The sequence below is a fragment of the Panthera uncia genome, chromosome B4 (genome assembly GCF_023721935.1).
Source record: "Panthera uncia isolate 11264 chromosome B4, Puncia_PCG_1.0, whole genome shotgun sequence".
Classification (NCBI taxonomy): domain Eukaryota; kingdom Metazoa; phylum Chordata; class Mammalia; order Carnivora; family Felidae; genus Panthera; species Panthera uncia.
Window position 1 is genome coordinate 91,975,846 of NC_064809.1, and position 72,089 is coordinate 92,047,934.

The 72,089-nt window shown below is 42.1% G+C and overlaps 1 protein-coding gene across 2 annotated transcripts; it reads right to left on the minus strand.

Annotated features, from left to right (window-relative positions):
- Positions 1–10,623: 10,623 nt before the first annotated feature.
- On the minus strand, positions 10,624–48,000 carry BEST3 (bestrophin 3). 2 transcript variants are annotated; one of them, XM_049625965.1, is made up of 9 exons: positions 47,468–48,000; positions 43,851–43,945; positions 43,157–43,390; positions 31,700–31,854; positions 30,420–30,497; positions 29,893–30,045; positions 26,739–26,819; positions 25,032–25,183; positions 10,624–12,163 (listed from the first exon to the last, which is right to left on the minus strand). In XM_049625965.1, the coding sequence occupies exons 1-9, from the start codon at positions 47,695–47,697 to the stop codon at positions 11,221–11,223; spliced, it is 2,121 nt and encodes a 706-aa protein (XP_049481922.1). In that variant the 5' UTR covers positions 47,698–48,000; the 3' UTR covers positions 10,624–11,220. The 2 variants fall into 2 exon arrangements, with proteins under 2 accessions (XP_049481922.1, XP_049481923.1); XM_049625966.1 differs by lacking the exons at positions 10,624–12,163; positions 25,032–25,183; positions 26,739–26,819; ... (3 more) ...; positions 43,851–43,945; positions 47,468–48,000 and adding an exon at positions 32,911–35,773 and having other exon boundaries at positions 43,157–43,620.
- Positions 48,001–72,089: the final 24,089 nt, after the last annotated feature.

The following is a 72,089-nucleotide window of genomic DNA, read 5'->3' on the forward strand; positions in this document are numbered from 1 at the left end:
GGAAGTTCAACATGCTAAAATGCTGCCACCCGGAGGCAGGTTGGGGCAGTGCTGCTTGAGAACCACCCCCCCCCCCCCCTGCCCCCGCCCCGCCTTTGGTCCCCTTGTGGGCCTTTGCCTCTGCAAGTTGAGTTTGCAATACGCTTTTTTCTCAACTCAGTTTTTAAGGCAGGAAGTTTAAGGAATTATCTACAGATCTTTGATTCAGGAGAGGAGTCATTTTTATACTTTTTAGGAAGAAATATTATACAGTCTCAAATCTTATTTTTGTTCTAAAATCAGGCCTTCTTCATTAAATAATAAACTACAGTTAACAATTATGGAGCCATAACTTTGCATCAGGCCTTGGTGAATTGCTTTATACCCACTATTTCATTTAATTTCTAAAACAGCCCAGTGAGGAAGGTATGGGCATTAATGCCATTTTATCATTGCTGAAATAGAGGCTAAAGCGGGTCAGGTAACTTGACTTAGGTCACACAGCTAGGAAGCACTTGAGCCTGAATAGAACCTGGTCCCCCAGCTCTTAATCCCCTTATTATTTAATCATACAACATACCCTGTTGTCTGAGCCAGAGGTAGATGTAGAACTTTGGGCCGCAGTGGCAAGCTGGTGGCCTGGATCTGACTTCCTGATAGCTCTTACTCATCTAGGATTCTCCAGTTTACCACAGTCTCCACATCTCCCTATTGCCCTACACTGAGCCTGGTTCACTCAGTTGTTGTCTATTTGGCCCCGGTGGGTATCTTCAGTTGGCAATATTTTACTAAAGCATCAGCGGCTCCATGGGGACCTCCACCACCGTGAGTTCCCTAAACTGTGCAAATACGGAAAGAATAAGAAGGTGCAAAGCCAATGATGTCAGGTCATCTTTCTCGTCACTGCTATAAGCTCCAGCCCCATGCTAGCACTCAGACATCGTAAACCTGTATTCATTCCTCTTTCTGACCTGCTTCTCTGGGTGAACTGTACACTCAGAATTCTCCCTGGCTTAATGACAGTGCGAATCATTTGAGACGCAGGGACTCTGACACTAGCCAACCGTGCCTGACCGGGCCCCGTTGGCTCAGGCCTTGCAGGAATGTCCCATCCAGACAACCCAGGAACAGCATGTCATTTCTGTGTCGTTCCCACTGGGGAAACTCTAGCCTCTCCACGCGGGTCTGCGCGGCCACAGCTGCCGTTCGTAGTCCCCGGCAGGCTGGCTGTCTCCTGCCACGGGCAGAGGCCGCCTGGAGCCCTCCTGCTATTTCCAGCTATTGACCTCAGTCTGAGGTCAGCTCCTGAGCAAACTGCATGGAACACGGAATAATGGGGGCAGCTCCACAGAGAGGGGAGATAAAAGGTTCACCCCTATAAGGAAAAGGGCAGGTCGGTGAGTAGAGGAATAGGCAGCTAAGCCCTCGTTGGTAAATTCTCTTGGTGTGGGGAAGAGATGGCTGAGAAGATCAAATCCCCTCACTGCTTGGGAAAACCTCTAACAGCTATAAGGGACCAAAAGTTGATTTAAGAAAAAAAAAGTTGGGGGGGGGACACCTGGGTCGCTTAGTCAGTTAGTATCCAACTTTGGCTCAGGTCATGATCTCACAGTTTGTGGGTTCGAGCCCTGCGTTGGGCTCTGTACTGACAGCTCAGAGCCTAGAGCCTCCTTTGGATTCTGTGTCTCCCTCTCTTTCTGTCCCTGCCCACTTGTTCTCTCTCTCTCTCAAAAATAAATAAAAATATTAAAAACAAACAAACAAAAAACGGAGGCACCTGCGTGGTTCAGTCAGTTAAGTGTTCAACTTTGGCTCAGGTCTTGATCTTGAAGTTACTGAGTTCAAGACCTGCGTTAGGCCCTGTGCTGACAGCTCAGAGCCTGAAGCCTACTTCAGATTCTGTGTCTCCCTTTCTCTCTACCCCTCCCCAACTCGTGGTCTGTCTCTCTCAAAAATAAACATTAAAATTAAAAAAAAAACTGTACATCAGGAGAAATACCACATAAAAGAGGCAAGAATGAGCCTATGTCTATGAGTTCTCTCCCCGATGAGCACTGGCTTTGTGTTCAGCTAATACTGAGTCCAGAGTCACTTTCCTCAGAATGTACTTCAAGGGACACTCCTCCCTTGGCAGGGAGCCCTGTGGAGACTGAGAACAAGAAATAGGAAGCCCAACATCAGATTAAAAAGGAGCCTTTCCCTCTGTCCCGCCAGCATTTGGGGTTGGGGTCAGGCCCCCAGCCACCAGGGCACTTCTCTGCAGCTGCCTCACCTCTGTTACCTGAGTATGTTGTACATACTTATACCCTTGCACTCTGTCCCCATTGTGCTTCCGGGATGCCCCAGTGTAAATCCTTGGGTAATGAACATATCACAGCGAGCTTATGCAGAGGTTCGGCCCTAAACTCAGCACCCAATGAGAAAACTGGTGGGGTAGAAATGACCACTGAGAATCTCTTAGGGAGGTACCGCGTGGGGCACTTTATTGTATCTTTCTCAGGAAGCCTATGTGCCCGGATGCTGAAAGTCATTGGAAGTTTTTCAGTTGAACAGCAGATGATGTTTGGCTTGTGTTTAGGAGCCAAGCTGTTTAAGGAGTTCTACTGTTGTGCCTTTAAATGCCAGACTCACTCTCCTTGGAACTGAGGCTGGCTGAATGGAATTCTCATCTTCCATCTCCTACTCACGCTGAGGTATATGTTCCCTGGGGGAGGGGGGAAGTGAGGAGGGTCTTTTTATTTCAGAGAGAGAGAGAGAGAGAGAGAGAGAGAATGAGGGAGGGAGAGGGGGAGAGGGCCAGAGTAGGAGAGAGAGAGAATCTTAAGCAGACTTCATGATCCGCACAGTCTGATGTGGGACTTGATCCCACGACCCTAGGATCACGACCTGAGCCGAAATCAAGAGTCAGAAGCTCGACCGACTGAGCCACCCAGGCGTCCCAGAGGGTCTTTTATTTATACATATACACAAGTGCTTCTCTTTCTTTGGTCAAATTCACATAGTTGAATTCATATATGTCACACACATTGCATTCGATTCCATCATTCTCAAGGATACACCTACACAGCTCACCTGTGCGCAAAGGAGAAGAAATTGGTGTCTTGCACAGATCCACAGACCTGTTTCAGGCACCCACACCAGTTTTAACTAATGACAAAGGACAATCCTATTATATTATACCCAATCTTCTATTAAACTCAGGGGCTTAAATTGTCCCCAGTTGAAGACAGGGATCACGAAGAGAACACGTTTACCTGCAAGAAAGCTGTTTATGGAGAAATAGGCTTTAGATTTGGGCTATTCCTCAGGGAAATGAAACCTCTGCCTCCAAGTTTATGTGCAGACCTGATTCTGAACCCCAGCTCTGCCAATTATCAGCTCTGTGACATGGGTACACTATTTCACCTTCCCGAACCTCAGTGTCTTCAGGTGTAAAATGGGCATCGTGACACCTCACAGTTTATTAAGAGAATCAGACGGGATCATGTATGTCCGGCACCTCCCATAACACTGAAACATAATAGGTATTCAATCAACCTTGGCTTCCTGAGAGTCCCCACCAGACTTTGAAAGCGAAATCAACAGAGCTGGTTGAGTAGTTATGGCAATTGACTGCTAATCTGTTGTGTTCTGAATACAGAAATTTCTATCCTATCCTAGTTCATTGTTTTTCAGAAGCAGTGTGGAAGAGTAGAATCAGCAATGAGCCCAGGAGACCTGGGTTGAAATCCAAGATTGAAGTTTTAACCGTTGGGTAACCTTCAGCAAGTTATTTAACGTCTCTGTCTCCTCCCATGTAATGAATGGGTAACAGTGCTTCCTGAGGATCCGCTGACGTGATAGATGTTAAACACTTGGCGTACCCCAGTACCCGATGGGTGTCCACTCTCTCTTTCCTTGTCCCACCGCCCCACCGTTTTGTTTCTTTCTGCCATTTGTTTCTTTTTGCCACTCTCAATATCCATCATAACTATTTCTTCCTTTCTCCCCCATGTATAGAATCTCCAGAAATGTTATTAGAACCAGCATTTGGATGAGACCTTAAATCACTTCATCTAACCATTAATTTGATTTATTTATTATTATTTTTTTAAATGTGTATTTATTTTGAGAGAGAGAGAGAGAGAGCACGCGTACACACACGTGCATGAGCAGGGGAGGGCAGAGAGAGAGGGAGACACAGAATCCTAAGCAGCCTCCAGGTTCTGAGCTGTCAGATGCTTAACTGACTGAGCCCAGGCACCCCTAACCATTAATTTTAGAGCCGAGCAAACTGAAGTCAAGTAATCAAGTTACTTGAACACAGCGAAGAGACCACACAGCTAAGGTTATGGTCACATTTGATGGAGATTTCCAGGTCTCTTAACTTCGGGTCTAGTTTGGATTCTTTTCTTTCCTTTCTCTTTCTCTCGAGGCAGTTCAGACGAGAAGTCCCAAAAGAATTAAGAATTATGTGAAGGGATGCTTAATGTCATTAGTAAATCAGATAAATATCATACAGCGATCAATACTGTTTAATTGGCAAGGAAATGTCAATTCAACAGCAAGCAGGGGTCACTTCACACTTGTTAGACTGGAAAAATCCAAAACCTAGGTGGTGCCAGGCATGGGGCAGGAAGGTGGTGGTGGAGAAAGTGTGCTGTGGGCGACCAGTCAGCGCTGTGATTCTGGAGCGCGTCTGGCAGTACATAGTCAGGTTAAGTATATCCAAGCTCCGTGACCCAGTGACTCTGCTCCTGGATATGTGATGCTCATGGGGGCCATAAAGGAAGCGTCTGAAGGAGCTTACTGTGGAGGGGGTGGAGGCGGGAGGGGAACGGATGATTACTATAAGACATCTTCGAACACCTGGGTGTTAGAAGCAACGGATGAGAGGTGTTACACAGGGGAACTTGGAAGGGAGGATCTTAAAAACATTGTACTGAGGTGAGCAAACAGATGGGACCTATAATAAAAAAACATTTACATAAGTTGAAAACACTTGCACCCAAATACACATCGTGGAAGAATGTTTACAAACAAAGGGCTTTACATTAAACACGTGAAAATAGTTGCTGAGGGCGTGCCTGCATGGCTCAGTTGGTTGAGTGGCTGACTCTTGACTTCAGCTCAGGTCATGATTCCACAGTTGGCGAGACTGAGCCCCACACAGGGCTCTGTGGTGACAGCACGGAGCCCGCTTGGGATTCTCTCTCTCCCCGTCTCTCTGCCCCTTCCTGTTGGCACTCTCTCTTTCTCCCTCTAAACAAATAAACTTTAAGAAAAGAATTCTCGAAAAAAATAGTTGGGAGGCGAATAGGATTGGGGATGAAAGGCAACATATAAACATACAAACAAGCCAAGCGTTATTCCCCTACAGCCACAGAAGACAGTGACAGATGATGTGGGAGGCACAGGGTCCTAAGTGCCACCACTAAGCTTAGCTGAATATCTGACACTCAGGAGTTGCCTAATGTCTCACGAATGACTGTGAATAAAAGTCCAAGTGGTGACCTCATCCAGGACTTTACCAATTCCCGGACGTTATTCTCCTGGAGGTGCTGGGAAATCCATGAGGTTGTGTGGTCTGTGGGAAGGAGGTAGACATCCTACCCACTGTAACAACTTTCTTCTAAAATGTCCCTTCTCTACAAAATAAAATGCCAAGTTATTTCTCTAGAAGATATGGTTTATTTGTTTGGTCCTAAGTGAGACATATATAAAGGCTGACGCTGGAGCAGATCTCTCTCCATTACCTAGCAGTTTACTGGCACAGGTTCCTGTGTGATATTTGGTAGAATATATTACTGTCACCCTTTCTGTGAGCCACACTGTCAGGCTAGCCGTGGCAGTTAGCTACTCTTACTGGTAGGAGCTTTCTAAGGAATTCTCTAAGGGTGGACCTCAGGGTTTGCCCGCAGTATTTCAGGAGTTGACATATCAGATCCTTCTGCATCAAGGAGAAGGGGTGAAGCTTGTGCACAGAATAGGAATTTAGCCAGTGGCTGGGTTCATCTGATCTCTTCTAGTTCTATTTCTTTGTCTCTCTTCATTAATCTCCTTGGTGTTTGTTTTGTTTTAATCTTCCTATTGGCCTAAATCAGGGTTCCTAACCTCAGTGTTTGGGGCCCAATAGTTGTCATGGGGGGGTCATCCTCTGCTCTGTAGGATGTTTAGAAACATCCCTGGCCTCTGCCCACTAGATGCCAGGAGCCCCCCCCCCCCCCCCCCCCCCCCCCCCCCCCCCCCCCACTGTGACAACCCAAAACATCTCAAGACATTGCCAAATATCTCCTGGGTGCAAAATCGCCTCTGGTTGAGAAGCACTAGCCTGGACAAAGAACCCAGGGGACACATCAGCATTTCTGTACCAAATGTATTTTAGAAAGGTTCTTATTTGTTTCAGGATACATGATGTAGCCTTCCCTTGGCTGACTCTGTTAAGTAAATGTTTAAAACCAGAAGCTCCGAGAAGATGGTTCCAGGTAGTCATCTGGCCAAATCTACCTGTGGCAAAAAGATCTGGGCCTACTTCCTGAGTTAATCCAGAAACAAAACAAAACAACACAAAAATGGAATCCCTGGTCTGAGCTAATTGAGTAATTAGGGAAAATGTGGTTCTTGTGCCCCTACTTTCCAGGGTCATTGCTCCTGTCATCTGTTTGCCTTGGCCAGGGATGATGACCACGCTCAGCAGAGGTGCAAAGGGAGGCTGGAAAGAGGTGAATGTTGGGATCACGTCTCTCAAGCTGTGCCAGGGTTGGGATCCTTCTCCTGGGTTTTCCATGATTTGCAATAAGAGAACAAGGCTGGCATTCTTGAATTGATTCTTTTGACTCAGTGGCCATTTCAGTGGGGAAGACTGTCCTAAAATTTAGGGTTCATAGAACTAAGAAAAACAGAACACACATGAAAGGATTGAGGATCTCCGTGAGATGGTCGGATAAGAAGAAACGAAGAAAATCCTTGGTTATTACTGTTAATACCACACCAGTTTAGAAAATGTTTATTGTGGATCGTGTAAATGATGATTGTGATGAGGGAAGGGCAGGTGGAATCAGATTCGAATTTGGCTCTTGCTTAGGAGTACAGTTGTCATGCTTATTCCAAACTTAACTGATGTAAAACCAGGTTTAGGGAGGTTAGATGCCATAAGATGGTCCTCTGACTTCAAACCAGGGGTGCTAAATCCCCTAGGATTACAGTGGAAAGAACAGAAGCAATTAATTGTTCTCTAGTTCCACGTTTTGTGGGAAAGAACTTTTTTTTTTTAATGTTTATTTATTTTTGAGAGACAAGGAGAGAGACAGAGTGTAAATGGGGAGGGGCAGAGAGAGGGAGACACAGAATCTGAAGAAGGCTCCAAGCTCTGAGCTGTCAGCACAGAGCCCAACGCGGGGCTCGAACCCATGAGCTGTGAGATCACGACCTGAGCCGAAGTCAGACGCTTAACTGACTGAGCCACCCAGGTGCCCATCTAGTTCCACATTTTGACTGAGGGGATTGGTACACACACTAGGGAGGGAGAGGCACTTGTTGCCATGGTGGTGAGGCCTGGGGATGTAGGGTCAGGAGTGAAGGAATGACAGGAAACACTGGTGAGAAGGAAGATGTGGGAGACGCTGGGAAGCATATGAAAGAAAAAAAGAAGCCAAAAGAGAAATGATAAGCTTTCTTGAATGAAAGAGATTAGAATCCTTTTGAATAAAGGGATCTTGACAAGTGAATGGCTAAAGTGGAAAGGAACAAGTCCTTTCTTCTGCAGAATGGTGGGGGCATCGAGTCCAGCCGTGCCCATCAACCAGAGATCGCTGCTTGGGCTCCCAGGCTTTTCTCTTAACCCCCCTCAGTCCCTCACAAGGGCCAGTGAGATGATGCAGAGAAGAGCCCAATTCCCAGCTGAGACTATGCGATTCAGAGGGATGGGGCTCGTTCAAGTTCATAAAGCTACGCAGGCAGAAGTCACACGCCAGTTTGGTATTCCTCATTCCGTTACATCACATGGCTGCTGGGGCTTGGCGGGTTCTCAGAGAGTAGACGTTATGACACGAAGATTTTGGAAAAATGATTGAGCACGGAATCAGTTTCTCTGAAGAAGGAAGAAGCTAGAGGGGGAACACACTGAAAAAGATGATGTGTGAGTCTTCAAATGAATGATAAATTTTACATTTCTCCATTCCATTTAAAAGGTGCTTTCTCCATGGCTAAAAGTGACCGCCTGGAGTGGTAGAGGCCGTGAGCCATGAAGTACACAGGACGATTCAAGAGGGGAGAGAACAGCTCTCCTTGTTTCGTGGAGGGCCAATCATGCCTAAATTCTTGGACGACAGAGAAAAAGCTCACGGGCCTTTACCTTCACTGTCCTGTGGGCAGGCATCAGGGCACAGCTATGTCCAGAGGGCAGAGAGAGAAGGCAGCAGATGGGGTTTGGCCTCACTGTACTCTCTGGCTGGGGGATTACATCTAATGCACGAGCCTGTTCTTGGAAGGGACAAGCCAAAAAGACTAAGCCGCCAGGCCATGTGACCATTCATGCAGGGGGTAGAAGTTTCCAGAGCTCAGGAGAAAAGGGGCTAGGCAGGCAATGAAATCAGGCCCCAGAGAAGAAATAATTTTGTTTTTGCGATGTTGGTCTGTCTTGGGTAAAAACTCATTTTAGAATGAATAGAGGGTTTCTTCATCTGATCTGGGCAGTTGCTGGCTTGAATCTGTAGCTGAATTCAACTACACGGGCTCATTGAATGAGTCATTATTCAGTTTCCAGTGCCAGGAAGAAATGGAAGGCCACCTCAGAGTCTGATGAAATATTGAGGAGATTCAATAATTCTCTGGACAAAGGTGCATAAGGGATGGATGGAAGCAGAGACGAACGAACACTCTTCTAGTCCTCCATGAAACCTATGATTCTGTTTGTGTATAAGTTACCGCCTTGGATTTATGAACAAAAATTGATTATATTTCAAAAGCAGCGAAGTGGACATTTATTTGAATTTGAGCAGTAGATAAAGCCAAAGAGAAGAGAATAGAGGGACTTAAGTTGCAACAGCCAAGAAAATAGCATTAAGAGGCTGGGGAGGGTTAGGGTTCCTGCCTGTCAGCGGTGTTATGTCGGGGCTTGATGCTCTAGTCCATACTTAACGCTTTGGGAATGTTGGTCCCTTCCTAGGTACTAATGCTCTCAAGCAACATAGAGAAGCATCAATGTATAGTGTTTCTTTCAGTATTGTTTCCTTTTAGTCTTTTGAGAAAAACCAGTTAATGTAAATGTCACTACTGTCATGCAGCTGGGGTGGCCCAGTTGGATGCAATGTCTTGCCAAAATGTGCTAATGATAACACTGCATGTTGGGAGGAGTGGGGAGGGGTAAGGGGGGGTTCTGCCAACTTTCCTCTGTCAGAAAAATGGAGAGGATCATGGCTGGGCTCGAAGAGGGAGTGACACCCTCCTGTGTGCACGCATAAAAGACCAGGTAGACTCAAGCAGGGAGGACCCGGAGGGGTTGCCAAGGTTGGAGAAGCTCAGGTCTGGCTTACGTGGGGCATCCTCCGGAATTCTGGGCAAACTGCTGGTAGATCCAGCGCCTCACGCATGGCACAGCACAGTGAGGGAGCACCCAGGGTAAGAGTGTGGGCTCTTGAGTCAAATAAACCTGGGTTTGAATCCAAGCTCTGTCACTTTCTGGCTATGTGATTTTAGTCACGCTACTTTACTTTTCCAAAGGCTCTGTTTTCTTCGTCTTTAAAATGGAGAGAACATGGCATGCCTGGGTGGCTCTGTTGGTTAAGCCTCTGACTCTTGGTTTTGGCTCAGGTCATTTCATGGTTCGTGAGTTCAAGCCCCACATCGGGCTCCATGCTGACGGTGCAGAACTTGCTTGGGATTTTCTCTCTCCCTCTCTGCCCCTCCCCTGCTTGCTCACTCTCTCTCTCTCTCAAAATCAATCAATAAATAAATTTTAAAAATAAACTAGAATAAGATGGTGAGAATAGTATATTGACCCATAGGATTCCTGTGAGGATTAGTGAGATTCTCTGTGAACTTTACGCACTGCTGCCTGGACTTGAGCACTTGATAAAGGGTAGCAACTAGGGTTACTTTATTTCGTAAGTCATATGTAGTCGAGCCTCATCATTCAACAGAAATAGTGACAGCAGTACTCCTAAGACATGGCCTTCCAGACAAAGTTGGAGGCCCCAGCCAATTGCAACCCCCACAACCCTTTGGAGGGAGGTGGTCAACATCCCATCCCCATTGTGCAGTCCTGGACCCCCTTAACCTCCCAGCTCCGAGATCCTACCTCATGCCAAACAACCTGGAAGACATGGTAACTGGACCCAGATTGGGACATGATGGGGATTTTTGCTTTAAGAGTTCAAGTTAAACACACTCAAGCCTTATTATTCTTTGGTTCCATATCATTTGGTTATTCAGGTTCCTTGTCCTTCCAATTTTTCTCCAGTGTTCAAGACCAAAGAGTGGATATGGAAAGAGCAGCAATGGCGGCCGAGGGTGTGGTGGGGTGCCATCAGCTCCCACACCCCTTCCACTAGGAGGCTGGCATGTGTCAGACATCTTTGATCGCCCCGTAGGAGGCATTGCCAACACCTCATGGTTTGAAAACTGTGGCAAGAAGTAAGCAGCAGAGATAGCAAGAGAAAATATTACCACTTGAAAGGAGGGACGGAGTAGAAGGGAAGGATGAAGGGATGAGAGAATAAAAAGAAAACAGAGAAAAGGAAATTGAAGGGAGATGGAGGTTGTGATGCTGATAGAGCTTACGAATCAAGAAGTGGTAATAGTTCTAGAAAGGAGTGAGACAGAAAGCCTCAAAGAGTCGGAATTAGGAAGGGGCTTTTGAGGCATTGTGTGACCCAGCTCCCTCTGTTTATAATTGAAGTGCAGAAGAAAAGAAAAAGGAGGGGAGGAGAGACTCCTTTGTCTCCCTATAGGCAAAATCAGGAGACTGGACTATCTATCTACAAAGCTAGCAATCTATGAATTATAAGTCATATATATATATATTTTTTAAGATTCCTTATTTGGTTAAGATATGTCACTGTGGTCTGTGTAACTTTTATGAAAGTCACCTTGTAATGGATGATGTGAATGTGTTTGATTTTCTCAGTTCTCAGACACTCAGGATCATAATGCCCTTCAGTTTAAAAAGTAGCTTATACAGTGTGATAGCTTTTTAAAAAATTGACCAGTCCTTAGGTATGTTCTGGAACTAATGCTGAACTTCTGGGAAAGTAAGAATCTAGGCTAGAACCAGGTCCTAGACCTTTCTGGTATTCCGTTGGGTGATGCCTCAGCTTGCTCATTATTAAAATCTACGATGTCAGTTTCCTTGGTGTCCAGGTTTTCCAGTAAGTATAGCACATCAGGAGAGGCTCGCGAGCCAGCCACAATGTTGATTCCACTGGTCTCTGAGGATGTTTCTGTGTCAAGTGAAAGAACGGGCTCAGAACCGATGGGATCTGGACTTAGGCCTGTCAGGGAGGCGTGGCTGGACGCCAGGAAACCGGGGAGGCTCCACCGTTTGGGGAATTTGTCATTATCATTAGGGTCTCCCCCAGAGGCTGACGTGAGGATGTTTCTCTCATCTTTGGCTGAACTAGTCTGAGGACTGGGGTCCCTAGGAGGTGTCCCTTTCTCTGAGGGGAATGCAATCAATCCCACAGGCACCTCCTGCTGTCCAGTCCTGCTTGGCTCAACCCCGGTAAACTCTGCGCTCTGGATGGAGGCAGTGGAGTCACGTGATGTGGGCACTGGTGCCTCGGTCACTGTGATCAGTACCTCGGGGACCTGTGGCATTTTGGTGGGGGAGACCCTCACGCTCGACTGTGGAGTCAGGCTCTGCAAAGTGCTTGTCCGGCTGGTCTCCCTGATCGTGGACAGTTCCCCCAGGCTGGAGTACGCCTTGGGGTTCCCCTCTGGGGAGCAGGGTTGCCTTTGGGCGGGTGAGGCATGGTGGGGGCTTCTCGAGGGCACATCCAGCAGATCTCTAGCTGGGCTGACGTCGCCACTTGGGGGGAAGAACATGGAGCTGTCGCTGGCCTGCCTGCCATAGCTTCTCCTCCTGGGGCTGGTGGGGTGTTCGTGGGCACTCAGGAACCTCTTGACTCTTCTAATCATGGAATGGCGCTGGCCGTGCTTCTCGAAACTCCACAGCCACTCCTCACCAGGGAGATCCGACCCGGACAGTCTGAAACACACAATGGCAAAATGCAGGCAGAGCAGTTTCAGGGCCCCAGCTCTGTGGGCAGAGTCTCAGAGGTCAGGACTGAGTTTTGTATTTTCACATTACAGATTTTGAAATGGGGGAGACTTTAACTTGAGATTGTCTGGCAGAGATTCCCCAACCTTTTGGTCACAGGACCTTTTTAAACTCTTACAAATGATCGAGTACCCCGAAAAGATTTGTTTATGTGGGTTACAGCTATTGCTACTTACTGTGTCAGAAATAACGGAGGAATATAAAAAAATTACACACATAAGAAAGTATAAGCACTCATACCATGAAATGTTAAGTGATGACATCATCACATAGCATGTAGCTTCTGGAAAATTCCACTTTTCCAGAAAGTCAGGGAAGAATGAGAATGAAAAGGTGAATAACATTTTAGTGTTGTTACAAAAATAATTTTGACCTTAAGGACTTGGGTCTTGGGGTTTGGGTTTTGGGAATTCCCAGAGTTCCCCACACCACACTTTGAAAATCACTCATCTACAGACGTGGACCTTAAAAAGAAGATATAGTGTGTATTCTTTCTCCTTTATTGCAGGTGAACCAAGGTCATGAACTAAGGATCTGTAACCCACCCCCCCAATAATGCCTCATAGCCAAATTCAAGACAGTGCAAAAACAGCTCACATTTACATTTATTTAAGGACCTCCCATGCCTTAATGCAGTTAATTATCATATTCATTGTGTGAGTTGGTACTATTATTATTCAGATTTTACAGATGGGGAAACTGGGGCCCAGAGAGATTGCTAAAGACAGTGTAGCCATTGAGGGCCAAACCCAGAAATCTGACTCCAAAGCCTTCGTTCTCAGTCCCTTTTATATAAAGTCTGCTACCTGGGTGTCAATGGTGAGGTAGAGCCTGGGGGGTGGGGTGCAGAATAATGAGTAAAACACAATCCTTGCCCACAGGTAATTTGTTAACATCCCCGGTCCACTCATCTAGGGTTCCAGAAGGAGAAATGGGACCACACATCCATCGAGGAGGGCGGGTGTGTGGTCTCTCGATGTAGCTGGGCTCCCCTGTGATGAAGTTTGATAGATTTGGTAATGTTGAACTTTCGACATTTGAGACATAAAACGAATAACCCTAGCCTTTTGAGCCTTCTCCTTCAAGGCTGAAATAAAATGGATAATTGGGATAACAGCGAGGGCTATGGGGTCGCAAGGCCTGCTCCCGCCTCACATTACATGGTTGTCTCATGTGTCGGTGGATTTGTGGTCTTAATGGGGTTCAGAGAGGAGCTACTTAAAGCCTTGCCTTTAAACCGCAAATGCTCACACCAGCTCCGGGAGCAACAGTGCTTGGTCCGCCCTGGTTCCAATGTTCCTATCGACAGCCCTGGTGACAAGATGCCTTCACAATGCCAGGTGCGCTTTGTGTGACACAGAGGGGAGTGTCGGGGCAGCAGGATGTTGGTGTAACCTGAAAAGGGTAAAGTGAGCAGCAAAGAGAACATCATTCCTCCGTGTTTATGAATAAAAGATGGCTGATCGAGATGATTAACTGGCTAAGTGTCCCGGGATGGCATCCGATTACAACCTTGTGCTGTTATCCTAAAGCCCCAGCAGTGTCCTTGGCTACCAGATAGCCTCTGGCCCACCTCGGCCGTGCATGGCTCCGATTCAGTTACGCCAACTTGAGAAATGCAGACTCATGTCTCAGCGGCCCCGGTGACCCAGCTCGCCGAGTTTCATTAGGTCAGATCTCCAGTCACACCAGAGGAGCGACAAGCGCAGTTGTTCACTAAGATCGCCACGCTGGATGGATGTGCCCTGGGAATCCAAAGTAGGGCTGCCAATCTCTCTTTATAGGGCGAGCCTCTGTCCTCCATTTGAGATCTTGACTTCTTATTTGCGATTTCTCTTTCTCAACTACTTCTAAACCACACTGCCTTGTAAGAATGATAAAATCTTCCAGGGGCGCCTGGGTGGCTCAGTCAGTTAAGCGTCTGACTTCTGCTCAGGTTCTGTATGACCTCATGGGTTGCGAGTTCGAGCCCCGCGTCAGGCTCTGTGTTGACAGCTCGGAGCCTGGAGCCTGCTTCAGATTCTGTGTCTCTGCCTCTCTCCCGCTTACACTCTGTCTTTCTCTTTCTCAAAAATAAACGTTTAAAAAAAATCTTCTAGGAAACATGTTTATACTATCATTACTTCAAAACTTTGTAAATCCTAAGGACAAAATTTTCTAACTATGCTGATGATGGACATGTATATTCAATGGGGGCGAGAAGATTAAGGCCCTGCATCACAAATTAGAGAAAAACAGACCAGTTACAGAGAGCAAACTGCAAAAAGGCCAGGGCTCTTGCTAATGTTCTACTGGTTCACCAACTGACACCGGGCAGGGCTGCCAGTGACACCCTATTGTACCTTCCTGCCTCATGAGACTGTATCGTGGACGCATGAGAATTATCCACTTACCCAACTAAATTTATTGAGCATCTACTATGAGTAAATCTGTTGCATCAAGAACTGTATAACACAGTTTAAAAGGAGGGAGAAGGCACGTATATAATTAGCTAAATTTGGACAAAGTAAGTTTTTGAGCTGACTTTTTGACATCGAGAAGGAATCAAATGGGCAGAGAAGGGGCAGAGCATTCCAATGGAAGAAGTGACTTGAACGAGTAAGTCGGGGGAAACCTTAGGGTGTTTGTGTGTGAAGATGGGAAAAACTTGAGTTGTACAAGCACAGAATAATGTCAGGCATAAAGCTGAAAAGGTAGCCTTGGATTGTGTTAGAGTCTTATGTACCAGGTAGAGGGATTTGGACTTTATCCCAAAGGCAGGGGGCAACTGTGGGCTGCCTTTGCGAACGAAGGGCATAGGTAGACTTGTGCTATTTTGTGGTAGTTCTGGAAGAACTACGTGGACAGCAACATTGATGAATGTTGTCGTGCAGAAATGCTTTGGGTAAGAAACATGACATGGGAACTTTCTACGCTATTAGTCAGAAAGACCTATCGGTGGGTCTTTGGAGGAACACTTGGTGGCCTGTGCTCTGGGGGGGAGGGGCAGTTTTATGAATGTCATGCTAAAGTGGTGAAGGAAGCCTTTTGGGTGTTTATGTTATCAAAGAGCAGTCGTGAAGCTCCCCTCCCCCGCCACATGATGAACCTAATGACCTTTCTTCCAAATGTGTCCGTGAGGGAATGTTTCACTGCCAGCACACAATCCCCATCTCCTTTCTCTGAAAGTCACGGTTCCCAATAGGACATCAGAAACCGTGGTTTAAGAACAAAATGGTTTGAAGCTTAGAGCACACAGAACAGACTACATTGAAAGATGCTCCATTTCCCAAGTTGGGCGACTTGGATGTACCTTTTAGGTCCTTTCAGACTTTCTTCTCCTTATTTGGTTTTTAAAGTGTACTTTTGGTACAAGGTTAGTACAATCCTGAGGCCCAAGTATCACCCCAAAACAACTATAGCAGAAACATTATATGGTAGAATATAAGTGCGCTCATTATATTGCTATACATTAGAGAAGGTCAGCTGAAAAAGGTTCTGGAATTCGCTTGGACTTAGGCAAGTAATTAGAGCTAGGAGGACATTCATGGAAAGTGCCATGCAGCCATTATTGTCCAGAAGATGGAATTTGAGAATTGCCTCTGTGGTGAGGAAAATGATTTATTCGGGAGCTCGTAGAGCCAGGATTTCTGCTGCCTGGGCTGATTCTAACTAGCTGTGTGACCTTAGGAGAGCCACTTAACCTTTCTGTGACTCAGCATCATACTTGAAAACTAGTGACAACAATACTTCCTCTACCTGCCTTAGAGGCTGTGGGGGAGTTCAAAAGAGTAATAGATGTGGAAAAGCTTTGAAGAGTAGACAATACAAAAAGGACTCTGTCAATGACTGGCAGACTTTCAGAGGTGATTTCCAAGTCATTGTTGACTTCTCGCACCTGCTTGGAGGAAATGATAGCGTCTGCCTGAAAGTTAATCCCTTTTCTCCTCCGAGAGTGTATTTTTAAAATGTCACTACCCCAGGGCCCTTGGGTGGCTCAGTTGGTTAAGTGTCTGATTCTTGATTTCGGTTCAGGTCTCGTGGTTTCGTGAGTTCGAGCCCCGCGTCGGGCTCTGCGTTGACATCACAGAGTCTGCTTGGGATTATCTGTGCCTCCGCAGCTTGCACTCTCTGTCTCTCTCAAAATATACTTAAAAAAATGTCACTACACCTTGGTGCTGCCATCTGACAATGAACACCTTAGAAGGGATGACTCTCACAGTCACTTAATGGTTAGACGAGGGCACTGAGTGAATGGAGAGGAAGCATAAGGACAGGAGAAAGCTGATTATTTGGGAGAAGGAAGATGGGGCCGATCAGGTGGCTTTCTTGCAGACATTGCCAAATCCTGCAGTTAACATTTATTGCACAATGTAAATCCTCAATACGGAAGAGATGAGAATGAGGAAGGTTGTGCTATGTATTGGGCATTATTTTGAAAGGGTGGAGAAGGGTAGGTGTGGGAGAGAGAACAGGTTATGTTAAGCCAGGCGGGCTAGTTGGTTGTAGCCGAGTCTAGGAGGGAGAGCAGGCGTCATCCTCCAGGTCGCACTGGCGTCAGGATTGGGATATGTTATTTCAATCGCAACTGTTATAAAAGACCAACAACCCGCACTTTCAAAATATCTATTGGGCACCCAGTGAACCATCAGCCCCACAGACTCCCTTGCCAGTGACAGATTTCTGAGGGCACAGGCAGCAGTGATTTCACGGCTTTTGAAAAGACGCTTGGGCTGCTCAGGGCACAGAAGAACACTTGTCACCTCCTGTTGCCATAATAAGAGGGGACAGGACTGCTGGAGACGGCAGTGACTTTCAGAATTCATGGAGTGTGTCTCATATGGAAAGACCAAAACAGCCCCACTAACTTGAGAGATCTGATGCATTTTTTTTTTTTTTCCGAAGCAAGCTTTTCACAAAGCTTTCTCATGTGTGTGATCAGGTAAATAAATACAGAGCTTCACAAGATTAAAGGATAAAACTGGATAATGCTTGCCTTTCTTTCTCTGAGCCACCTTTTTTTTTTTTTAACCTCCTCCCCCCAGGTTTATTGATATATAACTGACATATAACATTCTTTAAGTTTAATGTGTACAATGTGATGATTTGACATATGTGTATATTATAGGATATTTACCTCAGTAAGTTCAGTCAACATCTTCACCTCACAGTGGCCATTTTGTTTGCTGTTGTGCCAACATTTAAAGTGCTATTTTGAGGGGCATCTGCGTGGCTCAGTCTGACAGCGTCTGACTTTGGCTCAGGTCATGATCTCACAGTTCGTGAGTTCGAGCTCCACATTGGGCTCTGTGCTGACAGCTGGGAGCCTGAAGCCTGCTTTGGATTCTGTGTCTCCCTCTCTCTCTGCCCCTCCCCTGCTCATGCTCTGTCTCTGTCTCTGTCTCTCTCTCTCAAAAATAAATAAAAATTTTTAAAAAGTGGTATTTTGACAGTTTAAATTCAATTAATTTAGGTCATTTTAACAAAATTGAAATGAGGAATTTAGGAAATTGATATTTAATATGATGAATTCTACTTCTCAGGTCAGATTTATTATTTTCAAATTGCTAGTGTTCCTCAAAGTCAGGCAGCCGCCTTGGAGGGAGCTGATGATTTGCCTGAAAATCTATCCGGGCAGAGCCCGTGTGGAGGGACATTTATTCACAGCAGAGCAAAATGTACTCTTCAAACCCATTAGAGGCAAGTGCTGTTATTTTTAACCTTCTGCTCTGCAGAATCTTGTCAGAGCCGTAGCCTAGGATTTATAAGATGGGAAAGGTAACTCGTGCTGAGCTGGGAGGTTGGGGCCAAGCACTGGGAGGAAAACCCAGCGGACAGAGGTTGTATCCACCCAGCACCCCCTCCTGACTCCCTTGCTGGGGGACAGTTTGGAGTAGGGGAGCATCACGGGGGGTTTGCTTAGCTCACAATAGGGGCTCCCAGAGCTGGCGACCCTCCTGCTACCACTCTCTTGCCTCTCTGCTAGTTTGGGCCAAGGATTACAGCGAATCTGGTAAAAGAACGGGCATATCTAGACTCCCGTTACTACTCTGGTTATGCTCATGGGCCCTCCGCTGGCTGATGCAAAAATAAGTTGTGGCCCCAAATGGGGGTTCATTTAAAGTCCCCCACGTTTCAAAGCTGTTGTATCCTGTGGGAGTTTTGTGAGAAAAGGACATTAAGTCATCTATACCTGTCATGTCTTTTAGAAGGTGAAAATTGAGTGCCAATGGTGAGCCTATGTCGGCATATGAAAGAATCCCTGAGAAGGTTCTAGAATTTTAAAGTTAATAACGCACAATCATCTCCTTGGGAGGCTCCGTTTCTCCTTCCTTTCTGGTACATTAAGTGAAAATCAATGTTCCAAGAATACGTTTTTGTCGAAGTTAGTGATTCAGAATTTTGAGATATTTTTGGTAGTTTATAACACAAGCATGCAATAGTATGTATCAGACTATGTATTTTCTTGTAAAAGCTATAATATTTGAATATAGTTAGCTAAGAGAGGATAACTTACTAAAACATCCATCTAGAGGTATATTTAACCACAATTTAATAAAGGACGTGCTTGTTAAATACATATTTTGGTATATTTGAACTAATACCGCCAAGAAGACTTCTGACTGTGCTACGCAACCCGAATGTTTTGTACACATTAAATACATACGTACAGTTGCAAAAAAGTAATTATATTATTTCTACACATTTGGAGAGCCTTTGGAATGAAGATAGATAAGTAAAAGTCATTATTTCTGGGTGTTTGCAGTTTTACAGCACCAAATAAATCCTAAATAAATCCCTCCGCTCCTAACCAGAAGGAACGCTTGCAAAAATCTGTATCTTTCTCCTCTGTGCTAAGTGCATCCTTAACTGACTTCATAGATCCATTCCTTAAGACCACTCTAAGTGTGAGGAAGTTGCGACATATTTGAATGACAGCAGAAAGCCCAGTAAAGCGGTGTTCATTAAAGGGTATCGCAGCAAGTCCACGGGCTGAGAGCACTCTTCTACATCAGCAGGACCCTTAGAGCGAGCACACGTCCATGTGTGCACATGTCAGTGATCCATTTCATAAGCAGCTACTGCCTCTCTTCTCCAGGATTTGGAATCCTTTAGCTGCTATGGATAGATGTTTCAGTGGGGTTTTCCCAATGCCCTTAAGGGGTTATTGCTTCTTCGCTCTTGGGGGTTTTGATTTTCGAGATAGGATTAAAGGGAGTTATGAGACTTTAGGACTTTAATTTCCTTGTGTTCCATTCCTCAGAGACTTATACACTTGTGCTAATGGATAATCCTAAGTATTTAAAAAAGAACAAGAGTTTTGGAGCGACCCATGGTGCTGTCATGTGAATAGCATTCTACCTCTGGCTAGCTGTGATGGGCTAGCCCTGGATCTTACTTTTTGTTTGTTTGTTTGTTTGTTTGTTGTTAAATGTTTATTTATTTTTGAGACAGATTCAGAGCATGAACGGGGGAGGGTCAGAGAGAGAGAGAGAGAGACACAGAATCTGAAGCAGGCTCCAGGCTCTGAGCTGTCAGCAGAGCCGGATGCAGGGCTTGAACCCATGAACCGTGAGATCATGACCTGAGCCGAAGTCGGACGCTTAACCGACTGAGCCACCCAGGCGCCCCACTTTTTGTTTGTTTTAAAAACAAATTTGGGGGGCGCCTGGGTGGCTCAGTCGGTTAAGCGTCCGACTTCGGCTCAGGTCACGATCTCACTGTCTGTGAGTTCGAGCCCCGCGTCGGGCTCTGTGCTGACTGCTCGGAACCTGGAGCCTGTTTCAGATTCTGTGTCTCCCTCTCTCTCTGACCCTTCCCCGTTCATGCTCTGTCTCTCCCTGTCTCAAAAATAAATAAAACGTTAAAAAAAATTAAAATAAATAAATAAAAATAAAAACAAATTTGGGGCACTTGGGTGGCTCAGTCGGTTAAGCATCCGACTTTGGATTTCGGCTCAGGTCATGACCTCGTGGTTTGTGGGTTTGAGCCCCGTGTCAGGCTCTGCACTAATTTGTGCAGAGCCTGCTTGGGATTCTCTGTCTCCGTCTCTCTCTCTCTGCTCCCCTCCCACTTGTACTTTTTCTCTCTCAAAATGAATAAACATAAAAAAAAAGAAATTTATTTTCAGCAATGCTGGCTTGAGTTTAAACATTCTAGGTTTGTTTTGGTAAAGTTTGGTATGTTAGGTGTAAGTGTTTGCTATTGTCCAAAGAAGAGTCATTTGCATTTCAGGGCTTGGGCGTGTTTTCTTCACGAACGCATCTTATAGAAAACTCTTCCCTCTGCTTGTGGGTGACCTCTTCATCTTGGTTAATAGTGTCTCCAACAGTAAGGATAATGAAAAGACACCTTAATTAAAACAGCAGATCACCGCAATGTATACTTTAAATACCTCATAATTTTTATGTCGATTATACTTCAATAAAGCTGAAATTAAAAAAAAAACTGTTACTTTAAATACACTGTCATTCCTTGCTGTTTGTGCTCATATTGGCTTGGAATTTACCCTTTGCTGAATCTCCTCCTATTTCTGTGCTAGCTCCTAATTTAGTCTTAAAGATGCACATTGGACTCCTCAGCTCCAAGAAGCCGTCTCTCATTCACCACGCTGGGTCAAACATACCTTTCTTTTATTCCCATAAGACTGAGCGTTTCTCTATTGCTGGGTTTACCACATGGTACTAGAACATGTCTCCTTGTGTCAGTGACCTGAAGAGGTATTTGTTTTGTTTTTGTTTTTTTTTGTTTTATTTATTTATTTATTTATTTATTTTTAATTTTTTTTTTTAAATTTTTTTTTTTCAACGTTTTTTATTTATTTTTGGGACAGAGAGAGACAGAGCATGAACGGGGGAGGGGCAGAGAGAGGGAGACACAGAATCGGAAACAGGCTCCAGGCTCCGAGCCGTCAGCCCAGAGCCTGACGCGGGGCTCGAACTCACAGACCGCGAGATCGTGACCTGGCTGAAGTCGGACGCTTAACCGACTGCGCCACCCAGGCGCCCCTGTTTTGTTTTTGTTTTTTCGCCTATGCCTAGCATTTGAAATAGAACCTATCGTATACCAGGCCCTGAAAGAAAATTTGCCTGAATAAATGGATGAGTTCATTCTATATGTGAAGATACGAGGAAAAACGTGATATTTTAAATTTGTATTTGAGATAAAAATATGGGGAAAATCTTACTTTATTTCACTAATGTACATTTGGTAAATGTGTAGAAAATATGACAATATTTTGAATATGTCCCTGAATATAGAGAACAGAGGAATCGTCTCTAAGGAGTTTTCTTTTTTCTTTTAAATTTTTATTTACTTTAGAAAGGGGGAGAGGGGGGAGAGAGAGAGAGAGAGCCTGTACGCCGTGGGGGACGGGCAGAGTAGGGGAGGGGAAGAGTTGGGGGACAGTAGGCTTCTGAGAGCAGAGAGCCAGATAGGGGGGCTCAAACTGGTGAACTACAAGATCCTGACCTGAGCCTAAGTTGGATGCTTAACCAACTGAGCCACTCAGGCCCTCCTAAGGAGTTTCCTTTTTATGTGGAAATGAGTAGTCTCCTGAATATAAAAGAAAATAGGAGGCAGAGTAATTTCTCAGGTTTCTCTTGGATAGTACTTTTGTTCAGTTATTGAAGGGCATTGCCTTGATTTTAGAATTTCTGGGTCATGGGAATTGTGATCATAAGCTTGAAACGATGTGAAAAGGTAAGGGAAATTTGATTTCTGAATTAAATATGCTAGCAATGTACATCTTAAATAGAATAAGAAAATTAAAAACTTACTCAACCAGGAAAGGATTTTATATGCTCATCAAGCAGCAAACACTTTTCTGAAACACTTGAATCCATACTACTTTGACACCCGGTCTTTATCCTAATGCAAAGGGCTCATTGACTCAGTCATCATCAACAATATCACCTGTGCTACAGCAATCCTTACTTTTACCTTCCCTTTTCCCCTGAGCCTTCGTCAGATGGCTCACTTGATATTAACTTTGTATTTGGTGAGTGAACAGTGAAATTCTTAGGGAGTGATCTTTTATGAGTTTAGAGGACAATCATTGCTTTCGGCCTAGCAAACCATTCACCTATTCCTGGTAGTACGATTCTAATTTTCTTAAGACCTCACCTCCTCCCTATGGTTGCTTGGGGCTGACACATGCCCCTTGGTCCAAAGATGGACATGTGAACAGGCCTCAGCTAATCAAAATATTGTGCTTCCCTGTTCAAGAATGGGCACGTTCGCCAAGCCCAGCCAGTTAATTCAGTACTTTAGTTTTAAGAGTCATGTTCTTGCCACAGGATTTGCTGAGAGGATAGGTTATAAAGCTGCTGGCTGCCATCTTGCTGTTTTGCCTGTCTGAAACCTGAGCCAGTGGAGAGAAAAGCTGAACTGAAGAGATAGAGAGGGCAATAGTGAGTCCTGGTGACATATCTTGAGCCTCTGAAATTAGCCACACCCAAAGCTAGGCTAGTCTCCAGATGTGACCCAAGAAACCCCTTTTTGCTTAAGTTAGCTGGAGTTGGTTTTCCAACACAGGCGAGCAGAAACAACTTGTGTAACAGCACAGTCCTGGAAAGAATCAACAGTGGGCATTTCTGTGAATACTCCAAAAGCCTGCATTCCTGTAGCAACTTTTCCTGGACTGTGAGGTTCCCTTTGAATGGTTCTCATTCATGCAGAAAATCAAGATCAAGTGAACTTTTGCCTAATTGTTTCTTTGATCATTTGGTTCCAGAGTCCAATTAAATGCTTCCCAGAAACCTCCCCTAATAGACTCTGGCCTTTGCCTGTGGCCGTTCCCATCATGCTAGTAAATAGGCTGTCTTAATTAGAGGAATTCTCTCTGATACTAAAAACTTTTTGCTGCATTCTTAAATATCACATCTCCCAGTTTTCTCTCAAGAATTTTTTCTCTGTTCCAAATTTCCAGTGCTAGCTTAATATGAAAAATGGCTTAGATTTGTTTAATCTTTCTTTAATCTTTAATCATTTTGACATCCACAAATAGGGTACTTACATGAGTCAATATTAACAATGCTCTATGGTTACATCTAGAGTGTTTTGATGTCTCCAATCTCATTTAATATTCTCAATAATTGTTTGGGGTAGATATTTTCTTCGAGGTCTTATAAAATCCCTAATTCTGTGTCTCTATATTTAGAAATAGAAATAGATATTTTAATAATTTCTAAAGAACATGGACACAGAAGAATGTAATATTATGATGCTTGGGATGAATATGTAGACCAAAATGAAAATCTTGAGACCAAACAAAAACTGTCATTGTAACTATCCTGCAAAAACAACTAACTGGATGATAGAAATGGAGCACAAGGGCACTTACAGTCCCAACAGTGATACCACGATGATTCTCCAGCCCTATCAAATGTGCTCGTCTCTTTTCTCTTACAAATTAGACCTTCAATTCTGTGCATTAATCAGCAATGGGAAGGGAGAGAAAGGTTAAAGCCTGTTGAGTTATCCAAGAACAAATCCACAGAAAAGCATCTATTAATTTTTAAAATTGAGAAGGATTTCAAAACCCATGAAACTGCCACCACAAACTGCCGAGAAGGGCGAACAACAGTGAATTGCTCTTTGTGGAGACTGAGCAACCAGCTGGGGTTGGGATGCGCACAGGAGAATCCAGGCTTGTCGGGCCATCTGGAAGCCAAGGCAAGCCTAGCCTGGGGTGTGCAACCTTCTATCAGGTATGCTTTGAAGACAACAGGCAAATCTCCTGGCTCCTAAATCATCTCATCATTTGACCCCACTCCTGAAATTCTACTTGGTCATCTTTTCCTTTGGGTCTTGAAGACCTGTTAGGATTAAGAGACATTCAGCCAAGAGTGAAGCCTTGTGGGAATAGGGCTGAAGCTGGATATCCTCGTGGTTGGGAAACAGGAGGGCTGAACACTGTGGGAGAGAGGAAAGAAGGTCCCAGGTAGCAACTACAGGACATGAACTTGCCTCACAAATCTGCCGAGAGCTGGTCTCAACAGCAAACCACAATTTTGTCACAAGTTGTAAGAAAAATCCTGCAAAAGTTTTCCTCTTTTTTAAGGGGGTTCTCCTTATTTTTCTAAATTTGTCCACAGTCTTCTCTTTAAGTTACTTGGAAACTGTGACATCTGCCTTGAGCAAAAATACTTAAACTTCCCCCACATTCACACATTTCTCCAAAATCAAATACATTATCAGATTTAATAAAATTATTCGAGAAGTGTGCATGAGTTACTTCAGGCCTCAGCCCATTTATTTAAAGCTAAGTACATAGGGACAGATTGTTATGTTAAAACCACAGAACAGAGACTGACTTGTCTACTAAACATAGTTGAATTAAAATCTTAGAGAAAACTTATCTCATTCCTTAGGATTTGCTTGTCTCCAAGTAGTCTAACACAGTGCCTGCATGTGGTATATGCCTCATAAACACTTGTTGGAAATACATTCAGTTATGAACATCTTAAGTAATAAATGATTATATAATTGAATAAACTACTTTTCAAATCGGAAGGAAAAAAGAGGATAATTTCACAACTATTGGAAAAGTTTTCTGTGGTATAAAAACAAGGTAAAATGCAAATTACCCCCAAATACACATGCCTGCATGTACACACACACCACATTTAAACCAGAAGCTATAGTCTCTTTGCTCTCAAACTTCCTCGGGCATATTAATTATACCTGAAAATCTTAAATAAGATGTTACCAATTGAGAGTTGTCATGAAAGTGAGTTCAAGACCAGAGCATAAAAAATCAGAACAGTGACCAACTTATTTTCTAAATATTGATGATTAAAAAAAATGCACTTACCCCATTTCAACTGTTGACCCCAGAAAGGAGGGTATGCAGTAGTCAGCGGCTGCCAGTGTATAAGGTGGTCGAGCAGCAGAATCATCCCAGTAAATGTCCTTCTTCATCTTGGGTAAGCTCATGTGCATTTCATCCACAGCTAAAAGAGAGACCTAAAATCATTGTTTTATTGTTAGAATAATTTGGATGTGGATTGTATAAAGACAGAGAGTAAGCTCCAATGGGTGGATGGGATTTGCAGCAGGATAGAGCAGTCTGAGAGAGTAAATACACAAATGTCCGTTGTTCATATTTGCTGTAACCGGGACCGTTGCAGAGACTTGCACATGTTTATTGCGTGAGGGCACTTGGCAATGGGGGTTAAGTGGGGCTATAAAACTGCCCAGACTTGGTTTATCAAGCCACATGCCCAGAATGGAGCTAGCTACATTTTACTAGGAGGCAGGAGAGACTCCTTTTCCTTCTTGGTTCAAAGTTCCTGTATTGTCTAGTGGCTATCCTTACAGCAACCTTATAATTCCAGATATCATAGGAAGGAGAAGATTCTTAATATCCCATTCCATTGATTCCATAAACATACTTATACTTGATGTCATTTCTTTTTAAAATCATTTTTAATGTTTATTTATTTTTGAGAGAGAGAGAACACGAGAGGGGGAGGAGTAGAGAGAGAGGGAGACAGAGGATCCAAGTTGGGCTTCCTTCTTCCATCTCTCCCAGCCCTCTAGGTATGCGGCCAGTTTGTGAACCAACAGTGAAACATAGTGAAACATTTGAACCTGCTTAAGAACTGAGCAAGGGCCTGAAGCAAGTAGCCAAGTTGAAGTTCTTTCCTTATCTGTGAGGACAGAGAATGGTCTGAGGAGAGTCCTGCCTGGAAGCAAAATTCTCTCATGCTGATTCTTTAAGAAAAACCTCTCTGGAATAATGCTTTGGGGGTAAGGGTCCTGGGGTCCATTAGGTTTAGTTCTGTCAGATTTGGGACATAGGCTGGTATGGCCCACGTTTCCAGTGTCCATCTGCTTGGACATCTGACTGCAGGGAACTTCATGACATGGATTTGGGAACTCACACCAGATCACTTCTGGCTGCCATTGTCTGTCCCTGCTAATCTCACTTGGGTGGCAACAGAAACCAGATTAAAGAATGAATTAAAACATTGCTCTGCAGTATGATGGAAGAGGCTGTGTAAAGTTAATAAACTTACAAAGAAAACGGGCTTGAAATTCTACTTAGGGGAAGGGGAGGAAAAATAAGATAAAAACAGAGAGGGAGGCAAACCATAAGAGACTCTTAAATACGGAGAACAAACTGAGGGTTGCTGGAGGGGAGGGGAGTGGGGGGGGTGGGCTAAATGGGTGATGGGCATTAAGCAAGGCACTTATTATGATGAGCACTGGGTGTTGTATGTAAGTGACGAAACACTAAGTTCTCCCAAACTACGCTATATGTTAACTAACTTGGATTTAAATAAAAATAAAAATAAAAATAAATTCTATTTACAAGGGACTAAACTTCACTGCAACTGAGACCCAGGACCTGTGAAGTTCCAAAAGGAGCTGAGGCAAGATACTGAAAAGCCAAACCTCTTTCTTTTGTGGCTGCAGCTCTGAAGTTCAGGGGCCTGCCGTCAGAGTCTGTTCAGATCTGAAACGTCACAAATGATTCATTATTCATGTTTGTAAAGGAAGGAAAAGCTCCTCTAACCTGCAGATTTCTGTCAATGCACCAGTTGGTTTCGAAATCATCATCATCTTCTCCAAAAGGGTTGATAAGCTGCTCAGCTACCTGCGGTGGAGAACATAGAATAGGTCCATCGTGATGCTTGTGAAAACTAGGAATGCAAGCTAAAGGTGACGGAGGTGATGCCCTTTGCCACTTTCATAATATGAAGCCCAGAGGGGAGTGGGTGGTTCCACAGACGCCGATGTTTACCGGCAAGCGACACTGCTCTCAGACCACGAGCGAGGCACCTGCGTGGGTTTGCTCTCCAGCGGACCTGTCTGTTCAGCTGGTGACAGCACAGGCCCTTCAGGAGAAGTTGTGCCATGTAGGAGCCAAATGATTGATGTTCGGGTACACCTCAAACCCGTGAATGTCGAAGGAGCACACATAAGGTGCAAGGCACCGTTTGCGGCATGTCCAGGGCGACGTAGCCTGGGGGCTTAAGGAACTTACAAGGGCCCAAGTGATGAGACAAAATGTAACCATGAGGAAGGGAAAACACTGGAGATGTAGACCACAATGAAAGAAAATTAAGTCAAGGAGTTTTCACAATTATTGGATCCAACTGTTGAATGAAAAGTCAGAGAGCTGGGGGGTCATGAAGCTGGAATTTGTCTCACTTTGTTTTACTCTAAAGGATTTACTTTTATCCGGTGGGTCAATTTTCCCCACTATGAAAAGTTGAGGCAGCGTCTTACCGTATATTTTCTAATAGTTGGTCAATATGAAATGATCTTAACCATGTTCTGGCATTGAATAGCCTTCTTGATAAGAGATTTATATGTCAAATATGACTCCTTTATTCTTTTTAAATCTCTTGGTTTTTATTATCTAGTGTGTGTGTGTGTGTGTGTGAGAGAGAGAGAGAGAGAGAGAGAGAGATTTTACATTCGGTCTAAATGGGAAAAAAGTGTATAAAATAAAGACACCATTGATTAGTTGAATTTCTATGTTCTGAGACCATTTTGTAGAAATTCTGCCTACTTATTTTTTAGGACTTAAGTCTAACCACTAACCACTTAGAGCAGTTGTTCTCAACCTAGTTGAAGATCAAAGTCACCAGGAAGGCTTTAAAAGAACTTGATGCCTGGGTTCCTCCCTTAGAGATTCTAATTAAATGGGTGTGAGGTTGAGCTGAGATATCAGCACCTGGTGAAACTCCCGAGAGATTTTAGTATGTGGATGGAGTTGAGAACCGTCAACTTAGAGAGATACGTCGCCCCACTTCCCCAGACTGGGCAGGGCCTGAGCCCGGAATCAGTCAGCCTCACAGCGACATCCACGTCAAAGTCCTTTCCAGGGCCTGTCCATCCTTCCTTGCCTGAGATTTTCCCTAAGTGGGCCACTGAAGAGGCCTGGAAAATATTTTTGTTATAACCAGAATTTCACTTTTATGGGATCAGTCCTGCATATAGTATGAGAGTCTACATTTAACTTTCAAAATGATACCTATGTTTCAGAATTGATTTTCTCAAAAAATATCCTTTACTCTTTTGGAGGCTTCATTTCCAGCAGGTAACTAATATGCTGTTTATAAGGTTAAGATGGGATTTTTACACTTTGAAAATATTTATAAATATTGGAATGGACAAGATAAAACAGCTGCTTAGAAATTGAGATATAATCCATTGAGTGGGAAAACACTTCTCCTAGGACTGTCTATCTCTTAAAGGAGCTAATGTGGTATTTTCATATTTTGCCTTTAAAAATATTTTATAAAGGAAAGGAAAGTTAATATTTTATTTATTATTTTTTAAAATTTAATTTATTGTCAAGTTGGCTAACCTACAGTGTGCTTTTCGGTTTGGGAGTAGATTCCCGTGATTCAGCGTTTACATACAACACCTGGTGCTCGTCCCAACAATATTTTAGAGGGCATTTCCCAAGGCAGGAACTGCTAACTGTTCCTAACAGGCTGGTCCAACACCTCACGTAGACACAAAGCAAAGAATAAGAAGCTTAGCACAACTCAGGGGAAAGGGCAATAAAAGACTAGAATGATTGGGCACCTGGGCCATTTGTAGTGATTTATTGTTTATAAAACTAGAGTCTACTTTTTTCACTAATGGGAGAGGAGAGCTATTAGTCTCTCTTGCTCTTTCTCTGTCTTAAATGCGTAAAAATAATTAAGAATTACCATCACCTGGTTGAAAATGGTTTTCCCATTTATAAAGGACATGCTTTTACTTTTTGAAATGTCAACGTATTTATCATTCTTGGTTAAGATTCAAACCAGTGAAGGTAAAGGCAGTGGCAGGGAAAATGTTGCCACCGCCTGGAAGGCCTCCATGGTGCATGTCAACATGTGGCTGGCCAAAAGGTCAAAAGTTTGAAAATTCGATTTTATTCATCTTCAAACTGTCATTAGATTTCATTTACCTTGATTTAGCCATTGTCTTTGTGTGTGTGTGTGCGTGTGGGTGTTCCATTCACTACCAGGCTCCGGCTCTGGTATTTACCTGTGCATCCAGGGAAGGGTAAGGGGTGCAGGGAGGGGCGGGGGTTGGAGCAGATACAATTCTGCACCCATGACTGGACAAGTCCTCCTCACTGCTCTGACCTGTTTTTAATTTCCTGGCAAACCAAATGTCGTCACAAATCCTGGTGTTTCTGGTTTTGATTCTGTTGAATCATTTTCTGAGTCTCGGTTCTGGTTTTGAAAATGGGATGCATTTAATGGGGGACAGCTAGTGGGATTGCAGAGAATCACAGTTAACTATTTACAAAGTTGAACAGAACCAAGAAATAATATAATACGAATACTTAACTCTGATACACAAGGCTTCTTATTTACCCTCTTTTACTCTGCCTGCTGGCTTATTGTGGCATAAAATATCAGTGAAGTCACAGTTATTACTTTAATTACATTATTATAATCCTAATGGGAGCACACAAAGACTTAAATTACTGGCCGTAAAAGAGTATTACTGCAACGTCTTTGCTTAGATTGCTGCAATATGGTACCCACCACATCACTTGAATCCCTAGTTTACAAGTAATAACATCTCTGAGTGATTAAATCTTAAATCTACCTTTGACTCGCTCATGAGCGAGTGACTCAGTAAAGGACCAGTGTGCAAAGGACAGAACATGACAGATTACAGAGCAGGTCTCAGGCACAGAGACGGTGGGCTACCTTGAGCCATCCTGCATAGAAGAAGAACTGTAGGAGAGTGAAGATTGGAATGTAAAGATCTAAGTCATGCCCCGCGTAGCCTTTGGTGGGATCCAAAAACTGGCGTCCAATCAGGCAGGCAAAGAAGAAGGTGTAGACAGCCAGAGTGACAACCTGCAACGGAGAGAAGTCTGAGTGAGAACACAACGCTGGACCCCCACAGCAGGCCAGAGTGCCTAAGTGGGCAAGTAGCTAAAAACCACATGCAGGGGCACCTGGGTGGCTCAGTCGATTAAGCATCCAGTTCTTGGTTTCAGCTCAGGTCATGATCTCATGGTTCGTGAGTTCAAGCCCCGCATTGGGCTCTGCACTGACAGTACAGAGCCTGTTTGGGATTCTCTCTCTCCCTCTCTCTCTGCCTGTCCCACTCTCTCTCTCCCTCTCTCTCTGCCCTTCCCCACTTGCACTCTCTCTCTCTCTTTCAAAATAAATAACTAACTAACTTGGGAGGGGGGGGACAAACAACACACGTGCAAAGTATTTTATACCTGGGTATAAACCAGCGGAATCCCAACCCAGTCATAACCAAATAAGAGGCTGCACCAAGAGCGGTATCTGTTCATTTCCTAAGCCAGAAACAGATAAAACATGGTTTGCTAAACGATGCGTGTGGCAATAAATATTTCCTGGGATTCATAACGTGGCCATGTCTTTTATGAACATGTCTGCAAAAGGACAAGGCTGACTTTGTAAGGCTGGTAATTGGTTCTGAAGGCTAGTCCAAAAGGAAAATCCTGAAAATGGCAATCAACGCCATTCAACAGTGCAAAAAGGATGGAGACAGATGGATATTTTTAAAAAAATATTAAAATAAATCAGGACTTTATAGAACTATCGCCTACTCTATTGAATCCCTGATTTCCAACATGTATATTGGTCCAAAGTGTTGATGGGAAGGCAGGGGTTAGTATTTTAAATAAGTAATTTCTATCCATTTTGGTAAATTTATATGGAGAGCAGGTTTGTTTGTTTGTTTGTTTGTTTCTCGACTTCTTTTGAAAACATGCTTACTGTAGAGTTTGGGGAAAAAAGAAGTACCTCCTAAACCTTTCTCCCCCACAAATGAGGACTTTAGCACACTCATATTGACAGAAAATATCTGTCTGGAATGGAAAGGACTTGAATCTACTGATTTCTCCTTTATCACACATAAATTACTATATAAGCCTGGGAAAAAGCGTTATGTTAATTTGGGAGCTATTTTTATATCATTCACTCCTTTTGGCCGAATCCAGGCAGGAGACTGTCATAGGGCATATCTATCTAGCCCTTCCATAAATCTGTTTCTCAGATGAATTCAGGGTTATTTCGTTTAATGAAAACATAATTTTGTTTCCTGGAGCATCTGACAAGTTGGCTTAACCTCAGGAACTTCTAGTTTGGGGGAACTGATTGGGCAGGTTTATTTCTACTCCAGATTTTACTCTAGGATCCTGGGGGATGATAAATATGCCATGTGGACACCAGGTCATTCAGAGCCCTTGACAGATGTTGCTAATCAATTAAGGGACACTTTCTTACAGAGCCCATGACAAAGCCAAATTCTGTTTAGACAGAATTTCTAAGAAACCACTACCAATCAACCTGAGTCAAAACCTGTATACTACCCCTGTCCTGCATGTTAAGGGTTCTAATACTAGCCCAGTCTTTCTGGTTCCTTTGGAACCAGGCATGAACAAAGCAGACACATCCTGGTCTGACCTGCTACATCCAGGTCCCTGTTGGTCTCTGATTAGCATCTCTTATGGGTGGTTTGTGACCTACTTACAGTCATCAGTGATTGCAGATCAACACTGTCTCTGATTCTACCTTCCTTCCGGGCTTTAGCTGCAAGATTTCCAAACCAGATGAATGGAACCCAATATTTCAGATGAGGAGATTTGAGGTGGTCAAATAATTTTCTTTCATCTGCCGTCATAAAACCTTTAGCACAAAATAAAGATAGCTCAATTTTACAGAATTAGCTTAGTACTAATAACATTACCATAAATATTTTCATGCTTAGTATGTGAGCATACAGTGAGGGGAATATTAAAAATATATAAAATGATGGTTCTTGCCTCAAGTAGTTTATGCTTGTATTAGAGATAAGGAATGCGTTTGTGCGAGTGCACACACACAAGTTTTATATCAGTAATACATAAGGCAAGACATGTTGGTAATCCCTCATAGAGATGGCCAGTAGAAAGTAAGGTGACATTAAATGTGGACTAGAACATCTGGGGAAAGTTTCTTCTCTAGGTTTTGGTTTATTCTTCTAAAATTGGGAACAAGGATACTTAGAAATGTTAGGATTAAAAAAGTAAAAGCTGTTACCACATACAACGCACTTAATATAGCATGGAGCCCATGAATCACATACTTTTCCTCCTGACTGCTCACTCCTTTCACAGTCCTGATCAACCAGGACCCCTTCTGTGAAGGCTTCCTTGATTTCTTTCTTCTACTTCCCCTGGAATTTCTCCCCTTCAAAGCTCCCCGCACAGTGCTCTCTGTTGCCTTATATTGTAGTAATGCCATACATAAAGGTTTTGCCTGCCAAGACCCACGGGAAGGGCCAAGAGCATACTGTCTTCGTAGTCCCCACAGCGGTTTGCATATACCTTGAAAGTATAATTTTTATAATCTTTATTTATGTGTGTGTACAACACAGTTTGCCTGAGCTCCCAGTGACCTTTCTGAGCCTCAGTTTTCCCAAGTGCCAAAGGAAGATGATAATATCTACTTCCCAGGGATGTTGTAGAATTACCTGAGATGATGGAAACATGTCGAGAGCTTAGCATAATGCTTACTTAGCACATACTTAGCACTCGATAAGTGCAAAGGCATAATATATTATGAAATTTTAGCTATCTACCCGACCTCCAACCTGCACACCGAGGAAAGAAGAGATTTGAAAAAGTTGAGAGGAGAAATTAAATAGGTTTATTTAAGAAATAAACATTTACTGAATATCTACTATGTGCCAGGGTTCATTCATACAAATATATACTTTAAAAGCTTACAGTTTGCACTTGACTTTTTATTTTTTTAAAAAATTTGATTGAATCACTCAAATGGTACAGAAATCCAAAAGGGCCAAAAGAATATTAATAGGAAAAGTAAGTCTCATTTTCCCAGCCACACAGTTTCCCTCTCTGAAGGAATCACTACAATGAATTTATTGTGTATCTTTCCAGTTATACAGGCTTGATCTTTAAGAACGCAAATGGCTTTCTACTACATGCATATCTGCCATTTGCTTCTATTTTTTGTTTATATCTTGGAGATCTTTTTTGTTGTTGTTGTTAACGTATAGAGAGTGGCATCATTGTTTTTGATGGCTGCATTCTAGTTAATTCTATACGATATTTTAACTAGTCCTCTTTTGAGTAGACCTTTAAATTGTTTAAATTTTTTTGTTATCAAAAACAATGATGCCATGACTATCCTTGTACTTACTCCTTTGACTTTTTAAGTGGACTTTTCAATGTTAATTATGATTTAGTACAAATAATGTTTTCTGAACTAGTGCTTTTTTCAAAAACTGAGTTTTGCTAGATATTGATTTTGAGTGACTCTTGTCTCAGGAGGAATGTAATCATTTGCTTATGAAATTCTAACACATTCAGATGAAAATCACTTTTGCCCCAGTGTAGCACAGTTAATATCTTTAATGATCTGTAATCAATTTATGAATCTGATTATCCCGCTTCAACTAATCTGCCCTCTTTACCATGTAGTTTTATTTCAGAGGTGTTACTATAACAGAAAAGAAGTCAAAGGAGAAGTGAGATGTGCTCTGGTTCATGGAGCTTTGGAAATACCTAGGTCTAGGTCGGTGTTTTTGAGAATAAGGTCCACAGATCATGGGTACCCGAGTCACTTGTGACATCTATTACACATGGAGAGGGTGAGGCTCCACCCTTTCCTACTAAATCGGACTCAGTAGTGCTGAAGTTCTCAACCCAGGTCTTCACCCTAGGGTCTCATGTGGGTACTTTTAGCAAATACCAATGTCTTGGCCTTATCCCTGGAGATTCTGATTCTATTGGTCTACAGTGAATCCGGGCATCAGCATCCATGTAAAATCTTCCTGATTGACTTAATGGAATTGGATACAGGCAGTCACACATGTACCAAACTCTGCCGCAAATTCTAGCACACCGCAATATTTGAAAATCACTGCCCCACCGAATGAAGATCCTATTTGTTCAGTATTTGAAGTAAACAGAGTATCAACTACAAAGCCAATATTTACCAACACGAGACTCATTTTAGATAATACTCAGGTTATTTATGTTAGCTTAGAAGGGGGGTGGTGGTTCTGCCCATCCCTGAGGAATTGGACTTTCTCCGGATGTCCAAAATAACAATGAGCCTGATCATTCTTTTCTTATTTCTCAGTACGTCTCAAGTTTTTGCATGATCCAGATAATCTGCTTTTTTTTTTTTTCTTTTTAAAGACTTGCAGAGCGTGAGTAAACCTTATTATGAGAAGTTAATAAACTTGACCTGTCCTGGCTCTGTACTTAAAGATTTGAGGCAATGGGTCACCCTTTACCTAGAAGCCTGTTCTTGGAGATTTCATGTCAATTGTCTAGCAGTTTTATTCTTGGGATTTCTACTGCAATTTTCAAAAATTACCCCATTTATATCCTGGCTGCAATCGCTGTCATTTGACCCAAGAATAACTTTACCTCTGGTTATTTTTTATTCAGGAGTATGGATCAAATTGTGCTGGTGAGTTCTTTTTCTGGCTTAGCAGAATGCAATATGCCGAGTGAGGGTTTATTCAGCGCATGCACTAAAGCTAGAGTTAGGTCCTCCCCCATACAGCACATCCACCAATTGGGAGGGGACATGTAGAGCAAGGAAAGCTGGTGGTTTTTAATTTTTAGCCCAAACATACTGAGTGCTTTGCTAGGCTCCGTGAAAGATGAATGACAAGACACTAATGACGATGATGAATACCGAAGATGAATGACGAGACACTGACGCGTCCTGCAAGAGCGCACAGGCAGGGTGATTTTTGTTATTCCCTTCAGGGTCACACATCTCATCTAAAGTAAACCCTTTCTTTGAAAATCAAGGTATCGGGCAATCAAAAGGAAATCTATAGATTGTTGGTTAAATCAATTGAAAGAACATTTATTATGAAATGGAAGGTTATCCTCATCAGCACGTCAGGTCATTATCACCACAGGCCAGTGATGTTTTTCAGAATGTGGTCATAATCCTCATCTCTAGGACTATGTGAACCACAGGCACTGATTCGCCACAGTTTGGTAGCACTGTTAACTGGCCGGTCCTCACACAACCCCATGACCTTGATATGTCAGTCTTCATGCCGTGCTCCCTCGGGCCCTGTCCACACCCCTGGCGTTACTATTTCATCTTGCTGTTGTATCTGCCCAGAACTTCCTTGCTCTCTTTTCCTTCTGGCTTTCTGGCCAGTTCAGCTCTGTTCGGCAATTTCCATACTGCTTATCCCAGGAAACCTCCTTAATATTTCAAACCAAGGTAACACACACACACACACACACACACACACACACACACACTCACGCACACAGTGTTTACTTGCGACTTGAATTGTGGTTTGGTGGAGTAAGTGAGACCTGCTCCTTTAAGGCAAAATGTTACAGCCCTCAAGCCAAAAGCCTAATTGTGTCCACTGATAATACGCCAGTCTTTATGGATTTTGCCTGTTGCATGGTTTGTCTATTTTGCCTCAGCTGAAGCCAAGGCAGGTGTCTTTAGCTTTTAAAGCAGAGTGTGCAAATGAGCCTCTCTTAGCAGAAGAACTAAAAGCACTGCATCTCAAAACTTGGAGGCAGAATGGGTTTGTTGCCGGTTCTTTCTGTAAGAGAAAGTTGTGCATTCAGCATCTGAGCCCTTCCCAGAGAGATGGCTTTTTCAGGAAGATTGCAACGTGCCTGGCTCATTTTCATCTCTGTACTGTACTTTCTAAATGAATGGAACGAAGCCATCGGATTCAACTATAGCTCTCCTTTAAACTCAATGGTAGGGGTTTAGAAATCCTTGTCAACTGGGAAAATCAAAGGGAGGTAAAATGAGATTGAGGGAGAGAGATGGAATCACATTGTGAAACCACTGTCCTGGGCAGAATGTCAGAATTTTTTTATTTTTATTTTTATTTTTTTTTACCATGAACCACGGTAAGATATGTATGGTTCCCCAAACAATTAGTGGTTCTTTCACATAATGTGCTCTTTAATATTTAGTGTTCGTCTCTGTTCTATTCTATTCCATTCCATTAAAAATGCTGCTAGCAAGCCATTGAAATGATTTAAGAACCCAATAATGAGTTACAGCCCAGAGTCTGAAAAGCTTGAAATAAGATTTGGTTGAGTAAAATCAGTTTCTGGGGGAGTAATACTGAACAGAGAGATAGAACCTCCTCTCTTTTTCTGATATGGGGAAAAACATCTCTACTCAGCCATATCCCTGGCCCCACATTAATATCCCATTTGGTAGTTCACTGCCTTCTACACATGACACACAGGAAATAACATAGCCCAAATCAGTGCTTTTAACTGCTTACCTGTCTAGGTGGCCCAGAATTACATTTGCCCTGAACGAATAGATTCGAGGCGGTCTGCAGGTGAAGCTGGAGGAGTTAATAGATAGGCTCTAGTGCAGTGGTTCCTAAACTTTGCTGCATATTAGAACGGTCTGGAGAGCTTTAAAAACTCCTGATGCCCAGGTTTCATCAGACATCTATGGAATCCTAATGTCTGGGGGTGGGAGCCAGGCATCAGTATTTTTTAAAAAACCCTAGTGATTTTGGCTTCTGACAAAATTTAGGATCATTCACCCTTGTGCACAGAATACACAGCAAGCTGGCCATTTTAGCACTCTTGGCCTGAGTCAAACATCCTGCAGTGCTTCTGGGAGCTTGTTCAAAATGGGGACTCCTAGGTCGTAAGCCCCAGATATTCTGATTCCGTCAGCTGTCTGGGAACCTGTAATTTAAATTTAAAGTACCTTTGAGGGCGCCTGGGTAGCTCAGTCGGTTAAGCGTCCGACTGTGGTTCGGGTCACGTTCTCGCGATTTGTGGGTTCGAGCCCCATGTCGGGCTCTGAGCTGACAGCTCAGGGCCTGGAGCCTGCTTTGGATTCTGTGTCTCCCTCTCTCTTGCCTCTCCCTCACTTGCACTCTGTCTCTCTCTCTGTCAAAAAATGAATAAACACTAAAAACATCTAAAAGAAATTAAGTACTTTTGATAATTCAGTGAATGTTTGAGAAACATTGAGCGGCTGCTTTGATTCAATTCTTAGAACTGTGTGTAACCTTCAAACATTGACCCGCTGAGACTACCCATCATGGCATTAACTCAAGTAGGGCTAGTTCTACCGTGCACTCTCTCTCCTATATGCAGCAAGTGTGCATAGGTGAGCCAAGTTTCACTCACAGGATGACATTCTGTCTGTTCTGGGCACATCATGTGAGACTACAGGGGTAACTGACTCAGCCTGTAAAAGTTCAGCCAAGAGAGTGAAAACTGGCACAACCCATGAATACCACCGTCTCCTCGATCATCTCTGTGTCGCACGGAGCGGCTGGAGATTTTACAGAGACCGAGGAGCCCCAGTGCCAGGGAATGCCTCTGGAAGAATTGAACAGCAGACCACAGGGCAGAAAGTCAATATTATACGACATCTATTTGATTTTACTTAGTGAGAGAAGATCACAGCTTACGTGAGCTAAGTATGGGGCTAGCCTTGCAACCAGTGCATCTAAAGGCAGAACTTGTATCTTAACAGCCACTTGACAATTGAGAGCTTGGTTAGTTGTGTTAATGTCTGTTAACTGTAAGTGTTGCTAACATTGCTGGTGGGGTCTCCTCATTGTAGAAGAAGCTTGAGGAATATCATGTTAAGATTCCAGGGCTTTAAGAAAACTGAAGAGTGCCCTTTCCTCAAATTTTACTCTTTTCTGACCACTTTTACTGGCCACCAAACACAGAAGGAAACTATTTTAGAGAAATAGAGATACAATGCAGAGATATAAAGTTTAGCCGTAAATATGTTTGTGCTTGTCTCTGAAAATGATTCGTGTGAGAAAAGATTCATAGTAATTTTTACGGATTCTTGAGGACAGGGACCATACCTATTCTTGCTTCTCGCTGTGTTCCCGTGCTCAGCACAGTGCCTGGCATATAATATACACTCAATAGATCTTTTTTAAATAAGCAAATGCAAGACAGATGTAACAACAGCTTTAGTAACATTTCTTTTAGAGGAATGCATATAATTTCCCATTACCTATTTTTGTGCTTCTGGTGAGTAATTTTGAAGGGAAATATTTTTTTTTTCCTGGTCACCATGAAACGCCAGATAAAATGTTTCAGTTCAGTCTCATGCCATAACATAAACACCCAATTAAGGCCATCACTTGACTCGGTGAAGGTCTGGAATTGTGCACCTGACTTGACTTAGAATGAGTGACATCTTCCAGGGTTGGTGATTGGAATGACTGGAATTTTCCAGGACAGGTTTGTTGCCAATAGACAAAATAAGAGAGACTCTTCTGTCACAGCTCCTCTGGTAAATAACTGATGACAGGCCAGTTCAGGGAATTTTTAGCGTAACTGATACTATTTTGCACTCAATTGTTATTTCTATTTTCATGTGAGCAGAAATAAAACTATTTTATTTTTAATTTGACAAATTTAACCTGTAACATCAGAGCATATGCATTACCCTGGTAGCATGCATTTGGTCCTTCTGATTTTCCAGGCTAATGTAACTTGACTGTCCAACTTCAAAGCAAGGAAAGTTTAGGGACCAGCAGGTGAGAGCCCCAGCCCATCCAGCTCTGGTCTAGGGGTTGCCAGGTGCTTCAGAAGGACATGCTGATCTTCCTTCTCTCTGCCCTCTCACTCAGTTCCTCCTGGCCAGCCCTGAATCTTTGTGGCAGGGACCCTTCCTGAAGCAAGGCAAAGAAAAGGTTAGAAGGAAACTCCGATGGCCTTAAAGCCTATTTTGCTCAGAATGTGATCTGGGGACCCCTCGCCTCAAAGTCTCCAGGAGCAGATTAAATACATTCAGTCCTGGACACCACCCCAGGTCTACTGAGTCAAAATCTCTGAAGGTGGTGTCTTGGGATCTGCATTTTTGGCAATATTGATTTTGAACAATATCTAATGTGCACTGAGGTTTGAGAACATGCACTTTTTTCTGACAGGTGATTCTATGTAGGAAAGTCACGTGGCAAGAAGTAGGTATTTTGTGTCCTCCACAGTGCCTCCAGCCTTTGCCCCCACTCCTCGGGGGCCCCTGTGCTCCACTCACCAGCCCCGTCTGCCCTTAGGCGGAGCAGGTGTCCTGGCTGTGGCTCAGGACATCTGCCAGACATTTTCCGCCATCCCTGAACTTCCTGTTCTTCCCAGAAACGTTGGCACAGGCCAAGGACAGTCAGACAGTGGCGGAGGCGTGTGTCCAGTTGTTGGAGCTTGGACACTAGCCCCATGTGCAGACTGAGTCAGCCCTCTCTGCTGGGGAAAGGAGCAAGAAGTCTGGTGAGTCAGTGCTGCCAGTCGGCAGAGAGGGCGCCCAGTCGTGGGGTGGGCCATGGGGCGGTCAGGAAGGACCCTGCCTCTGGGGCGTGTCCCCCAGCTTCGAGGGCAGTGGCTTGGACCCTCTGCCTCGCTGCCTGATGCACAGACTTTATGCTCCTGGGGGCCCAAGCTGCCTTTTCTGCTTTTTGAGAAAAAAACTACTTATGAGAGCAGTGGGGACGTGTCCACTGTGAGGTCCGAGAGGACCCCAGAGGCACCTGCAAAGGCTTCAGCCCCCTCCTGGCTCCATCGGTTCTCTCCTCCTTCAGAGGCTCCACATAAACCGAGCGAGAGATTGAAGTCAGAATGATGCCCACTATGGCCATGCAGGTCTGATTCAAGCGCCCTGGATGGCAGCCTCTGAACAGACTGGTGGCGATGCCCCTCTCCAATTCTGGAGCCTCTTGTGTGGTCAAAACCACAAATTCCCCCCTTCTCTTAGTTGTTGCTACTTTGCTATTAGTAATGAATTACTCAGTGGATGCCAAAGCCTTTTACCCCAGGGGTGAGAAAAAGGGGTTAAAAAAAAAAAAGCATCCCAGAAAAGAATCCATTCTTTTCAAACTTCAGCGTTTAACACGGCGGCAGCGTTAGGAGCCTGGTTAAGTGCAGGTTTGCTGAGCTTTACAGCCAATGGTTCTGATCCAGCAGGTCTGAGGTAGGGCCCAGAAATATGCATTTTAAATAAACAACTCAAGGAATTCAAGATGTAAAGTGCCTGTGGGTCTGCAGACTACACCTTGGGACACACTTGTCCAAATGCACATCAAGGAGTGAATACTTCCAGATTCGCTTAGAATGGTCGTGGATGTGGGTGGTGGGGAGAGAGGAGTCCAATATTCCAAACGCCTTGGAAAGGGGCAGAGGGTAAACACAGGTGCAAAACAGGCATTTGCACAAGTTTGACAAGGGGTAAGCCTTGGCATTATGAAAGATACACGTACAGGAAATGAAATCACATCATTCTATTCGTCCTCCATATCAACTCGTCCCTCAGAACCGTGCACGACTCGGCCTTCTTTGAGCTCAGCTGTGACCAGAGGCCCCAGAGGCCTCTTCATCACCAGCCATCCTGGCTTCCTCCTGCTGTGCTTTGAATATGAAGGTGACGCTGGAAGGGATTTGCTTTGAGAGTTGGGCCTGGCGGCCTGATTCCTGTCCGAACACAGTCTCCTCTCCCCCAAGGAGGCGTCGGGACCAGTGACACACCATCTTTATGCATCGAAGTAAACTTTAGCTCTCACTCGTCTATTTGGAACAGGTCAAACCCTTCTTGCTCATTTTTAGGACTTTCTTCGGAGGTGGAAACTCTTACTGCTTTTGATCCTCAGGACATCAGGGTAAGAAAATTAACTCCTCACGTGGCATTTTCAATTAGGTCATTCTGAAACAGTATTCAGCTTTTAAATTCGGAGGAGGGGTGACAGGTAATTCTTTAAAAGTCCCTCCTGGCTTTATATCATCACAGACCTGTGTGTATGCCAGGCCATTTGTATCCTTTATCTGAATCCTTAGCCTACACCCCAGACCGCACTATTTTCTCACGTCTTACCCTGTACCGCAACACCGTCCTCTACTCTCCTCCATGACCACCTGGTCATAGCAGATTCAGAAGACCCGGGATGTCACATCAAGTGAGTCTTCGAAAATGAGCGAAGGGTGACGTTATGCCATTGTGCTAGGTGATTTCATTCTTGATAGCAAGAGCGTCCTTACCACGTGCCAGGTACCGTTCGGAACGCTGTGCAAATATTAATTTATTCAATCCTCACAGAAGCCTGTGAGGTATATGAGTGGGGTGGTATTGTAAGTTCTCATCAGCGCGTTTTATGGATGTGGAAACTGAACATAACAGGTTAAGTAAATCACGCAGGCCATGCAGTTAGTGAGTGGTGGAGTAAGGATTTGAACTCCTCCTTTGTTCTGAGTCACTACCTATGTTTTTTTTTTTTTAATTTTTTTTTTAACGTTTATTTATTTTTGAGACAGAGAGAGACAGAGCATGAATGGGGGAGGGTCAGAGAGAGGGAGACACAGAATCTGAAACAGGCTCCAGGCTCTGAGCTGTCAACACAGAGCCCGACGCGGGGCTCGAACTCACGGACTGCGAGATCATGACCTGAGCCGAAGTCGGCCGCTTAACCGACTGAGCCACCCAGGCGCCCCTATATTGTTTATCTAAGGAGGCAAAACCAAATCCAGGCCAAAAAGGCCTCAAAAAAAAAAAAATCCCAAATACCATTCTTTTTTAAAAATCCGTTTTCAAGGACATTTCAGAAAAGGAGACAGGATACGGCAACCTAATTTGAGACTGTCCTCAGTATAAAGGCAGAGTCGTCTCACGGTTTTTATATGGTCTACGTATTCACTACTATATTCCAACAAACTGGCAGATTGCTAACAACGGCCCAGCACAACCGCCAATTTTTATTCAGTGTGTGCCAGCAATGATCTCATTTAAAGCGCTTCACATTGAAGGCCGCTTTAACCGCTTCTCTCCTAAATATTAACACACCGAAGAGAACCATCCTTCCACCATGACTTGTTCTCAGCACACTGTGTCCCGGAGGACCAGGTAGAACACCTGCATCTACTCTGAGGCATGAGAGAGACGACATACCCGCACGGCCTGGATGAAAACTCACCTTCCTGGTTCCCGCTAGAATCTACTTCTGTTTGGAGAAAAGCATTCACCTTAGGAGTTTTGAGCCTGTATCATAATTCTGGCTCCTCTACTAATGGTCCAGGGCCGGTAACAACCTCTCTTTTTTCTCTTTTTTAAAGAAATTTTTTAGTGTTTATTTATTTTTGAGAGACAGAGCATGAGCTAGGAGGTGGGGGAGCAGAGAGAGAGGGAGACACAGAATCTGAAGCAGGATCCAGGCTCTGAGCTGTCAGCACAGAGCCCAACATGGGGCTTGAACTCACGAATTACGAGATCATGGCCAGAGCCTAAGTGCGAGGCTTAACTGACTGAGCCACCCAGGTGCTCCAGTTATAACCCCTCTGAATCTATTTCCTACCTTTCTCGTGTCTTGTTTTGGGTTTTTTTTTTTTTTTTTTGGATCCAAATGAAATAATATTTATGAAAATGGATAAACCATAAAGTGCTAGAAAAGATCAGGTAATAGGGGTGCCTGGGTGGCTCAATCCGGTAAGCCTCCTATTTTGCCTCAGATCACAATCTCACAGTTTGTGGGTTTGAGTCCCGAGTCGGGCTTTGTGCTGACAGCTCAGAGTCTGGAGCCTGCTTGGGATCTGTGTCTCCCTCTCTTTCTGCCCCTCCCCCACTCATGCTCTGTCTCTGTCTCTCAAAAATAAGTAAACGTTAAAAAAAAGAAAAAGATCATACAATATTAAAGATGATTTTAATAAATATGATACTTTTTACTCTGGCATATTTATGTAAAGGCCAGTGACTCTCTGCCACTTAATTTAAGGTTGACTCCTGCTTCCCCTCCTTCGCCGCCCTGGCAAACTTCTCCAGAGCAGTAACTATGTCTTATTCATCGTTGCCTCTTAAGACTGTCTGGCACATAGTAGGTAATCAATAAATGTTCCTTGAATGAATGAATAAATAAAAGACCTTTTCAAAGGAATTTTGAAGGTTCCCATCTAGGATGAGAGGAGTCCGTGGAGGGAAGAGTCATTCACAATACCTGCTTCAACCACATGGTCCATCGTAGGGAACCTTTTGTACACAGCCGTGCTCACCGAGCGGAAGATGAGCAGGGACGTGAGATTCACATAGCGCATCAGGGTCCTTCTGAGCAGGCGCCCGTGTTCGTCGCTTCCGTGAACACTGCTGGAGATGAGGAACATCAGCCTGTCTGGCCAGGGCAGGTTCACAAACTGGTTCCACCATCGGTTCACTACCAGAGTAACATAAAACCCTGTAAAATAACAGGAAGCTGTAAAGCAATTTCTTATAGCAGACATGTTGACACTGATGCTTTTAGCAGAATTTCAGCCTCTTCAGGGATCGGGGTGTAAAAATATGTTCTTATCCATACTTATGACTTTGCCCTCCAAAAAAAAATAAAAATGTAATTTGTGCCTGGCAATGTCATAGCACCCAGTAAGTGGGTATTAGAATTCAAATATTGATGGCAAAAATGGGCAGTTAGTGAAGAGAAAGCTTGATTGTCTGATAGCAAATTATTACCTCAAACTTGTTTGGTGTTAATTTAGCGAAAGCAGCCCTGAGGGCAAACTTTATGGATGATTCTGGTTCTATTGCAAGCAGCAGCTTTTCAGGCATGCCTCTCAGCTTGGAAACACTCCCATGCAGAGTCATTGATGTCATCCGAACAGAGACAGTGTGGCTGCGTTCTGCGTGTGACCTATACTTACCAAGCACAAAGGTTACTGGAATTTGTTCAGCATATCTGTCACAGTAAATTGATAATTTTTCAAAGTAACGTTTTTGGGCTCCTGTAAGTAACAATCTGGAGCAAAAATAAAATGCACAGCCCTTTATGATATTATACTTCTGCACCTGCTTTGCAAGTGATATTCAGTGCAAACAATTAAGCACAAATAATTGTAATTTTTTTTAAGAAGCGATAATGCTTTTTTCTACCTAAGCTGATAGATCTCAAAAGCTTTTTAATTGCTGAATGTTTCAAGTACCAATGTTTTCAGTACATAAATGTTATTGGCCATTAGACAGTGGGATTTATTAACTTCCATTTACTTATATATTTTTTAACTTTTATTTTTAAATACTTTATATTTTAAACTTTTATATGATGAGTACATTGGATTTAGAGCAAAATAACTCATTAAAGAGTCCAATTTTCCATTATTCATCAGGTATACTTAAAAAAAGGGTGTCTTGATTAAGTGAGCTACAGTTGTTAAGTAATTATGAGGATTAAATTATAACCCTAACCTTGACATCTTGATCTTACGAGTATGCTACTTAGCACATTCTTGATTATATGTGTTGTACTTCAAAGGCTATTATACCCATTAATTTTAAAGACCGCAATTATTTAAAATATAAAATAACACATACCAACAAGGAGTAAAAACTTTTATTCCTGCATTTGGTGGGTTTGTGTTTGCATAATATAAATATCAAAATTTATATTATGCATCTCACCAAAACCCATTTTCTGGTATGAACTTAGGCTAAACCTAAGTTCATTTAATGGAACTATTATTGATATTTATGTTACAGGGAGGGGATTTGCAGTCAGGAGAGACGTCCCAAGGCAGGGTAATCGTAATGGTCGAGATCTACAAGGAGAAGCAACGCAAAGGAATTTGCATAAATGAATGGTACAGCTGTTCCAAGGGAGGAAGAAATCCCTGGGAAAGATCCATTACAACATATGTCAAAAGGCCTGTTTGAGTCAGTAGAATTTTGATAGAGGAAGCAGAGGGATGATGGGGTAACAGCGAGCCACCAATCAGATTGCGCATGAAGAGCTGGTAGTGACAAAGGAGTTTGGGGTGCAGGATGGGCTTGGAGTTCCTGCCTCAGCTTTGAGGAGGTTTCAGAAATTCTTATTCAGCTGCACAGGCCTGTCAAGGTCATGCCAATGACAAGTCACAGCCATAACAGTTTCCGACACTCAAATAGAAATGGTCCAAGAGGATTTAAAGGCAGAAAGCACAGGCCTTAAGGTCAGACAAAGCCAGGTTTGAATCCCAGATCTGCCACTTACAAATTTGGACTTGGAACATATTTTTAAATCTCTCTGAGCCTCAGTTTTCTCACTTGTAGATGGGGACAATAAAGCCTATGTGTTAGGAATGTTATGAGGATTAAAAAATATATCATATATAAAACCACCAAACATACAGTGTCATACATTTTCGATAATAAAGTGGTGGTTATTATTAACAACTGGCCAAAGGAAAAAATATTTAGCTAATAGCTCCGTAGAAAGTTTACTAGCTAAAAAGTACTAAAATGGTGATTTTTGTCAAATTCACCCCAAAATAAAAAGAGGCATACTCAAAAGTAATGAAGTCTGGTTTTGTCTCATGATTTTTGCTAAGAATCATTATTTGCTTAGAATAGAATTTTAAAACTTAGGATGATTAGTAGACATGAGAATGATGCTATAATTTTCTACAGGTATGTTTGACTTTCTTGATAAATTCAACCTATAGTGGTTGGTATACCTTCAATCAAGATTAAGAATATATTTTGACGAGATTTTATAGCTGAACTTTACAAAAATGAAGAATGACTTGCACGATTGATCGTTGTTATAAATGTAAGCACTCTTTGGTCTTTAGCAAAAATACGTGCATACAATTTTGTGGGGTATAAGTAAGATATTGAGGCAAGAGTGGAGGCCCCGTGGAGGATTTCTGGCCACGACGCAGCTGCTCTGAGTGCTATTCAGAGTACTATTGCAGCAGTAGCAGCAATAAACTCACATTAGTAAAAATAAACTAATGAGACAATTCTTCTGAAACGTCATGTGTCTTCCACTATTTCATATTCTGAAGCATTAGGTGATACAAAAATACACTGTCAAAATAACGTTGTACTTATAAGACACATCTGAAAAATTATTAGAGGTTTTTAAATAAAACCCCTGATGTCCCTTCACAGATATTTTGATATGCAGCAAAATAGCCCTTCCTATTCTATTTCTGACAATTATCAGCTGGCCAAATTACTCTCTCTCTTGGTCAAAGGGAGTCCTGTGGCTGCAAAGAAGAAGGTCGGTAAGAGCAATGATAATACGAAGTCGTTCATCAGTATGCGGGAGAGAAAGAACAAACTGAAGTACATAGAAAAGGTGGAAATACAGCCTCAAAAACCTTTAGCTTTTCTATTTTAAGTTTTAAATTCCCCCAGAGTAAAAATGTATGCAATAAGTTTTAATTAAAAAAAACTAAACACAGATATCACATGTTTTCACTCCTACGTGGAATTTGAGAAACTTAACAGAGGACCGCAGGAGAAGGGAAGGAAAAATAAGTTACAAACAGAGGGGGAGGCAAACCGTAAGAGACTCTTAAGTACAGAGAACAAACTGAGGGTTGATGCGGGTGATGGTTGTGAGGGAGGGGAAAATGGGAGACGGGCATTGTGGAGGGCACTTGTTGGGACGAACACTGGATGTTGTATGTAAGCGATGAACCACAGGAAATCTACTCCCAAAGCCAGGACTATACTGTACACGCTGTATGTTAGCTAACTTGGCAATAAAGTATTTAAAAATAAATAAATAAAAATAAAAGAAAATAAAATTAGTTAAAAAAAAACTCATAAACCTTCCCATTTGCACTACTGGTAACATTTTATTAAGACTATAATTTTAGTCACAGAAGTATTTCCTCAACATGATTTTGCTCAAATTTTCTGTCGATCTGACGGGCTTAGGTTGTGATGGTATAAAGAATAAACATCTTCTGTTGTGAATATAATGTACCCCGCACTCAGAGGGCAAAAATAAAATAAATTCGTTTTCAGGCTTCGGCACCACCCTGGATGAGATCTTGTCATTCCAGGAAAGAAAGGAAAGTCACCTGATAGACACCCTTCATGGACATGTCAATTATGTAGGTAGTGGCTATAAGCTTCCAAGTCACAAATTGAAACTATCAATGACATAGCTGAGAGAGGCACCGATGATTATTTGTTCGTGGCCTTTGCCACTCAAAATCACCACTGAGTGAGGATTTAAGTAATAAATCTGCCATTTTATGCCTCCGGCAAAATCCTGGCAGGGTGTCTGTGGCACAGGGTGCCACATTGTGATCAATTCACATGGGGCTGGCATGAGGGCCACCTGAACATGATAGAGTCTACTTGAGATCCCTAAGCATGGGTTAAGTGTGGATTAAAATACCCTGAGATGAAGAATGCAAGAGAGGATCATGCAAAAGAGAAGATTACATAAGGCAAAAGTCAGCGGCAACCCAAGGCTCAGATTTTTGAGACTGTATTCTTACATGATATTTGATGGCCGTTTAAGGAGACATGCAAAGGAAGGTACCTGTACACCAAACTTATTGCCGTGTAAAAAACAGCAAAGACAATAAATTCCCTGTACAGTAGTTTGTAGATGCTGCCTCTCCACTTGAGGAGTAACCTATGAAATCCAAAAAAAGTCGCATTTGCTACTTTACTGGAGTACGTGACAGTCATCTCGGATAGTTTTTCTATTTTTTCTAGAAGAGCAAGAAGACAAAACACAAGTAAAAAGCAGTGCTTAAGATGGAGCATAAATCTGTGTCTCAAAGAAACCCAAGCCGGTCACCAGTCAACCGTCTCCCCATTTTGCCTTTCTGTGTTTAAATCATTTGGAATTTGGAGATAACCAACATCTCCATGTTAAATCTTTTAGTAGAAAAGGGGAGGAGAATAGTCTCTGGAAAGAGTATTATTAGAACCCGGCTTAATTTATAAATATTATTTTCAGGTTTTATAGTCATTACTTAGTAATATTTGAACGAATGAATGAATATGATATATGAAATACGTTGTAGAATCACCTGTCATGTATTTTCCTAACCCACGGGAAGATTCAGGGTACTGATACGCTATATTAATTGACATTCTCAAAGGCACTGGCCATACTTACTGTTTGAGTCTTTATTTGCTACAGTATGTAAAGAAGTGTTTATTTCACCCTTAAATTTCGTGAGGGGAACTTAATGGCTCTCTTCTTAGAACTCAGGAGATATTGTTGAAAAGAAGCAAGACTCTTAAGATAATTTAATTGATGGGTCACTTTTGGTGGTTTTAGTTGGATGTGGGTATCTCTCTAGCGGAGCTGCAAGTGCACAGTTGACTCTCTGTACATTTCAAAAGGCAGGGCCACAGGGATAGGACAGAAGGTGCACTTCCCTTTGGAAGTCATGCGTAAAAGGCTTAGGGAGGTTCACTTTCTGTTTGGAGCCGACCAAAATAAGGCCATTATTTAGGGCTCTCTCCACGTGGATCTGTTCCACAGATACGGGTAGAATGAGAATTGGACCCCTATGCCTCGTTCCAGTGAGTTCTCTGGCATTCATTGCTTTTCAACAAGACATCAAACATTCAGGTTCTGAGACGGCCCCGAACTAATCTTTGTTTGAAAATCCTGCACCACCACTTTCTAACATGGAGCATATACAGAGAAAATGAAATTTCTCAGAAATCTTTCTTGTTTCCAAAGAATCTCTGAGGGGAGTGTTCCAGAGCTACTTAGATGGAAATTATGGAGGTCTGAGGTAGAAGTGGGCAGATTTCTCATATAAAGTAGCCTGCAACCCACATTTTATCTAAACGGGAAGATGTTCTGTCTTTCTTCAGAGGTGGGAAAACAATCCAATTCTAATTTGCCTAGTTTCCCTAAAGAAATAAAACTCTGGCACTATATTCACAAACTTAAGCCTTCAGCATCACTGATTTTAGTAAAGAAACCAGGACTTTTGGCATAAGTAAGTGGCATTACGAGAGGACGGGAATCATGCCACAGCCAGTTTCATTTTTCCATTTTACCTTGTCTATCTGTGTAATGTGAGTACAGTCAAAACTGGGAGAGAGGAGCCTAATAAATTAAGCACATTTTATAATTTGTTCTCGTGGGCAGCATCATTTTAAATAACAGTCCTCAACTTTTTTTTCGTTTAACCATCCACCCTTCTATTTCGGCTATCAGAAAAATTAAGATCAGACAGAGTAGAGATCAGAATTAAAATGCATAGATATACTCTCTGTGCACTAACCTATTTCTTTGGTTTCAAGTCTCCGACGGGAAAGAAAATCTTCCAATTTCAGGCTCCCCCTGAAGAGGTGCCTTCAGGTCGGTGTTGCGTTCGGCTCCGCTCTTCACTCACGCACAGTCAGATTTTCTTTCCTTCCCTGGCCACCGAGAAGACCCAGAGGGTGACAAGTACAGGAGTTAAATGTTTTTCCACTTGTGGAGGCCTGTTTATGCCAATTTGCCCACTGATGACAGTTATAGCCGGGAACAAACAGAAGCAACAGCTGCTGATGTAGCTTTTTCCTCATCTATAATTATAACTCCACCTGCCGCCCAAAGTACCCCTTTGAATGAGAAGTCGGAGGTGACGTGAAGGAGATTGGGCCATTGAAGTACGTTATTTTCATTTTGATTCTACCCTGGGATCAAGGAAGAGAGATCCATTTTCCCCTACAAGGTTCTGAAGAGGCTCCACTGGTCAAAAAAGGGAATTAGGACAGTCTGTGTGTGCTTAAAATGAAGAATGAGTTGTTGTGAAGCCATAAACTGGGGCAGATAAGAATTTTCTTTCATTTGAGAGGTATTGAGAATGCTCTCCCATTAAAAGCAACAAGCATACGTGTTTCAGTGTGCGTGTGGGCGCACGTGTGCGCACGCATTTTAGCAGAGCATAGAAAATTATTATGTGTGATGGCTTAGTGTAGCGGAAAATAACACCCTGATTCATTCATTACGTTTGTTATCCTTCCATGTCAGCTAGGAAAAATTGTAAATTATTCAAAATGACTTCCATAGTTTCCTTCTTGAAAGAGAGAGTTCATTGGTATTCTTTAGATAATGAAATAAATAATTTCAGGGTCAATTCCTGGGGACTTTGCAATCTTCTAAAGTAATGTGTGCACCCAGCATTGCAACTTAAGCTTAACTAAAATGACTACCAAAAAAACCCATATATTTTTGTGAGAAAAGAAGAGTAAAAAGACACTCACTCAAAAAAGGTGGTGGTTTTTTTTTTTTTTACAGCAGTCTTAAATTTTATATGCATTTGCCTGGTTTCTTTATCAAACTATAAGCACCTTAGAGCAAAGAGTTATAGTGTCTGATTTCTTGCCCCCATCCCTGTTCATAGTTCCAGCATGAAGCCCTGTGTATAATGGATATTCAATATGCATCTGTCATTTGATTATCACCTTGTCACTATGATACTTTTGTCAGTACATTTGGGGGAATTTATGAACATTTTATTTATTTATTTATTTATTTATTTAAATTTGTGAACATTTTGAAAGCACATATTTTCTATTTGGTTGCCATGAAAAGTGGCTGGATAGACCTGACATTGCATTTATAAAGGTTTGCAAGACTAATCAATGTTATAGAGTTTGAGCAAATCTAAACCCAAGTGCTTATGAAATAGAAACGTGGGAGGTAGTTTTAAAAATTCTCACTTTTGGGGGCTCCTGGGTGGCTCAGTCAGTTAAGCAACCAACTCCTGATTTAGGTTCAGGCCATGATTTCACGGTTCATGAGAGCCCTGAGTCGGGCTCAGTGCTGACAGTGCAGAGCCTCCTTGGGATTCTCTCTCTCCCTTTCTCTCTGTCCCTCCCCGCCTCTCAAAATAAATAAACATTAAAAAAAACCTCTTGCGTTTGTGTCTCCTGTTGGATGTGTGGTTGGCCCTGAAACGTGGCATGATTCCCAGCAATCACGACTGCATAACTGGGGAGTCTGCCTCATCTTTGGGGCACTGTTGGCTGGTCTCACTTTTAAACAAGGTTAATGATGTTCATATTTCCCATCAGGCTCTTTTGAGGAATGACTAATTAATGGTTCAGAACGCATTCTAAATGCAAGTTAGTCAATAATGACTAGACTAAATGAACAAACTCTCATTATTGGGCTCTGAGTCTGGCGGCTATTTCTAACACATACCAAAAGATGCCATTCAGAAATGAACTCATTAGAGGGGACAAGCCACTATAGCTTATTTCAAAATACCCAAACAAATTGCAAAGTTAACTGTTTATATGATTTTTTGAAGAAAACTTTAAAGTCTCTTGTTTAAAATAGACATGTTCCAGATACTGAAAGTAACATATGCTTATTAATAATTAAAACAACATATAGGGGCACCTAGGTGGCTCAGTTGGTTAAGCGGCCAACTTTGGCTGAGGTCATGATCTCATGGTTCGTGGGTTTGAGCCGTGTGTCAGTCTCTGTGCTGATAGCTCAGAGCCTGGAGCCTGCTTCAGATTCTGTGTCTCCCTGTCTCTTTGCCCCTTCCCCATTCTCACTCTCTCTCTCAAAAATAAATAATAAAACATTAAAAAAAATGAAAAAGCCCCACATTCATTTTAAACTCTTTTACTTGTATCATTGATGTGAGGAATCTTTGCTAAATTTCTTTTGAGTGCTTGGTTGAACATGGTCATGTGCACACAAAACTTTGCATTCAAGAAAGTTCCAAGTTTTGCTCAGTTGGAAGAGCATGCGACTCTTGATCTTGGGGTTGTGATTTTGAGCCCCACGTTGGGTGCAGAGAATACTTATGAATAAATATTCCAAGACCAGAAATTGTTGTATTTTGGAGAATTTTATTCCGACTCTCAGATTTTTGGACATTACTAAATGGAGAACAATGAATCATAAATGTTTTTGCACAGGAAAAGGGCTGGAAAAAAATCTGTGTTGTAGACAGGGGAGTCTGTGAGAAGAGTGTGTGATGTATTTGGGCAGGGACTATAGAGAGGGAACCGGTTTGGAGTTATTATGGCTGTCGGTAGTGGGGTGGTGGGTGAGTGGAATGCAGAAGGATGGTGAGATAAAGTCCAGAAGAAAACTACCACTGGGGGGAGAAAAAGGAGGGCGGACTGAAGGGGGAGCCAAAGGAGGAAAGAGAAGTCTGATAGGACGCTTGCTTTGTTCATTGAGCCCGCTTGCTCATGAAGAATGAGAACTACATAATATTTCGGATTTGTTCAAATGACACAGTTCTTTGTAGGGCACCATGTGACTTTAAGATGTTTCTGATTAGAAAAAAATGGATGCAAAGTAAAATCACAAAGAGGAGCTCATGTGTGCATCAAAAGTCAAGTTGTTGAATTATGTTTGATTAGCTAATCTTCAGTTTTTCTGTTAATAATTCTGTTAATAATGATTCTTCTGGCACTTACTCATTTTGCTATACGTTGGATCTCTCTAGAAAAAAGACGGTAGTCAGTGCCAAGGCCCAAGAAAAATTGATACAGTAAACTTCCAGTTGAGAACATTCATTCATTCATTTCCCCCCCCATATCAGAATACCTTGGTTCAGTTGGTTTGAGAACCACTCACGGTGATATTTTTCCCTACAGACAATTTTTTATTGGCTCGGTGGTACTGTAAGCCTCTTGAGAACACCTGCCTTACTCTTTCTTATTTTTCCCCTATGTATTGGCTACCACGATTGATGCCATAGCTGCGAAAGGAGCAGCTGAGTGGGACAAGTCTTGTGTCTGTCCAGATGAATGGAGATTTCTGATATATGTTGTTGGTGATAGAACTCTCCCGAAAAAATCAAATCCAAGTGGGATTAATTAATTATTTTCTTTTTGACTTCAGGGGACAAATAGAGAACTTCTAGGATGAGAAAGACTATTGAATTTTATTACAGATGAAGCTCTAAGCTCATAAGTGACTGGATATTTGAGGAGTCATCATTACTTTCCTTACACAGTGTAATTGCCAACTCAGCAAAACAGAAATGCATTAGTTCAAATTCTGAAGGTTACCTTTTTCTAATGGGAGGTACAGATACTTTGTTCTATTTTAGGGATGAAAGCTCAGAGTCTAGAGAATCCTTACTATGGTACTTAAAGTGTATCCTGTGCTTTCTAATCAATGATACTTCTTAAATGGATGGTACCGCTTAGCTCAGGTACATTCCTGACTGCTGAAGAAAAAAACCCTTGCAACATAGAACCAATTCAAAAACAGTTTCGTTTTACATGAAAAAGCACGCAAATCCAAGTATGTTGTTTGTTCCAAACTGCTGAGAAATTGTTACTTCACCACTGCAATGGCCATCTGGAAATCATGTGGTAAATCATGTGGGTAAAGGGAAGATACAGGTAGGTAGAAAAATTCTATTCACAAATATCTGGATACGTCTAAGACACCCTTTTATCTGCGGTAAAATGCGTGTGCATATGAAAACCAGTTGTTGGTTCTGCTTCTCCCATAAGGTGGATTGCTCCTTAATGGCTACTGTGGGGAGAGTAGTGGGTTTGGAGTAAGAGAATGAAGAAGGAACTTCAGTTTGTGCTCCATATAATTTTGTATTTTTAAAATACCATCCATATTTTCATATTTAATCATATGCGATAAAAAATCTTACCTTAAATTTATTCCTCCAGCCCAGATCTTACACCCAACTCCAGAATATCCTTAATATTCTCAACAATATCCCAAACCCTAATGGCCTCAAACTGGGACCCTGATATTTTCCCCAAAACATGCTCCCCCTGCAACCTTTCATCTCCGTTGATGAAAATTCCTTCCTTCCAAAAGATAAAAAACCTAGGAGTCACTTTCATCTCCTCTTTTTCTTTCATATCGCTGTTCAGTCTTCCACAAATCCATCCACAAATTCTCCACTGACCAAATATACTCAGAATCTGTTATTTCATTCTCTTCTCACATCCTTGTCTCCTCCCTTCCCACCTCCCCAGAGCCACTATCATCACTCTCCCAGCTTATTCTAGCAGCTTCTCAGTAGGCGTCCCTGATTTCCACTTGCTCCCTTCAATATCTGACAAAAAGGCGGAGTGCTCATACTAAAAGTAAGTCAGGTGAGTGGTGTCATTCCTCTGCCCAAAGCCCATCTATGGCTCCCTGTTTCTCACAGTAAAAGCCCAAGTCCTTCAGTGGTCCGCAAGGTCTTTCATGACTTGCCCCATTTCCTCTCTGGTCTCATTTCCTATTACTCTCTCCTTTCCTTCCTCCAACATATCCAGCATTGTTCCATTCTAATATTTAGGAATGGCTCGTCTTTCTGCCTGAAATGCCCTTCCTCCAGATATTTGAGCGGTTGTCTCCCTCATTCTTTCAAATCTTTGCTCAAATATTTTCTCAATGATCTGATAATCCTACTTAAAATTGAATACTGACCCAGCACACCTCTCTCTCCATTGCCCTCCTGACCCCCCCTTATCCTTTTGTTTTTTTATCCATGCCATTTATCTCCTTTAAATATACCATATAATTCACACATTTATTGTGTTTACTGTCTACGTATTTGTACTAAATTGGAAGTTTCATGAGGGCAGAGGGCCATCTGTTTTGTTCACTGATGAGAACAAAGTGCATCCAATGCCTAGTTCAATGAATATTTATTGAATAAATAAATCTAAAAAGACTAGAGGGATTTCCACTTTCTGTCATGTAAATTTCATGAGAACAGACTCCATTATTTTGTAACTTGCTTTATATCTAATGGCCAGAAAAGTGTCTGGCATCTAATAGGTACTCAATAAATATTAGTGAAATGAGTAAGAGAACATACATTTTCACTCAGATTTTAGCCCATCTTTTTCATATAAATGGTTTTTATAGAATGAAAATGAAAAGACTCAGTATTTTTTCTGCAGCAGTTTTACAGCGCACCAGAAAACTAAAGACTGATACCACTTAGGGACCTCTGAGTACCGACTTTGCATTCTCTCTGTACTGTGGGAAGCTACACCTGCATTGTGTGGTCACCTCTCTCCTGGGTTTCTCTATCCTCAGCTAAATAACTCAGGAATTTAGAGAATCGGGGTGTGAATGGCCTCTTTCAAGCACCATCTGCCTACCTTTTATCTATTTCTTTTCTTTTCTTTTTTCTTTTCTTTTACTGACCTCAAGGAGATTCAGACTAGGATACCACTGTCCATTAAATAACAATAAGGAAAGAGGCAGAAATAAATTGATTCCTTCTACTTCCTACTGACTTCTTCCATAGCATCATTTTGCTCCAGGCATGGGACTGAGCACTCACTTTGCTGGTGACAAATGCATTGCACAGCCATTAAAATAGCAGTGTAATGAAAGGATGAATACAGTAAATGTTCTTTGATGATGGTCTCGGTGGTGGTGATATCATTCTTGTGGCTCATAAGGTGCCTTGAGGTTCTTGACTTTGAATGCCCTTCTGGGATAGGGGATAGGATTCTTGGTGAAGATTAAATTACAAAAGTCCTTTAGGGTAATTATAATGACTAAATCCAATATCAGAGTAATAGAATATGAGGGGTGTCGATATTCAGATGCACTGATAAGGTGGCATTTCAGAGCATATTCTGATATATTTCAATATTTCTGTGACACAAAAATGGAATTAAATTGAGAATTAAGTATATCTCCTGTCTTCATTCCTTACCACCCTCTACATACTCTGATAGCTTGGGGATGACTCATGTTCACTCTCATCTGTTTTTCACATAGACTCATGATTAGACTAAATTAAAAACACAAAAATGAGTTGCATAAAAGCCAACTCATAGAACTCAGCCTCTCCCAGACCTCATGGCATCCTATAAAAACATAAATCTTGCCTTCAGGAAAATGAAGTCTGTTTGTGTGTGGACAAGACTACAGATTCTCCCTTAGCACAGTATTATCTTGCTGTAAGAGGACTAAAGAAAAAGGTAAGCTATATACAGTTTCCTTTTCCTCGTGGTACAACTAGGTGGGTGCTTCTTTCTCTTGGGCTTCCCGTCTGCAACCCTTTTAAAAAAAAGTTTAATTTTGTTGGGGCATCTGGGTGGCTCAATTGATTAAGTATTCGACTTCAGCTCAAGTTATGATCTCGCAGTTCATGAGTTCAAGTCCTGTGTTGGGCTCTGTGCTGACAGCTTGGAGCCTGGAACATGCTTCGGATTCTGTGTCTCCCTCTCTCTCTGCCCCTCCCCAACTCGTGCTCTGTCTCTGTCTCTCTCTCAAAAATAAACATTAAAAAAAAAACTTAAAAAAGGAAAAAAAAATTAAAAAGTTTAATTTTATTATATTTATCATTAGACTATTTACGAGAACTAGAATTGTTCTTTGCTAGCTTCTTCTGTTCTTTTGCTACAAAATTATATATTAACTTACCTTTGACCCAGTAATCCTATTTCCAAGAATCCACCCTGATGTATTCCTCCAATAATGCAAAAATGCATATGTACCAGGAAATTAATTAAAGCATTATTTGTAGCTGCAAAATGTTGGAAAGAACCTAAATGCTTTCACATAGGCAAGCGGTTGAATACACTATGGTCATCCACAAAATGGAATACTACACGCATGCAAAAAGGAATAAGAATGATCTTTATAAATTGATATGGAGTGACTTCCAGGATGCATTGGGTGAAAAAAGCAAATGCAAAAGAGTAGCTATAGCAAATAAGCACATGGAAAGAAAGATATTTACATCATTAGTCATTAGGAAAATGCACTTCAAAACCACATTGAGATACACTGCACACCCACTAGGATGTGTTGGCAAGGATGTGGAGAGACTGGGACCCTTGTACATTGCTGGCGGGAACGTGAAATGATGCAGCTGCTCTGGAAAACAGTTTGGCATGAAACTGTCCAAAAGTTAAGCATGAAATTACCCTTAGGACCCAGCAACTCTACTTCTAGGTTTGTATTCAAAATATTGAAAACAGATATTCAAACCAATATTTGTACATGAATGTTCATGGCAGCACCATTCGCAATAGCGAAAAGGTGGGAACAACCCAAATGTTCATCAGCTGACAGACAGATAAACACAATGCAGTATATCCATGCAATGGAACACTTTTTAGCCGAAAAGAGAAGTGAAGTACTGACACATGCTATGATCTGGATGAACCTCAAATAATATTATGTTAAGTGAAAGAAGTCAGATACAAAGTTCACACCTATTGTGTAATTCCATTTAGATTAAATATCCAGAAAAGGTAAATCCACTGAGACAGAAAACAGATTAGTCACTGGCAGTGGCTGTGGGGAAGGAGGACTGGGGAGTACCTTCTCAACAGGTATGAGTGTTCTTTGAGGGGCAATAAAAATATTTTGGAACTAAACAGAGACGGTAGCTGTACAACATGTGAATATGCTAAACACCAGTGAGTTGTACACTTTATTTTTTTATTTTATTTTAAATGTTTATTTATGTAGTTTTGAGAGAGAGAGAGAGCAAGAAAGAGAGCATATGTGTACGTGTGAGGGAGGATCAGAGAGAGCGGGGGAGAGAGAATCCCAAGCAGGCTCTGCACTGCCGGCACAGAGTCGGACACAGGGCTTGATCCCATGAACTGTGAGATCATGACCCTAGCTGAAATCAAGAGTCAGACAACTGAACCACCCAGGCACCTCAAACTTTACACTTAATTATTTTTTTCATCTTGGTTTTATTTTTGAGAGAGAGAGAGAGAGAGACAGAGAGAGCGGGGGAGGGCAGAGAGAGGAAGACCCAGAATCTGAAGTAGGCTCCAGGCTCTGTCTTCACAGAGCCTGATGTGAGGCTTGAACCCATGAACTTTGAGATCATGACCTGAGCCAAAATCGGACGTTCAGCCTACTGAGCTACCCAAGTGCCCCCCAAACTGTACCCTTTAAAATGGATAGTTTTATATTATGTGAATTGTACTTCAATAATAAAAGAAAGAGTTCCTGTAGTATGCCTCCTTTCATGAAAGATAAAAGGTGAGATAAAATATACATGTATCTATTCCTTTATGCAAAAGAAATACAAGAAGGATTAAACCTCATGAAATTGGTTAGTCAGGATTGAGTGGGAGTCGGGTGGGAAGAACGAGGAGGCAGGAATGGGGTAACAGGGTTGGGAGAATGCCATTTACCTGATATTCCATTTTGTAGTTTTGTATGGCTCTGACTCTCAGAAGCATGGTAATGTTTCACATATCCCCAAAATAAAGAATTAAAATAAACCAGGAGGTGGGGGGGGAGGGGGAGCCCAAATTAGAATACAAAGAGTAACAAATGGATGTAAATGTATTACTGATTATTATCGTAACCATACAAAAGAAGTTGGTGAAGAACAAACCAACTCTGGACTGTGTAATGTAAGGCTAAAGACAGAACTGTCTGCAAATATTATACTCTAGTTAGCAAATTTTTTTCCTCAAGGGTATGGGTTAGCAATTCTGGAACTACTTTATATGTATACTAGGATTGAATAAGTAATGGGCTTCTTTGAGAAATGATTGATTCCAGGGAAAATATAAGATGAATTAGGAATATCTTAAGGTACTGGAAAGTATGGAAGCACTAAAAATGATGGTGTGTGTAAAAATGATATAGGAACCAACTTGAAGGAGTTTCCAATGAAAGCTGGGACAAGTTGAGCTAAAAAATAAATAATGATAGTAATGGATTATGATGTAGAAAGTGAAATTAACATCCCTGAGTCCATACTGATATAAATAAATAAACAAATGGAGAGAAGAAACAGCTCTCCTTTAATAATAATAATAATAATAATAATAATAATAAAGGAATGATAGGAATAGAAAATCACCAAAAGGCAAAAATTAGAATAGTTCATGGGCACTTAAAAGCAGCGAAGGTAAGAATGTTGAGAAATACGATATTTGCATAGTCTCAAAGTACCTCCTCCCAAGATAGTGTTAGTTACAAAAGTATAAATAGTAACTTTATAGAGATTACACATGGCCAAACTGTATAACCAAGCGATGAAAGTCAACTTCTCCAGTAAGAAGTCATTGGCATCAGAACCCTTGAGATGAGGTGCTGAGAAAGTGCACCCTCACTTACACTGTATTCTTACCTCAAATGCATAACCTCAATTTAATCACAGGAAGACATCAGACAAATGATCAATGGAAGGCTATTCTACAAAATAACTGACCAGTGCTCTTTGACAGTGTCTAGGATATGAGAGACAAAGAACGATTGAGAAACGGTCATAAACCGGAGAAGACTAAGGAAACATTGACAACTGGATCCTGGACCAGAAAAAAGGACATGAGTGGGACAACTTGGTTAAATTTGGGTAAGGTCTGCAGACTAATTAATAGTATCGTGTCAGTGCTCACTTTCTGGTTTTGACCACTGTGCTTGGGTAAGATGTTAACATTAGGGGAAACCCAGTGAAGGGCATATGGGAACTCTGTACTATTGGTGCAACTTATCTCTAAATCTAAAATTTTTCAGAATAAGTTAAAAACAAAAAAGTCTTTCTCACTCAAAATCTTTTTGTTTATTTTGCTTGCCGTCACATATAGCTGAGCCAAGATTTTGAAAATATGTGTAGAGTGACATCATTAATTTCCCTTTCAAAAAAAAATTAAGGGATTAAGGAAGAAAATTGGGATTATTAAATTAAGTTGCCTCTGGTCCCTCTCCCTTCCTAGGGAAAATATTTCACTGAAATAGGAAAATGGTGGGGCGGGGGGATTCAGTGGGATGGGATGATCTGGAAAAATGATGTGGAATGATGTGGAATGATCTGGAAAAATGTCACCACCCCTATACCTGAATGAGAGAGGGAAAGGAGAAGTTGGTGGAACCCAGAGAGGATAGCTGAATGAAAAGAACGCTGGAGAGGATTTGTGGGTGCCTTCAGGGGCAGGACACAACCAGCCCACAATACCCATCTGAGATTGCCAGGTGAATAAATGGCCCAGTCTTACTCCTCCTCTGCCGTCTCAGCTCCTGCCAGGGCCTCCCACTGGCTGCACCCATCCAGAAGCTGGAGGTCAGTTTAAACATTTCCACCTCTAGAGATTCATAACAGAGTACAGAAGTTTGGAAAGGGGATCTGGAGGGAAAAAAATGGAAAGGCACCAAGTACTGAGATCAGCCAGTGTATCTCTCGTTTTGCAGATGGGAAAAATAAGCCTCAGTGACAGGGAAAATTTTTCCCATGTCACAATAAAAGGCAGTATAGTAGGGCTGAAAACCTATTGGTTTGCAAATTAAAACACTACATTCAGTCTTGATTTGGGCCCTACACTGCACTTCAGTTTCCGTATCTATGAATAAATGAGGTAGACTAAAGCAGGGGTTTTCAAACTGCGGTACACATACCTCTGGTACACATGAGGGTTTTGAGGTGGTAAAAGGGCATGAAGAGTTTTAAGTGAGTCAGTTTTTAGACCCACAACTTCCTTATATATATACGTATTCTCTCCTAAAATTAATGTGCTTTCCTTTTCATAAATGTTCTCCTACTTGATGAAAGGAAAGTGTTCCTCTCAGGCATCTCAAATACCACTGTGATGCATTATTCCAAGATGTGAAATTTTGAGGGCACCAAACAAAGGGACATTTTGAAAATGCATAGCTTTTGAGGCACATACCTGTGACAACCAACCAGAGAGTTTCAATGAAGGACTATGGAAAGGGGCAGCGGTTACTCACAGAAATGTGCATTCATACATTGTCCCTCTGAGAAGGGTTTGCATCTTATAAGCAAACATTTCACATTTCAAACCTAAGGTGGAAAGCAGGTCTTTGCCCACTTAGGAGGAAAGAAGGTTCTAGAGACAAACAAAAACATCAGACTTTTAACTATAGAGAAGAAACTGTTACCAGATGGAAGGTGGGGGGGATGGGTGGAATAGGTGAGGGGGATTAAGAGTACATTTGCCATGATGAGCATGAGTGATGTATAGAATTGTTGAATCACGATATTGTATGCCTAAAACTGATACAACACTGTATATTAATTATATTGGAATTAGAAAAATATATATATATTTTTTAATTTATTTTTGGGACAGAGAGAGACAGAGCATGAACGGGGGAGGGGCAGAGAGAGAGGGAAACACAGAATCGGAAACAGGCTCCAGGCTCCGAGCCATCAGCCCAGAGCCTGACGCGGGGCTCGAACTCACGGACCGCGAGATCGTGACCTGGCTGAAGTCAGACGCTTAACCGACTGCGCCACCCAGGCGCCCCGAAAAATATTTTTAATAAAAAAATAGGGGCACGCAGGTGATTCAGTCAGTTAAGTGTCTGACTTTGGCTCAGGTCATGATCTCGGAGTTTGTGAGTTCGAGCCCCCATCGGTCTCTGTGCTGACAACTCAGAGCCTGGAGGCTGCTTTGGATTCTGTGTCTCCCTCTCTCTCTCTGCCCCTCCCCCTGCTCTCGCTCTTTCTCTCTCTCTCTCTTAAAAATAAACATTTAAAAAAATTTTTTAAATAAATAAAATTGTGTCAAATATACCTCGAAAAAGCTGTTAAAAACATTGCAAAAAAAAAAAAAAAAAGATTCTAATCTGATTCTGATTCAGATGATGAGTAGCTTGAGCTGTTCCAGGAACTGGTCGTGCCACATACCAGGCTGACTAACACAACCACAAGTGAAAATATGCAATTATTTCTACTTCTTAGTACATGGTTTTATTCTTGCACAGAGTTCTTGTGTCTTCACAGAAAAACCAGTTCATGGTGAGCTAGATGGAGCCAGAAGTTTCCACGAACAATTGTCACTTCCTTGGACACTTTTTTTTTTTCTTTTTTGAGAGAGAGCGAGAGCACGAGTGACAGAGGGAGAGAGAATCTCAAGAAGGCTCTGCACTAACAGCTAACATCTCACTGCGGGATCAATTGCGAGATCATGACCTGAGCTGAAATCAGGAGACAGACACTTAACGGACTGAGCTGCCCAGGTGCCCGCCTTTAAACACTCTTAAACTCAGATGGAGGAACTCTTGTGCCAGGTCAGCCTTATGATTTATCTCACTCTGCTGTCCACTCGAGGAGCAGCACTGATCTCTTGGATGCCAACTTTAAGGCTAATAATTTCCAGGTTTCCAGTAGTCGTCAATGACGATTCCGCCTTCCTTACATTTCTCTAAATAGCCTATCCGGTTCTTGAAAATGGTATTATTATTTTGTTAAACTGACAACATGCCCACTGTAAAAATTTAAACAATTCAGAATAGTGAAAGGAAGGACAAAAACATCCTAAATTCCACCAATCAACAATAATACATTTGGTGACTGTCTTTCCAGACACACTCTGTGCCTAGATACACGTGCACATTATTTTCCATAAGTGAGACCATATAATACACACTGTGTGGTAATCTGGTCTTTCACGGAACAATGTGCCGTGATATGTATGCTGCACATCACGTATGTTTTATGTATGTGTTCAACACTCTCTTATTGAAGTCCATTTAGATTGTTTCTGATTTTTCACTTTCAAACAATGCTGTGACAAACATCCTTGTGCATATTTCTTTTCATGTTTCTGCAAGTGTCTCTGCATTAATGGATTGTATTATTTTTAGATCGTGGACATCTTTGAGAATCTAATGAAAGCTATGTATGGACCACCTCCTTTGCAAAATACACATATTCATATACCTCATTCTGACTTTGACTTTTTTGTGTGGTTCCTAGATACGCCCTTTGAAGTTCATCCTCACTAAGGATGCTTGCTAAAGATTCATGTCCTCGTGTTAAGAATACCTACTTTAGGGTTAATTCCAAGATGTGAATTTTCTTTTCTTTTTTTTTCCTTTTTAAAAATTAATTAATTTTTTTAATTTTATTTTTTATTTTTTAAAATTTACATTCAAATTAGTTAGCATAGAGTGAAACAATGATTTCAGGAGTAGATTCCTTAATGCCCCTTAACTATCTAGCCCATCCCCCCTCCCACAACCCCTCCAGCAACCCTCAGTTTGTTCTCCATATTTATGAGTCTCTTCTGTTTTGTCCCCCTCCCTGTTTTTATATTAGTTTTGTTTCCCTTCCCTTATGTTCATCTGTTTTGTCTCTTAAAGTCCTCATATAAGCGAAGTCATATGATTTTTGTCTTGCTCTGACTGACTAATTTCACTTAGCATAATACCCTCCAGTTCCATCCACGTAGTTGCAAATGGCAAGATTTCATTCTTTTTGATTGCCGAGTAATACTCCATTGTATATATATGCCACACCTTCTTTATTCATTCATCCATCGGTGGACATTTGGGCTCTTTCCACACTTTGGCTATTGTTGATAGTGCTGCTCTAAACATGCGGGTGCATGTGTCCCTTCGAAACAGCACACCTGTATCCTGTGGATAAATGCCTAGTAGTGTAATTGCTGGGTCGTAGGGTAGTTCTATTTTTAGTTTTCTGAGGAACCTCCATACTATTTTCCAGAGTGGCTGCACCAGTTTGCATTCCCACCAGCAATGCGGACGAGATCCTCTTTCTCCAACATCTCCTCGCCAACATCTGTTGTTGCCTGAGTTGTTAATGTCAGCCATTCTGACAGGTGTAAGGTGGTATCTCATTGTGGTTTTGATTTGTATTTCCCTAATGATGAGTGATGTTGAACATTTTTTCATGTGTCGGTTGGCTATCTGGATGTCTTCCTTGGAGAAGTGTCTATTCATGTCTTTTGCCCATTTCTTCACTGGATTATTTGTTTTTTGGGTGTTTGATAAGTTCTTTACAGATTTTGGATACTAACCCTTTATCTGATATGTCATTTGAAAATATCTTCTCCCATTCTGTTGGTTGCCTTTTAGTTTTGCTGATTGTTTCCTTCGCTGTGCAGAAGCTTTTTATTTTGATGAGGTCCCAGTAGTTCATTTTTGCTTTTGTTTTCCTTGCCTCCAGGGATGTGTTGAGTAAGAAGTTGCTGTGGCCAAGATCAAAGAGGTTTTTGCCTGCTTTCTCCTCGAGGATTTTGATGGCTTTCTGTCTTACATTTAGGTCTTTCATCCATTTTGAGTTTATTTTTGTGTATGGTGTAAGAAAGTGGTCCAGATTCATTCTTCTGCATGTCGCTGTCCAGTTTTCCCAGCACCACTTGCTGAAGAGACTGTCTTTATTCCAAGATGTGAATTTTAATAACCTTTCATTTTATTTCTATTAATTTATTGTTTGTTGTACAAAGTTCTCATATGGTCTCTGTCTTTCTTAATTGGGTCTACCCTCCAGTCTGTGTCTAACTCTGGAGGTTTGGTAACATAACAAATGATCAGATTATATAAATTTCCATTGACTGCCACAGGGGCCAATGTGATTTTGAACATAAAACCGTGCGTTCCATCTTACCTTACAGGCTTTAAGAAAGTTTCCTAAAAAAAAGTTGCATAGGTAAAAAAGAAATATATTGGAATGATTCCCTCATTCAACAAATAGATATTGAGTAATAGCTATGTGCCAGGCTTGGTGCTGGGAGCTAAGAGATACGAAGATGAGTAAGACTCCAACCTTTCCTTCAAGGGATTCACTGTCTAGAAGGGCTGTCAGGCATAAAAGCACAGCATTGTCAGGTGGGGAGAGATTACAACCTGCTCTAATTGGGTAGCTAACACAAAGGTGTGACATAGCACACACTCAGGGAACTTTAGGGGGTCCGTGTGACTGAAGGGTAGTGGTCAGGAGGAAAGAACCATTCCCTCTGAGTTGGGTTAGCAAACTTGCTCTCTTTATATGGCCCATCTCGAGCGCCACACATCTGAATGTTCTTCCCTTGTCTCTACACAATATTTATTTTACTTCTCAGGGAGACTCAATACTGACCTGAAAGTCAACGATCTCCAGGATGGCTAAAGTGAATCAAGGAAGCCAAATGGTTCAAGAAATAACACAGGTTACAACCAGCAGTGCAGCTATGCTGTTTGATGATAACATTTACTTCTGCACGTTTGCAGATATAGACGTCTTTGCTATGAAATCACTACAGTAGATGAAAAGCAGGAGAAACCACAAGTCAAGTTTACATATAAGTAGACTTAAATAGATAACTAGATTGCTTGCTGTCAGCGGAGGGTGTAAATCTTGTAAACACAAAGAAAAGTTTTGTTTTTGTTTTTTTGTGCCATACTTTATACCTCTTGGCTTGGACTTAATAGTTGCAGTGCCCTTAGAAATAACCCATTTCATTTAACTTCACCTCAGCCCAGGGATCTCTTCAGTAGCTTGATTTCCTTTTGAAATCCGTGAATCTCACCTATCAGCTAGAGCAGCCATGCCATTCCAGTCCTCATCTCGATCTGTTCCTCTCCTTTTTTCTGTTGTCTGTATTTTTCCTATTTCTTCACTGACTAGCATCTCCTCTTTCTCCAGGCTTCTCACGTGAGGATTGCCATTCATTGGTAAGTTCTTCTAGGACTTCACATTTGCAACCCATCTTCCGCTCTCCTAGTTTACCTGCCCTCCTGAGTCAGGCCTGGGGTTCCCAGAACATGTCAGAAGCCCATCCATCAGCTAAGGTTTTCCCTTCTATTTGAAAGAGGAGGAAGGAAAGGAGTGTAACCATTTCCCCCAGTGTATTTCTTAAGGACAGCATTCATAAAAATATTTTAGTTATATTGACTTCGCCTAGGATTTTGATGCATGGTTGTTCTCAGGATAAAGACTGATTAAAAAAAAACAAACATGTTTTGGGTGTGTGTGCTTTTCATTCAAGGTGAAAGTATATGTTGATGCAAAAAGTATGTTTTTAATACATTTATTATTCACAACTGTGAGTCACAGGCATCTGAAACCAAGCATTCAAGCTTATTGAGAATAGGGATAAGTAGCGTTGAAATAGGACAGCGGAGGATGATTACTACATCTATCAGCATCCCTGTCACTGCTCTAGGACAGTCAGTGACAGTCTTTTTCTTAAGCCTTCTAAGAAAAGTGCTTAAAAAAAATCTCTGCAATATTTCTTGCACATTCAATTTTTAAACTTTTTTTTTTTTTGCACATTCAGTGTTGACAAAAAAAGCTTTATGTTAGTGTCTGTTAATTTTGTTTTTGATGTAAAATGTAACTTGTTTCCCTTAACGTTGTATATACTTCACTAATGCGAAAATACCTTATACTGTGTTTTTCAAATCTGACTCGCACCTCTAGCCAGGGATCCTTTTTTAGATTTGAATGGTATTGATGCTATGTTTTTTATAATTGGTATAGTTTTTCTGTTTTCTCAACAGTAGATGGGAGATCACAGTAGGATCACAGGGTTGTAATGAGTTTAAGGAATTAATACATATAATGACGGCAACAACCGACATTAATTGACTATTTTCTGTGTGCTGGGCATCACTTTAAGTGATTTGCATGCATTGCTACACTTGCTCTTCCCTAGACCTCTGTTAAGTCCTGTTATTACCATCTCCTCCCTGTTTTTTACACCCAAGGAACCTGAGGTCACTGGGCATTTGAGTGATGTTCCGAGGTTACAGTGTGGCAAATGGCAAAGCTGGGATTCACATTCAGGAAGGTGGGTTCAGAGCCTGTACTCTTATCCACCGTGCCATACTGCCTTGCAGGTGAGCCAGTATCTAAAAGAACCAGGCTGTGGATAGGGAGGAATTTTGTATAAAACCTGAAAAGTATAATCTAGAGCCTGAAATGAATGTTTTTATGTTACTAATGCTCAGTGTAGTCTGGCTGAGGCATCTCTGACACTTACAGCTGCTATTGTAATAAATTTTCCAGGTCCCTTGCTTTCTTGTTTTCTTGAATGCCTTTGTTAATTTTTTTTTAATGTTTATTTTATTTTTGAGAGAGAGAAACAGAGCATGAGCAGGGGAGGAACAGAGAGAGAGGGAGACATAGAATCTGAAGCAGGCTCCAGGCTCTGAGCTGTCAGCACAGAGCCCAACATGGGGTTTGAACCCACGAACCGTAAGACCATGACCTGAGCCAAAGTCGGACGCTTAACCCTGAGACACCCAGGCACCCCCTCGAATGCCTTTAAGCATCTGACTTTGGGTAGGAGCGTGTTAGTGAAAAGAGCATGAGGTTTAGAATCAGAAAGTGTTTGACTCCTTACTGTGTGGGCTTGCGCAAGTTACATGCCTCTCTGAACTCATTTTCTTATTTGGAAAGATGACAATAACAGCTGCTTCAGGTTCTACAGCAGGAAGCATGAAATGATTAAGTATTCAAACACGGAGGAAGGCAGAGAACTGAGACAGTGAATATAGAATTTGACACATGGCGACTAGAACTGATGGCATGGTCTTCACTGCCTCCCTGGCTCAGAGTTTTGTCAGTTCTTGATGAAGATGGACATTAACATCAGGATCTCACTGAATATCACTATTTTGTTGCTTATATACTTAAGTCTTGAATTCTGTCTATAGAAAATCGTATCTTTTTCTAATTCCATAATTTGTATAATAATTCTCAGTGGATCTTTCTGCTATTTTTATCAAGTCTGAAAATACAGAGCTTTTTATACATATTTCTAATTTGTCACATCAGTAAAAATTCTGCTGTATAGATGATGTAAACAAACAATTCATGGAATAGGAAATGCAATTAGTTAGCCAGCATATAGGAAACAGCTAAGCCTCTCTAGATACCAAAGAAATGCAAAACAAAAGGCATATATCATGCTTTGCATACGAATATATTCTGTGCCGGTGAGGGCCATATTTATTATTGATGGGTATATAAACCGGATGAAAGCCTGTTAGAAGGCTTTTCATAACATATAATAAGAATCTTAAATATGTTTGTGTATTTTAAGATAATTTGTTTCTGGAATCTAGCCTCAAGAAATAACATGAAGCATAGAAAAAGCTTTTAGTATAAAGCATTCATTGAGGCGTTATTTATAAGAAGTGGGAAACAACCTAAATCCCGCCCCCCCCATCCCCCATATAAGCTGGGAATAGTTAAGTGAACAAGATGTTCTTTACATGATGGATTACTGTGCAGTTATTTGAAATGATGCTCATAAATAATGTATAATGACATGGAGAAATACATGTAATATAATTTAAGTATGTAAATACTTATATAAATATCTGGAAATAAATATACAGAATGCTAATAATAGTTACTAGGTGAGGATTATGAATGATGTTTCCCTGCTTTTAACTTGTCTGTGTTTTTCAATATATTTTCATGCACAATGAGTGTATGCTATTTTACAATATTAAAACACAAAGCAAATGCTCTATGAGTAAGGATTTTGTTGCTAGGATGGGCGGCAGTATCTGCTCCGGGAGGATGCTTCAACAAAGCAGTAATCTGTCAGTGTGCCTTGGGTTACGCTGCTCCACAGGGTTCTTGTGAGAGTTAAATACTCTCCTATGGGTAACTGTCGCCAGTATAAATTACTACCTGGTAAGACACTGTTACAGAACATTTAAATTTTACACCCTTACAGAGGACCAGGGAAGGGCATTGTGGAGGGATTTTATTTTATTTTACTTTATTTTTTTTCACATTTCCAAAGAATTCACAAGTTTCCTTAACTAGCTTTCTCATGCATTCCACAGCATGCAAGCTCTCAGGAATATTTTCTTTTTGTGTCCTGTGAAGATATGGTTATATGTACTGGCACCTTTATCAGAAGCACACCAAGAAAGAAAAACCAAATTTTAATTCAGCCAGTTGTGTTTTTAAAAAGGTTTTAACAACTTACTTGGTGGCGATAGGTAGGGTTTATCCAGGACAATCTTGGTCTACACGTTACCCTGGCTTAATTATTAAGAGTGCCCTTGTCTTCTCTCAAAATTGCTCTGCTTTGGAGAATAAGGTCTATGATCACCCTAGCAATTTTGTTTATGGGGAGAGGGGAGGAAAGAGTGGTACCATCTGGCGGCTGACTCTTCAGTGGAGGGGGGTGTACGAGAGGGACAGTTGGCTCCTGACGGCCAGCTTGTAGGAGAAGGAGCAGGCAGCAGCCCTTGAAGGGACAGAAAGCAGCCCAATTGCCCATAAACACTGGCCCACGGGCTGTATTAATTAGTCCAATCAGCCTTGTATCTATCAGTTGATAATGATTTTGATTCTGACAGCATTGGCTCTACTTGAAGGTGGACCAGAAAATCTTTCTAGTTGATTTAAGGACACCAAAGGCACACCTGCTCCAGGATTCTTTTCTGTCAGCCCACTCTGGTGCTTGGCATGTCCACCTTTAGAATTATAACAAAATGTTACCAAAATAATTCAAATTATCATCTGGAGAGAACAGCGCAAAAGAACCGGGGAGAAAACAGTGCAGTCAAGGAATTGGAAGGATCCTCAAACCAACTCTGCTCTTTCCAGTGGAATGACCCTAGACCAAGGACTCAACTTTCCTGAGGCTTAGTCTCTTCGGCAGTAAAAAGAGAGAAATAAATCCTGCCCTGCCTATTCCTTGGGGTAGTAATGTGACCCAAATGGTTTCTGTACGTGAAAATGCTCTGCTAATACAAAAGCACTCTGCAAATGTCAGGGACTAGCAGTATCGTGGAGTTTTTAAAATAAAGTCACACATTAGCTTGAGCTAATAGCACCACTTTGGAATGTAGTGAGCAAGTCCTGGGGGGGAAAACACACAAATTGGGCAAATTTTGATGGGAGGCAGCCGGGAGGAGCAGGCTGGCTGATCATCTGAACCATCCATCTGGAGAGGGTTTTAGGGGGAAAAAAAGATTGGTGGGCTTCATCCCAAAGAGCTTGGGATTTCAGTTGACCAGACACCCAGCCCAGCGTGAGCAGGATGAGGGGTGGGGAAGCCGCTAAGCCAGAAGCAAAAGGGAGCAGACAAGGCTATAAAGAGAGAGGGGGAAGAAAATAATAGAACTCGGTTGCTCTGACACGTTTTCTTCAGAGCTGGCCTTGCTAGGAAGCTAAGGGCTAAAATTAATTTTTGAAATTTTTGGTTACTTTCCCTCCCAGCCCACTCCCCACCCCCCCAATTCTAGAACATAAACTCCACGTTGGTGGGGATTCACTGCTGAATCCCAAGCACTTAGAACATTTCCTGGCACATGGTAATGATAAAACTCACGTAAATGAGTATGATAAATGAGTATCGTTCGCCTGTGTCAACTGTTTCCCCCGCCCATAGCTATGATTGAAAGCCGGGTACTTTCGTTATTGCAGTTCTCAAGCTACTAAACGGAGGGCTGTGGGACCAGGTTTAGGATGAAGGCCTTGACCTAGGTCACACAATGGTAGCTCTCACTGGTGGTCATTGCTACGTCCACCACCAACTTACATTCTTTGTTGGGGACTGTCAAGTCCTGTTGTCATGGTCTTATTTAGGTTCTTCTTCTCAAGCCCTGGGGCTACCCGACCAAGAACAGAATTCTTTTTAAAGCTGAGTTTAGTTGGTGACAGTAGGCCTCCCTGCTTATCCGTGGGGGGATACATCCCAAGACCCCCAGGGATGCCCAGAACTGCAAGTAGTACTCAACCCTAGACACGCTATCTTTTCTCCTATCTATACATACCTATCATAAAGTTTAATTTGTAAGTTAGGTACAGAAGAGATTAACAATAATCCAGTAGTAAAATAGTACAATTATAATATACTGTAATAAAAGTTCTGGGAACGTGGGCTCTCTCGGAGTATCTTATTGTACTGTACTCAGCCTTCTTGGGATGATGTGAGATGATACAATGATACAATGCCAATGTGATGGCATGCAGTGAGGTGAATGACATGGGCGTTGTGAGTGATGTAGCATTACTCTCCTACTGACCTTCTAACAATCTGTCAGAAGGAGGATCATCTGTCCAGACTGTGGCTGACCATGGGGAACTGAAACCTTGGGAATTGAAACCACAGATGAGTAGTCCCTTAAAAATTACCTTTATCCCAGGTATGTATTTACAGGAAAAAACGTGGCATAAACAGTGTTCAGTGCTGTCCTTGGTTTTAGGCGTCCTCTGGGGATCTTGAACGTATTCCTCTGAGATAAAGGGGACTACTGTATAGCTTCGGCATTTAGTTTGCTGTGGTCTCAGTCTGGGTGCTTTAAGCCAGGAGAACCAGAAACAAGGATTAAAGTGTGGTGACTTTACTTGGGAAATGCCAGTCAAAGATGGTGAGGGTGATGAAACAACGGAAAAGATAAAAAAGATGCAAAGCAATGGGATGTGATGCGTCACCACATGGCTGCTGCTTCATCATGGGCCTGCAAAGACATAGCGGGTGCTTGGTAGGTGTGATACCTGGCCTGCGGGACTCCTCTGGAAAGGCTGCAAGCAGAAGCCATGTTTCAGAGTAGTCCTCTGCAAGAAGGAAGAGGGGGAGATTTTTCGGCTCAGAACCTTCCTGCCTCTCATTTCCTATCGGCCAACATTCACCCCATTGAGAGGTAACTCCTTATATTTTCAGCCCTTGGCAGCCACTGAGGAAGCCAATTGTGTGGCATTGCACCCAAATCTAGAGAGACAACTCGATGTAATAAGGTTAGTGTGTGGGGAGTAAGGGCTATGCAGGGCCAGGGTTCCAACTTGAACTCTGGCCAGCTAGGAAGGTCAGAAAAGGCAATGGTTATGTTAGGGATACAGTAGGGGTGTTGGGGTTACCTTCAGCAAGAGGTAGTAGAGGAAATCAGAGAAAGTGCACAAAGATTGCATCCGATATACTTGCTTTACAAAATGGAAATTTTGTAAAAGGGGAATCATACATATTGTTCTAATTCTTATTTTATCTTAAAACGTCATAGCCATTTTTTCCCTTCAGTATATTGTGATCATTCTTTTTAACAAACGCCTAAGATTCCAGAGAATGCATATGCCATAATTTATTTTGTCATTTCCTTATTGATGGACATTCACGTTGTTCCCAATTCTCCACATTATAGTAATTATCTTGAAGCACTATGTATGAGTCTCTTTGGAGGACATATTTAAAGTGCTAAAAACAATCTGAAAAGAAAGATCTTATTTAAAATCAGTCACCACACTTAGCTGAAGCTTTACTGATCTGATACTTGTGACTGCATTAATTATGCCCTATTGCATTTTGCCCAGGGTCAGGCAATTGTGTTTATGCCCATGACTGCAATCTGCTGGCTTCTCAGATGGAGGTCTGCAACATTGATAAGGCATGCTACTCTCCCAGGAGGGTCCTAACTCAGAGAGGAGATTACTTCCCATTTTTGCATATGTCCAAAGCCTTTCCATTTGAGTTATTTTGTCAGTGAATAAGTGCCTTGAATAAATAAAGAAATGAAATTCTATGCATTCTGACTTGCCCAGCCTGGT

Excerpts from the sequence above, each read along its gene's own strand:
- BEST3 (XM_049625965.1), bottom strand. The coding sequence starts at position 47,697 with ATGCTCCATCTTAAGCACTGCTTTTTACTTGTGTTTTGTCTTCTTGCT. Across the intron at positions 43,946-47,467 it reads GCAATAAGTTTGGTGTACAG|ATTGTTACTTACAGGAGCCC; the intron begins GTACCTTCCTTT and ends TTTTTGCTCCAG. Across the intron at positions 26,820-29,892 it reads TCTATGCAGGATGGCTCAAG|GTAGCTGAGCAGCTTATCAA; the intron begins GTAGCCCACCGT and ends TCTCCACCGCAG.